Source organism: Capricornis sumatraensis, chromosome 7, assembly GCF_032405125.1.
Source record: "Capricornis sumatraensis isolate serow.1 chromosome 7, serow.2, whole genome shotgun sequence".
NCBI lineage: Eukaryota > Metazoa > Chordata > Mammalia > Artiodactyla > Bovidae > Capricornis > Capricornis sumatraensis.
This window is the reverse complement of record NC_091075.1, coordinates 8,217,651-8,278,598: the sequence shown is the minus strand read 5'-3', so window position 1 is coordinate 8,278,598 and position 60,948 is coordinate 8,217,651. Positions and strand designations below refer to the sequence as shown.

General features: G+C 39.4%; 1 protein-coding gene across 1 annotated transcript; it reads right to left on the bottom strand.

Annotated features, from left to right (window-relative positions):
• Positions 1 to 17,439: 17,439 nt before the first annotated feature.
• Positions 17,440 to 26,195, bottom strand: MAD2L1 (mitotic arrest deficient 2 like 1). The gene is made up of 5 exons (XM_068975451.1): positions 26,053 to 26,195; positions 25,144 to 25,290; positions 21,894 to 22,014; positions 20,393 to 20,496; positions 17,440 to 18,109 (listed from the first exon to the last, which is right to left on the bottom strand). The coding sequence occupies exons 1-5, from the start codon at positions 26,123 to 26,125 to the stop codon at positions 17,937 to 17,939; spliced, it is 618 nt and encodes a 205-aa protein (XP_068831552.1). The 5' UTR covers positions 26,126 to 26,195; the 3' UTR covers positions 17,440 to 17,936.
• Positions 26,196 to 60,948: the final 34,753 nt, after the last annotated feature.

Below are 60,948 nucleotides of genomic sequence, written 5' to 3'. Positions count from 1 at the left end.
AGAAAATGTCAAACTGTTTTCCAGAGTGGCTGTACCATCTCACATTCTCGCTGGCACTGTATGAGTGATTGAGTTTGCCCACATAAGCATTTGGTGGTGTCGTTTTGAGGCATTCTGATAGCTGTGTAGTGCCATCTCATTGTGGATTTAATTTGCATTTCCCTAATAGTTAATGATGTTGAGCATCTTTTCATGTGCTTATTTGCCTTCAGTGTGTCTTCTTCAGTGTTATGGAACCTACAGTCTTCTGCTAAAAGCATTTTATGTAAAGACGGTATTCTCTTTCCAGTAGAAAATTGACCATAGTACAGTTAAGGAGGCTGCCACTCAGTTAGTCTGGGTACCTGTGAGGTCAAGAAGCCCAGTATAACAGTAATGAAGGATCAGCTCCACCCAACCCAGGGGTCACACGGCTTCTGGGCAGCGAGGCCCTTAACCTCGTCTGAGGACGGTCTGTTTCCTTTGACAATGGCGGAGAACTGAAATGTGACCATGCGGCAGTTTGTGGTTTCTCTTGTCGGCTCTTATAATAGTTATTGGAATACATATTTTATATTCCCCACTAGACTTTTTCTTTAATTTAAAATTTTCTTTTATTTATTTTAATTGGAGGCTAATTACTTTACAATATTGTAGTGGGTTTTGCCATACATTGACGTGAATCAGCCATGAGTGTACATGTGTTCCCCATCCTGAACCCTCCTCCCACCTCTCTCCCCATCCCATCCCTCTGGGTCATCCCAGTGCACCAGCCCTGAGCACCCTGTCTCATGCATCGAACCTGGGCTGGTGATCTGTTTCACATGTGACAATATACATGTTTCAGTGCTACTCTCTCAAATCATCCCACCTTTGCCTTCTCCCACAGAGTCCAAAAGACTGTTCCATACATCTATGTCTCTTTTGCTGCCTTGCATATAGGGTCATCATTACCATCTTTCTAAATTCCATATATATGTTTTAGTATACTGTATTGGTGTTTTTCATTCTGACTTACTTCACTCTGTATAATAGGCTCCGGTTTCATTCACCTCATTAGAACTGATTCAAATGTATTCTTTCTAATGGCTGAGTAGTAATCCATTGTGTATATGTACCACAGCTTTCTCTTAAGGGGGCTTCCAAGGTGGCAAAGTGGGTAAAGAATCCACCTGCAATGCAGAAGGCACAGGAGATATGGGTTCAATTCCTGGGTGGGGAAGATTCCCTGGAGGAGGGCATGGCAACCCACTCCAGTATTCTTGTCTGGAGAATCCCATGGACTATAGGAGCCTGGCGGGCTACAGTCCGTAGGGTCACAAAGTCAGACATGACTGAAGCGATTGAGGATGCATGCAGACTCTTAAGGACTTCAAGGAATGGGTCTGTTTTTGATTTATCATTTAATTCCCACAGGCGTTGGCACATGGGAAGAATTCACAACATTTTGTTGAATAAATCAGTGAGACAGCTTTCTGCCGTGGTTGTAGGGGACAAATGATCATCTAAAGTAGTCTCTCTTTCACTTCACTTGTCCAACGGTGTTTAAACCTGCACTAAAGGAAAGGCCTTTGGTTAGGTCTGGGCAGAGGGAGCAAAAGGGATGCTAGCTCAACTCTAGATTTAGGTGGAGGAGACAGAAATTAAACAGTCTCACCAGTAAGTCTTAATGCCAGACTCTGGTAGGTACTACAAAGAAAAATTAGAGTGAGATGAGCAATTACCACTGAGACTAGACACCTGACTTTGTGGAGAGGGCAGGCGAGGAAGGCTTCTTTGAAGGACTCATTCGAAATGAGCTTTTAAGTTAATTTGGAATTAATTAGAGAACTGGTGAGGCGGGGGAGGGAGAGAGACAAAGAGGGAGAATGAGAAACGGAAAAAGAGAGAAGAGGAAGAAAAAGGTGTTTGGCTGTTTGGCGAGACGGTGTTTCCAATTTCACGCCAAAGGGACAGAACTGGGATCTATGACATTTGAGAGACAGGAAAGAGTTTACTGGGTGGAGACAAAAACAAGAGGTATAAGAAGGTGAAGTAAGTCTGAAAAGGTGGTGGAGGCCAGAAGTAAAGGTCTTTGTAGTTTTTTCTGACCTTGTTAAGGCCTATCATCTTAAAACCAGACTAGCGTGGCAGGTGGGTTCCTTTCCACTAGCGCCACCGGGGAAACCCAAGCGTGGAAGCAGCAGACAGACAGTGGCCTCCAGAGACTGCTTACTGCTTCTAAAGGGACGGTGCTACTCGACATGCTTGACGGTATTTAGAACCACAGAGGCCCATCGGACAACACTTTCTGGCCTCTCATCAAGGGTCTGGCAGAATCTATTTAAGGCAAGAAATGTAGACAGACATATCTCTGCACTTTCCCCAATTCCCAGATTATCTCCACTCTCTTGTCTTTCTCTTTTGGAGCACTTCGAGCCAGGAAAACTTCTCCCCTTCTGGAATCTATTCACTGGTAATCAGTTTTGATCTGTTTCAGACTTTTTAGGCTGTCCTCCTCCAGAGGTTCTGAGCCATCAGATCCCAAGAACCTGTACTTGCGAAAAGCGTTTTGTGTGACCTTGCATGTAACCAGGATTGTGGGTGTGTTTCAGGTATCCATTGAGGAAGAAGTGTTCTTTGATCATCTTTCCCTTGGAGTGAAGCAAAAGAGAGAAAACTTTTTTCTCAGAAAGATCAAGGAAGCTTTCCTTAGTCATGTAGTAGTTAACTTTAAAGCTTAATTTTTACCAAAACACCATTACTAGTTGTTCCAGTTTTTGAAAGGACTAAATGGAATAACAGTGATGAGGTGTTTTATTTGATTGAACATTGAACTTTTGCCCTAAATATCAAATAGAAAACTTGATCCTATGCCAGTAGTACCAATATTTAAACACATTGCAAAGACAAGACTATTTTCTTAATTCTGTTTTTTCCCGTAGGGTTTTAAATTTTTGATCAAATGTCTGTATTGGAAAATGGATGGTGTATTGTCAAGAACGTGAGTTTTGGATCCCAGTTACCTAGCTTTGACTCCCCCCTTGTCCTTCACTACATACATGAGAAGACAAGGCAAACCCATTTACAGCATCCTCATTTGTAAAAGAGAGATGAGAGTAAAAGTACCTACCTAATAGGCTTGTCATTAAAATTAGATAATACTTTGGAAAACTCACTATGGTTCCTAGCACAGTAATCCCTCAGTTAATGTTAGTTACACTCTTAGGAGACTGTGAGACTTTGTACTGAAACACAGAACACACTCTCCGGGCTATTCCTCCATGACAAAGCAGGGAGATGGATCAGGCACTAGTGTTGACTGACGAACTGTAAGCTGCACGCTCCCTCTCAGGCAGTTTATGTATGTCATCTGATTTCTTTGTAGCAGATTTGTGAGGTAAGAATCATTATTTATAGTTTTACAAACAGAGAACCTGCGGCTCAGTACAGGTAAGTAACTGAGAGTCCTAGATCTGACAATTCATAGAGGCGCGTTTGTCTAATTTAAAAGTCATATGGTGTTTCCACAACTAAACAATGTTTGCTCTCTGGAGGAAGGAAGTGTATCTAAGCCACCTCATGCTTAGGTTGGTTCCTAGATTATTTAATTGGAATGTATCTGACTGTTTTCATTAACTGTCAGCACTGTACTCAGGCAGTAGAGAATTCACCTGCAATGCGGAATACCCTGGTTCGATTCCTGGGTTGGGAAGATCCCCTGGAAAAGGAAATGGAAACCCTCTCCAGTATTCTTTCCTGGAGAATTTCATGGACAGAGGAGCCCAGCAAGCTCCATGGCTTGCAAGTCCAAGTCCATCAGGTTGCAAAGAGTCCAATGTGACTGAGTGACTCACACACACACACACACACACACACACACATACACACACACACACACACACACACACACACACTCTTCTCCTCAAAATGGCAGGTCGTGGAACCCTTAGCCAAAGCTGGAAGCATGTGCCAAAGCTCAGACAGGAAGTTTGTGTCATCTCCCAAGGTGGATAGTACACTCCTGTTACTTTAAGGACCCTTACTTGGGCTTTAGACAGACTGGGCGGAGCAGGCAGGACTTGAAAGTGCTCTAATTGATGATTCACCTCCTGATGTCCACTTGTTCACGTCTCTAATGACAGATACCAGACTGAACTGTGGTTGAACCTTTCCCCTGCCTCTCCAACGCATCCCCATTCTGGGTCACTGTCCCTGTGAGTAACTCCTCTCCTGCTGCTGCCTGCTAATTGATTTCTACCTTCACAAAGAGGGAAGAGAATCCTTGGCAGTGAGCACTTGTTCCACTACCCTTTGCTGCCCTCTGCTGACCATACCTGGAAATTATGTTTAACCTTCAGGCCCTTGGTTGAAGGCCGATTTCTAAAGAGTGAGTGAATCCTGGCATACAAAAATGGAAATAAATAAAATAACTGATATATCATGCATCATTTTCAAAAGCAGAATTTCAAAAAATACATTAAAATGTATTTCAAATTTCAAAAAAAACACACACAAAACACAGTCAACTAAATATTTAAACGTACCTTTAAAAAATACAGTCATACCTCAGTATCTATGAGGGGTTAATTCTACCCAGTATGCCCTGTGGATACTGCCATACATGGATATTCAAGTGCCTTGCGTCAAATGGTATAGTATTTACATATAACCTATGCATATCCTTCTGTATGCTTTATATCATCTATAGATGATAATCTTGTAATCTATAAACGCAAGGTAAATATAAATATTACATAGTAAATATTCACATAGTTGCCAGTGCACAGCAAATTTAAATATTGCTTTTTGGAATTTTCTGGAATTTTGAGGGGAACACTTTTTTATCTTAGGTTGGTTGAATCCGTGGATGTGAAACCGGTGGACACATAGGGCCTATAGTACTAGCTTATATGTACATAAACCCTGCCATCCACATTTTCATTCACGGGAGAGGTCTGATAGCACAGTTGAAAGTTATGCAACCAGTATTAATCTTTTTCATCATGCATGTGTATGAAAAAAACCATAACATTTAGGAGAAACCAACAGCAAAAAATAAGAAGGTCCAAATGGAACAGATTTAAATTGACTCCTGCAGAAAACAGGAGTCTCTCTACTTAAGAGAACTGAAAAAAAAAATTGATTAAACTACCTGCCCTACCAAACTTAACATCTGCAGGTCAAGAACCCAAATAATCAGTGGTTAGGAAACAAGAATAATCAGAGAAGAAAGATTTCTTAGAAATTAAAGGTCAGTTCATTTCAGTGGCTCAGTCGTGTCCAACTGTTTGTGACCCCATGGACTGCAGCACGCCAGGCTTCCCTGTCCATCACCAACTCCCGAAGCTTGCTCAAACTCATGTCCATCAAGTCAGTGATGCCATCTAACCATCTCATCCTCTGTCGTCCCCTTCTCCTCCTGCCTTCAATCTTTCCCAGCATCAAGTTCTTTTCCAAAGAGTCAGTTCTTCGCATCAGGTGGCCAAAGTATTGGAGTTTGAGCTTCAGCATCAGTCCTTCCAATGAATATTCAGGACTGATTTCCTTTAGGATGGACTGGCTGGATCTCCTTGCAGTCCAAGGGACTCTCAAGAGCCTTCTCCCACACCACAGTTCAAAAGCATCAATTCTTCAATGCTCAGTTTTCTTTATGGTCCGACTCTCACATCCATACATGACCGCTGGAAAAACTATAGCTTTGACTAGACAGACCTTTGTTGGCAGAGTAATGTCTCTGCTTTTTAATATGCTGTCTAGGTTGGTCATAGTATCGTTGCCTAAATGAATAAGTTATTTGAAAGTCTTGATGATTGAGTTTAAGGAATCCCATTTGACCTTGACACTTGGAACATTCATCTTTCCATCTTATCATGTAGATTACCTTATTTTTCTCAACAAATAAAGTTATTCAATATTTCAGTAAGTAGTAATTCATAATGCAGTAATGTAATTGCTATTTCAGTTTATAGAATCAGCATATAAATAAAACTTGGAAGACAATAATAACTATAAAAGAGAATCTAATATTGACATTGATCATGTAAGAAAAAGGAATTTTGAACGTTAAAGGCAGCAGATACATGTGGACGTTTATTTCAGGCACAGATTCTTCTCACCTTGTCAAGATACGCTATCTAAAATTGATGTAACAAAATATGGAGACTAAGCATATTATTTAAAGTTATAGCTAACCACCAGAAGAACCAAAATACTATAACTGGAAAAACAGCAATGGATAAAGAAAGATGAACTATACTTATCATCTCTCAGTAGATACTGTCTAAAGTTGATGAACAAGAGGTGGACGAACTAACCTGGGTTTCAGAGGTATGGTAATAACCAGCAGCAGAATAAAAAAGTGTTTAAATGTGGGGAGCTGACTTAGATATGGGGAGTGGGAGAATGAGGTCAGGTAGAGAACTTTCCATTCGGCACAACTCTGTACTGTTGGATTTTTTTTTAAAAAAACTTGCATCTGTATTAATTTTACACATTAAAAGTGAAAAAACGAAAGCAAGAAATTTCTGCAGCTGCAACTCTTGGCGCCACTTCCCTCCGCAGCTGCAGTCTTTCTCCTTACACTAACGATCAGTCAGATCCTGCCGAGACAGGAAGGAGGGAAACAGCAAAGTTTCTGCCCTGAAGTTTAGGTTTAGGTTTTTCTCTTTTGGCTTATGCTTGTGTTTTATGTTTTCAATGGCCCACCTTTTGGAATACTAACTTTTGGATTTAATCTGTGATATCTAGAATCTCCTTAAAGTCTTGCTAAACTTTTGAATCCTTCTGTTCCTTTCTCTTAATTTTTTTTTAATTGAGGTAAAATTAGTATATCAAATTCATACAAACTTCAGGTAGACAATATTATAAATCAATATTGGCATACAGTACAAAGTAATCAGTAAGTCCAGTAACCAGCCATCACCATACACTTGATCCCCTTCCTTCATTTCACCCTCCTTTAGCCCCTTCCTTTCTGGTAACCAGCAGTCTGTCCTTGGAATCTATGAGTTTGTTTTTGTTTTTTATATTCCATATAAGAGAAATTATATGGTATTTGTCTGTCTTCACCTGTCTTATTTCACTTAGCAGAACGCCTTCGAGCTCCACCCATGTCGTCCAAGGGCAAGGCTTCCTGCACTTCTGCTGCCTACTCTTCTGTTGCCTGAGCGCGCGAGTGTGTGCGTGTGCGTGTGTAGCATCTCTGTCCATCTTGGACATGTCGGTCATTTCCATATCTTGTGTGTGTGTGCGTGTGTGTGTGTGTGTGTAGCATCTCTATCCATCTTGGACATGTTGGTCATTTCCATATCTTGTGTGTGCGTGCGTGCGTGTGTGTGTGCGTGCGTGCGTGTGTGTATGTGTGTGTGTGTAGCATCTTTATCCATCTTGGACATGTCGGTCATTTGGCTGCCTACTCTTCTGTTGCGCGTGTGTGTGTGTGTGCACACGCACGTGTGTCTGTGCGTGTGTGTAGCATCCTTATCCATTTTGGACATGTTGGTCATTTCCATATCTTGTGTGTGTGTGTGCACGCGTGTGTGTGCGTATGTGTGTGTGTAACATCCTTATCCATCTTGGACATGTCGGTCATTTCCATATCTTGCGTGTGTGTCTGCGTGTGTGTCTGCGTGTGTGTGTGTGTGTGTGTGTGGAGCATCTTTATCCATCTTGGACATGTCGGTCATTTGGCTGCCTACTCTTCTGTTGCGCGTGTGTGTGTGCACGCACGCGTGTGTGTGTGCGTGTGTGTAGCATCCTTATCCATCTTGGACATGTTGGTCATTTCCATATCTTGTGTGTGCGTGCGTGCGTGTGTGCGTGCGTGTGTAGCATCTTTATCCATCTTGGACATGTCGGTCATTTCTATATCTTGCGTGTGTGTGTGCGTGTGTGTGTCTGCGTGTGTGTGTGTGTTTGTGTATGTGTGTGTGTAGCATCTTTATCCATCTTGGACATGTCGGTCATTTGGCTGCCTACTCTTCTGTTGCACGCGCATGTGTGTGTGTGTGTGTAGCATCCTTATCCATCTTGGACATGTCGGTCATTTCCATATCTTGTGTGTGTGTGTGTGTGTGTGTGTGTGTGTGTGTAGCATCTTTTTCCATCTTGGACATGTCGGTCATTTTCATATCTTGGCTGCTGTAATAATGCTGCGGTGAACACAGGGGTGCCTGTATCTTTTCAGATTACTGTTTTTCTTTTCTTTAGACAAATACCTGAAAGTTTTGGGTTGGCCAAAAATGTCATTCAGCTATTTTTTCTATAAGATGCTATGGAAAAACCTGAATGAACTTTTTGGCTAACCCAACAGAATTGCTGCATCAGTTAGAAATGCTGTCCTCAGTTTTCAAAGAAGCCTTCAAACTGTTTTCACAGTGGTTGAAGCAGTTTACATTCGCACCAACACTACAAGAGTAATCCTGACCCTCTGGTCTTACTGAGATCCTGGTGTTTTAATTTTAATTTTGACTCTGGTCACCTACTGCCTATCTGGGTCCAACTCAACCTACCTAGGTAGGAAGGAAAAGTTTATGGAAGTGATGACAATCACAATAATCAGAATAAATAAAGCAATGTCTATTATTAAGTTAAAAAACATAGTGCTAAGGAAGTAGGGTGATGGTCTCTACCCCATTCCTCATATTTTCATGGAGAAAAGTGTACTTCACTCCTAGAAAGAATATGGTTGGAAGAACTTGGGAGTAGAGGTTTTCTCTAGACCACAATCTTGCATGGGACAAGAAACTAGAACATCTAACTTTCCTAAGAAGGCAATAATGTCTCGCGTGTTACTCTGAGACAAAGCAGGCAGCATATACGGGGAGATAGCACGAGCACCACCCAAACCAAACAAGAGAAAGCACAAAGAAGAAGTACACACATATATTAAACCTGGACAAGCACAGCTGTTGGGCAGTTTCCGGTCAGCGAGAGCAGAATCCCAGACCGTGGATTTGACTCTGGCACAGCTGGCTGGCCTGCTCTTCTGGGACTGGGACCCACTCTTCTCAAGCCCTCACTGTCTCCAACACAGGCACAGCCGAGTCGTCTGTCGTGTTCTTTGGCTGAGAATAGCAGTGTTGAGCCACATTACACAACTAGAGATTAGGATTTAAAGAAGCTCCATTCTTATGAAAGAGAGCCTAGGATGCAGCTGCAGCTATAGGAAGCCAGACAACTATGTCAGACCCTCGGGCTGATAATGAGCCCATCACATTGGGAGTGAAGGCATTTGGGCTTTAATTTCTATGGTCTTTTATTTGCAGGGGGAGTTAGTTTTGAGGAAGTCAAATAATAAGCGCTTCCTGTTGTTTGAATTTGGAGCGTTTTTCCACTGTTGATCCAGTCTTTGTGTTCATTTCATAAAGTCTGCTGATGTATTTTGGACAGCATGCTAGGACACAATTAGTGATAAGAACAGAATAGGGAGTGAATTTTGAGTTTATGGTGCTGCATGGAATCCTGTCTGACTCATATGCTGCTAGAGTCTTTTGTGGGCAAAGAGTGAAATGCCCGTCAGTAGTTCCAATGGGGAGGTTTGTGCAGCCAGGAGCAGAGTGCCGGATGGTGAGAGCACACAGCACTGTGAGCACGCAGCCTGCCCCGCTTAGGGACGGCCACCCTGGCTTACGTCTGGTCTGATCTCATGAGGGCATGGCTCAGGACATCGCCTCCCAGCCTCCCTTCATATACACGTTGCCTTCGTGACTTTTCTTTATTTGCCTATCACCCACACTAATACTTCAAAAAAAATGTTATGTGTACTTAAAAATCTTTAGCGCGTATGTTAAAATGTGTTATGTATTTTTCTGAATACATATTAAAACACATAATCACCAAAGTCAAAAATGCTCATCGCCGTCACCATGAATATCATTTTCACACCGATGCCTGGAAGGTCTGGGCACCAAAATAACTGGCATGCTGCGAGTGGAGCACAGTGTGGTATGACAGAAGGGTGAAAACCCGGCAAACCCTGGGAGGGATGCACATTACTCCTGCCTCCAGGCTGCTGTTCTGATCCTGCTGATGGGAACCGGTACCGGAGAAATGTTAGGGGCTCCTCTCTCCACTTTCTCTCACACCATCCCAACAATGAAGAGGAACACTTTCTGAGACTTATGGGAGCTCAGGTAAGGAGCTTTCTAGTTCTGCCCTGGAAATTCAGGATGCAGGCCCTCTTATTCCCACACTAGGGGCCTGAGTGAGCAGGATGGAAGTGTTCTGAGTGTTCACAGTTCATTCATGCAGGAGGAGGAGCAAACCTGTTTCTGCTTTAGGTCTAAGCCTCACCCTCCTACCCAGCATTAACAGGAACCCCATAGTTTAGGTAGTAATAAATACATTCCAATCTCTTCCTATTTTCTGTGTCTGTTTCTCAAACTGGTTAAAACCCATATAGTAGAAACCCAAATTCCAACACAGCGCTTGGTACAAAAACAAGTGAAAGAATGACAGAAGAAAATGTTGACAGAAGAAAATGCTCCTGTTACACAGCAAAACGCTCTCTGCTTACAAACATTCAGTGATAGCTTATTGTGAAAAGGTTTTTTAAAAAGTTAATGCACCTCGACAGTCAAATATTGTAGCTGTGAGTTTTCTCTTCTCCAGCCTGGGGTTAGATTCATGTGGCACGTCTCCTTGGCTGAGATGGACACTGGAGCAGGAGAGCTCTTCCTTGTTCCCTAGTCTCTGAGAGGCAGTGAGGTACAGTAGAAAGGATACTGGTTTTGGAGTCAGGTCTGGGAACGTATTCAGGATGTTTGAAGTTGGGCAAATTACTTACCCTACCTGAATCTCACTTTTTACAGGTGTAAAATGAAGAGAGTTTGTTCTGAGGATTCTGATGCCAGAGCCCATTCCTATCTACAAGTTGAGCTAAAGATATTCTAGGAAGGACGCTTCCTACCTACTCAGTGTTCCTTCATGGTTACCCTCTAGGCATCAGTAGTTATGAAACCTTCCTTTTGGATGCAGCCCTTCTCTTTCCACACTCTTCTCTCCTCGCAGTCCTGAACTGAGGCTTACTGCAGAGGACTTGTCACTGGAGACAGACCTCATCCTTTCCTTTGCTCCATGGCCCTTCCCATGTCCCCTCAGCAGTTCCCAAGGCCACAGGCTGCAGCCCGAGTCTCTCACTTCCTCACGAGCCCCACCCTCTGGTCCCCTAGAAGGAATGAGACAGAACAGATGTAAAGCATTCACTGGTGCTTGGCACATGGTAGATAATCATTGCCTACAGATTTCCTTTTTTAGATCTGGAAACTTTGAGTTGGTTTCCACAGAGCTGTATTGATTATTATGGTTGCGTACAGCAATCCAAGAATGGTATTTTAGACATGAACTATTTTGGTATTACTGACTCAGTTTTTAAAACCACTAACTTCTGCACATAGACAAGGAGACTGCCCTTCAGATAGAAATCATATCCATGTCTAGGCATCTACTTGATACATCTGTATCTAACTAGTTTTTAGAGAAGTTTGAGATCTTTCCCTTGCATGGAAGCAGAGTGTGGTTAGCCTGCTTATGCTCAGAGGCCTTTTCCAGCACAGATGAAATTCCAAGACAATAAAGATTTTGATCAGATGTTAAGTTCCTTTGTGCAAACAAGCTTGCAGAGCAAAATGATGCAGATAAATGTAGATGAAAATGGACCTAGACAAATACATGAAACTGTATTATGTTTCTCTAGTAGAAACATAGATTAAATGGTAGGAGGACAAAAATAGGTGGAGTGGTAACATAAACTGACTTGTGTAATCAGAGGGTCAGCTCTGACATTTTTCTCTCTAGGCCTTTTCTAATAGTTTTGTTGCTAGGGCTACAATGTTTTTGCCAGATTGGAACAGGATTGTCCGCTCTAATGGAGATTAAGTAGTTTTCCCAGCTAGATTTTTTTTTTTTAAATAAGCATAGGTTAATTCTGCTGACTTTCAAAGCCATAATCATGAAGAATGGAAAGATTACTTGGGATCTGTTTTTAGAAAATATAACTAATAAAATTTGAAGTTTAATAGACAGGTTTTATTCCATAGTTATTCCAACACAAACTTTTATCATGGTTACAATGAATAAATAACTGAAATACAGTTTCATACATGGAATTTTTAAAAATGAGAAATTATTTACAAGTTAAGCCAAAAATTAATGCCCCACGGAGTAATGAACAATTCTCCTGGCAAGTTGGAAAGCTGGTTCACAAATGCTTGAAAATTCATACTTGATTTTTTCTATGAACAATATAGATAAGGTATAGGAAAATGTCCTGTGTTTTGGTTGCTTCCCATCATTGGTCAGAGTCATCTGAGGAGGAAATACACACTCACCAATGTAACTTCAAGCCCAGTAAAGGAAAACTGACTATTTTGGACACTGAGTTGCTAACAGGACGTAGACGGTAAGAGCCACTAAGAAAATGGTGAAGAAACATTCCTTTCGATGTGCTTGCTATGGAGTCAAATGAACTTCCACAGCCATGGACAAAGGAGACCATCTAAACTTTAAACACAGTGCCATTTACATGCCCACTGACCCTGCAATTCTTCTTGTGCACTAAAGCGTGAGAGTTAAATGAAATAGTTCATGTAAAATGCCTAGCAAGACAGATGCTGTGTTTTTTCTCCCGATGTCTTTTTGTAGCCAGAAGTCCCAAAGTTAACTTTCAATAAGAAAAGCTGACTGTTACAGTCAAAAGAAATTCACTGTATTAGTGACACCTGGTGGAAAACATAGGTATTACAATGCAGCATTATTTCAGCTATCCTGAATTTTCACATTTAATAAAATTTAGATAAATCTTACAATTACATGAAACAGAAGGTCAAGAAAAAATTAAATGTGTGTGTGGATAGCTACTTTATTATGCTAGTAATTTTTCAGCCCATAATTACAAAACATATAGCAGATTAGGAACCTAAGAAATTGAATGCATACTAGTAATAAAAATGTATTCAGCATCCATGTTTATACAGTGATTAAAAATAGAAGCATGTAGCGTTTTCACTGTTCTCAACCTCTTCATAGGCATCATATGCCAAAGGGGCTCCCTTCCCAAGTTTTCAGATAAAAATTCATTGTAGGGTGTCCCTATTCATTCATAGGGTGTCCTATTTCTTACCTCAAAGAAATAGCCAGTTATGTTTCAATTCAGGATTGAGATAAAATAGAGGGCCATCCCATTTGAGGTACTGTGGATGGATTCAACAAATAATGATGTTTTAACTGTAAGCCTTAAGTATCAGAGAATCAGTTGCTTTGAGCCAGGGACAGGTTTGAACATTTGTGAATAAATGAGCAAAAGTATCTATTACAGGGTCAGCAAACTGTAACCCATGGACCAAATACAGCACATCAGCTTTTTGGTACTGGAACACAGCCATGCTCATTTGTTTCCTTACTGTCTGAGGAGCTTTCGTAACAACTGACTCACTTGAGTAGGTGCAAGAGACCATATTGGCTACAGAGCCTAAACTGACCCTTTACAGAAAAAGTTTGCCAATCCCTGGTCTATTCGAGCCTTTCATTCAATTTTCACACCTCTCCCCACCATCTCCTTGGGAGGAGTGTATTTCCCTTTCCCTCTAAAGTTTGGCTTAACCATAAGACTTGCCTTGGTCAGTGGAATGTGGAAAAGCATCAGTGTACAAGTCTGAAGCGAAGCCTCAGAGTTCTGTGCCCCTTCAGCGGTAAAGTGAGACGTGTGGCCCGTAGACTTACGTGAGAATGAGGCAATCTGCTGACCTGCAGACCTGAAGGAGAAACAAATGTTTGTTATCACTGGTGTGCTTGTTTGGGTGTTAGTTGCTTAGTCGTGTCTGACTCTTTGCAACCCCACAGACTGTAGCCCACCAGGCCCCTCTGTCCATGGGATCCTCCAGGCAAGACCCCTGGAGTGGGTTGCCATTTCAGCCAATACGTGAGATTGTTCTACCTCTGCGTAAAAGTACCAGAGGACTGACTTCTCTGTCCAGCTAACGATACAGGGAGAAGGACCCTGAAGACTAGGTTGGATTCAGTCCTTTCTGGGGCTCTAGTTCAGACTTTGATGGGCTCAACTGGAACATGCTTTCATTCCTCTACTGACAGTAAGCAGAACTGAGTCAGAGTGCAGGCCAGGTCTGGAGGCTTACCAGACTCTCCTGGAGTCAACTTCTTTAACATGGTGGGGATGTCAGTCACAATTCTCTCCTCTGTTAGATTAAATATTTCCCTCCCAAGGTGAGCCTCAAGGTATAGAAAGGGAGTGGGGCAAGTTCGATGGGAATCGTAGGCCAAAGTTTTCCCAGTCAATCTTTCTCAATAAAGCTCACAGCTTGGCTTCTTCCTGCTCAACTCCAGTAAGTATATTTCTGAATCGATATATAATCTGTAAGAGGTAAAAAAGATCATGACTAGCTCCTCAGAAGACTCACAATAGAAATATGCAATCTAACTTAACCATCTTAACAACGCTGGCTGCGTCAAAGTGATCAAAGTATTTAAAAATGCAATTTCCCAGAATTCTTAGTCTTACATCTCAGCTTGTTAGAATGCTAAGGCTCCTCACTGTCACTTTTTTTTTTTTTAAACTATCCATGTTACTCTTTTTGAAACCATCAGTTTGACTCCTTTGGAGATGTCACTGGGTAACATCAGTGACCCATTTATTACAGAGTTCACAAATTTGTGACTTGAGAGTCCTTGGGGCTGCCCTAGTTCTCTAGTTTTCAGCCTTCCCTTTGATTCTTTATGTAGTTAATGCTCTTTCATTAATTTTTTTAAAGCCCATTTTTTTTAAAGAGTCTAGCTAATGCAGAATTGGTACTATAGAGTAACTTCTAGGCAATAGACTGTATGGCTGAAGCTCCTATTGAGACTAACATTCAAAACCAGAGCATGAATTTCTGGACGTAACTTGAAAAGAGGGTATGAATCATAATAAATCATAATAAATCAGTATTAAGATCACTAATATTAAATACATAAATGACATTTAAGTGTTGTCAGTAATTCATAATGTTGCTACTGGTGTGCTTTTAGGGGAAAGAACCAAGTTTATTATTCCTATTAGCAAAGAGGCAGTGTTTCCAGAAGCAGCCATTGCTTTCTATAAAGATTTTCAAACATATTTCCTAAAAACAGGACCATAATTTTCAACTCTCTTCCTATTTTTCCTCAAGTTCTACTTCTGCTTTCCTTCTCAATCTCTCAAACGTCAACAGCCCAAGAATTCAACTGTCTTAATAGTGACCACTCTAATGCACCTCACGCTGTTTGGAAACAGAGACTCTGTTGTTCAGTTGCTAAGCTGTCTGAGTCTTTGCACACTCCCAGGGTCCTATCCTCCAGTATGTCCTGGAGTTTGCCCATATTCATGTCCATTGATTCAGTGACGCTATCTAACCCTCTCATCCTCTGCTGCCCTCTTCTTTTTGCCCTCAGTATTTCCCAGCATCAGGGTCCTTTCCAATGAGTCAGCTCTTCGCATCAGGTGGCCAAAGTATCCAAGCTTCAGCGTCAGACCTTCCAGTGAATATTCAGGGTTGATTTCCTTTAGGATTGACTGGTTTGACCTGCTTCCGGTACAAGGGACTCTCAAGTCTTCTCCAGCACCACAGTTCGAAAACATCAGTTCTTCAGTGCTGAGCCTTCTTTATGGTCCAACTCTCACATCCATACATGACCACTGGAAAAACCATAGCCTTGACTAGACGGACCTTTGTTGGCAAAGTAATGTCTCTGCTTTTCAATATGCTGTCTAGGTTGGTCATAACTTTGCTTCCAAGGAGTCTTTTAATTTCATGGCTGCAATCACCATCTGCAGTCATTTTGGAGCCCCCAAAATAGTCAGCCAGTTTCCACATCTATTTGCCATGAAGTGATGGGACTGGATGCCATGATCTTAATTTCTGAATGCTGAGCTTTAAAGCCAACTTTTTCACTCTCCTTTTTCACTTTCATCAAGAGTCACATCTTTTCTTCCAAGGAGCAAGTGTCATTTAATTTCATGCTTGCAGTCACCATCCACAGCAGTTTTGGAGCCCAATAAAATCTGTCACTGCTTCCACCTTTTCCCTATTTGCCATGAAGTGATGGGACCAGATGCCATAATCTGTTTTTTGAATATTGAGTTTTGACCATCCCTAAATCAATAGAATTTTCACTTCTACATGACTGCTTTTCTTATTCAGGAAAAAAAGACATGGGTGGACCTAAGTTAGATACTTTCAGCTTCTCTCTGGCGATGGCTTTTGCAGCAGCATACATGATACCCATCATCAAAGACTGGCATCTATTTGTCCAGCAGCACCAAGAGATGAAAGAATGCAAGACACTGCCCTTTATTCTCAACAAGCACCCAGCTGGATCAGAGAAAGATTATTCCAAGTGAAATAACACAAACACACAATGAAATAAACCTGTTTGGTTACTTTATGGTCCTTTGTCATGTACTTTCCTCTCCTCCATAAGATCTCAAGCTTTAGAAAGGCCAGGACTTTGTTTCATTCTTCCTAATGCTTGGCATGCAGTATTCTCATTCTGCACATTAATAGATGCTCATCATGTAATTTTTGAATGAATGGATACAGTTATGTGTATTTACTTACTAGTGAAGATTGAATAGATACACATGAAGACCTTAGAGCAGCGTTTGCTACTACATACTTAAAAACTGAATTATTACAAAATGAGCTAAGATTTAGTATAGAGATGAGAAAGCAATTTTTATAAGTTTGCTTTAAACTGACCCTGGAAAAATAGGTGGGAACTGAAAGAGTATACCTGATTAGAGTATTAATGAAGGCACAGGCAGAGGAATAAACATGATGTTTAAGTACACAGCTGACCTTTGAACAAGTTTGAATTGTGCAGGTCCACTTATATTTGGCTATTTTTCAATAGTAAATACTATAGTACTACATGATCCATGGTTTGCTGAATCCATGGGTTTGGGGTAACCACAGATATGAAGGGCTGGCTATAAGTTTTACTGGGAGTTTCAATTGCTTAGAGGGTCAATGTTCCAACCCCTATGTTGTTCAAGGGTCCCTGATAAGAAACCTAAGAGCATAGAAAGGTTGTATACAATCTAACATTTGCTAAACTGAATTAATTCCAAGTGACATTGATCATTTTACATAAAGAACAATGTTTATTTTAAATCTACTGTTATAGGTTGAAGGAGGTTTAATAAAAGTTTGTCCAATAAATTGAAAGTACCTCGAGACTTACTCAACTTTGTATCCTTAGGCCCTCCCTACAACATAGTAGGCACAAGAAATAATATGCCGTACTGAACCCATAATAACTACTTAACTGTATCAATACACCAATATAAAAAACTTAATACAAATTTAAAACATACACATTTAACTTTATTTCATCATTGTCATTTAAAGCTTGATTTTATAAAACATAAAGACATTCTTAAGAGTTCTGTATCACAACAATTTGAAAAGTGGGAATATCCACAGCTTTATAGGCTCAAGTTACATAAATTAAACTCAAATAATTGGACATTTTTTCAATACGGAAACTATACAAATGAAATAAACGACAAGAGGATGCAATAGGAGAAATATGTCACTACTTATGGACTATCATTAGTTACTTTCAGGATGTAAATGAAGATTCTGAATATTCACATTTCTTTTGTTCTATTTTATATTTAAATATTTCTCTATATTCTGCATCAAGCTACTTGACCAAAAGTCTGATTTAAAAGGCATTTAGCAAAAGTTTTTCCACCTATGGTTACTACCTCCAAAGAAAGTAACACTGCAGTACTGATGCAATCTGTGCAGTAACTTATGTCAACCCTATGGAAAGTCAGATAGGTACCAAAAACGGAACAATTTGGCACAGATTCAGTAAAGTATCAAGTTTGCCTCATCTAAAAATTAACCAATGAAATAAAACATATCAACCAGAGTTGATCTGATAGGAAAACCACATTTGAGAGTTACAAGCACGTTACTGTCCACATCTCATCCTCAGTCATTGACAGGAATTTTGTAGGCTACCATGCTATTTACTTTGTGAATTGTAGTAGTAAATGAACGAAGACGAACTTGCTCAGAATTGGTAATGAACTGTGGTCCCGACTCTTCCCATTTTTCAGGTACAACCAGATCTTTGTCTGTATAAATGAGGAGATCAAATGAACCTAAATTGGAGATAAAATCATTAAAGTACATTATTTTTTTCCAAAGTAGAAGAACCCTCCTTGTCTCTCTCACATTTTGAACCACCCACAGTATTAGAAAACATAGTTTAGCCTGGTCTGTAATGACTAGTCAATTGCTTTTCCTCAATAGAAATTTACCGTATTACAGAAAATATTGCACTCCTTTTGCTTTATCTTATGAAAACTTCAAGTTTGCTTTTTTGTAAAAGAGAAAACCATTATCTGCAGAAAGTATGGAGTCAATCACACAGGATAGCATAAAGGTAACCTGAAGGAAAGCTAACATCTGGGCTCTGTGACTGATGTAGCCTGAGGCCTAGAGCAGTGTCTCGCATATAGTAGGCATTCAGAAAATATCTGATAAGGTAGAAAAGCAAGACAGTTATGGCTAGCCTTAATATACATAAAAAATTAAGATAATGAACGGGATTACATTAAGACATTCAAGAATGAATATTGTGGAATACTTTCATTCCTTTCCTTTTCAGAATTTCTAAATGTCTAGAATGCATATAACACTACTTCTGCTTTATAATGTGTTTTTCATTTTTATTATATAATATTAATTAAGAAAAAATTTAATTGTCGGGGGCCAGTGTGAGGAACTCCGCCCATGGCAAAGGTCATGAGGAAGAAGGCTTGGCATACCCAAAGGCGTGATCAAGCCTCAGGAAACCCCCTGTTCCCGAGCATCTAACCCCAAAATCAGAGTCTGTTTTATGCTCTCACCTACACCTCTGACTTTACGGGGGGCTCTCCCCCATAACCGTTTCTCTCAGAGGAGTAAACATGCAGCTCCAAGGCAATAAAAATTCCTGGGCGTGACAAGAGTGTTTCAGCTTATGGACTCCTCTGAAGGTTATCTAGCCCACCTGTATAGATTCGTCCAGCCACATGTGATTGTTTACAGCCTCCCAATCTGAGAGGCACGAGATGTTTTAGACTTACTAAAGGCAAATTCTTTTGGGGAGTTAGAAATTATTAGTATAGTGGGTTGGTTAGGAATTATATTGGTGAAGGGTTTTTCATTTGTTGTGTCAATAATTACTGCTAATTCCCTGCCCTGGGTGGGACAAGGGTGTCTTGGTCAAACCTCTCTGCTGACAGACTAGCTTGTGTGACAGATTATCCATACTCCTGCCACTATGCACATGATTGTTTACTACCTAACCATAAACAGCACAAAGAGTTTTGGAGTATTTTGAGAGTCTTATAGCATAGGGCTTTCCTCATTGTTGAGTCAATGATTGCCGCCAGGCCTCCATATCCTTAGGCACCTGGGAATATATTAATCAATGTATTTGGAATATAGAAAAGGAAATAGAGTAGTTTTTGATGTTAGCAATACTAGACTTTTTGAGTTAATGGATTTTCTCTTTTGTAATAGATCACTGTACTTTGTTATAAATCACTGTGTCCTTGCTATGTAAAATGTAACTTTATCACTATCTTAAGACTAAATAGATCTTAAGAGGAGCATTGGTGAAAGGATTTTCATTTGTTGGGCTGATGTTTGCTGCTAAATCTCCATATTCCCTGCCCTTATAATGAATGTAACTAGCATATAGGAGAAATAAGCATCAACCTTTAAGTATATAGGAGAAATAAGTATTAATCTTTAAGATTAATCATGTTAACCTTGGGTTAAATAAATGCCTTTCTTGATTGTAAGTCACTACACCCTCACCCTATAGGAATGTAACTTTATTTGGAGGGTGGTGCTTGGTTTAAGAAAAAACACCCTTGGAAAAAATAAGTTTTCGGTTATCAGAAAGAAAGGATCATAAAATCCCTAAGACCTTTTTATGTGAAGCACCTGATTTTGATAAAGGTCAGGACTGCTGACCCCCACGTGACTCTGTATTCATCCCTATGTGTAACAAAACGTATATAAGCAAACCCCAAAATAAAGAAATCGGATCAGTTTCCGGAAAGACTGATACCCCCATGTCGTTCTTTCTTGCTCCTCGTTTTTCTGGCTGAATTCCCATCTGGAGCATGGATGCTATTCCACGTAATCCAAGTTATTCAGCCTCTTTTTCTCCACTGATCTTCCTACTACACTATCTGTTTCTAATCTCTCTATATATCTGTAATTAAATATGTATTTTTCCAAGGACGCCGACTCCGTCCCCACCTTCGAATCACCCTGGATCCACCAGGGCTGGACCCCGGCATTTAATAAAGGGCTAATTCTTAAAATAGTAGCTTAGTCTTTTCCCTGACAAATTTTAAGTCAATGTGAAGTTGTATAATACTTACAAGAAACTTCCAACAGTGGCAGAAATGTTACTGTAGCTGTGATCTGTCTGATCACTGAACGGATTTCATCTTGGATAGCTTTCTGAGACTTTTCTCTGGGTGCACTATTGAAACCAAATCAATTTAAGTGTTAACAAATTATTTACAACATTGGTAAGACTGATTAAATGTTTCCAGTATCAAATAAGTAATACATTAAAATGGAGGGTTTTTTTTTTGGTAAGTTATATCATTAGGGCCTATATACCACAAGAGGCATATGCATTTTATTATTTATCATTCCAGTCATTTTCTAGGGGTGGTCTTAAAATCAGGTCATTTGGTATCAGATAATCAGAAAACTGGCCAAGTGCTTCAAGTTAGGAAAACTACAGTACCTTTCAAAAAATGAAAATTATAGTACCTAAAATATTTTGTTGGTACATTTTTCCTAATGCTTAATTCCCTACTGCCTCAAAAAAGATATTAAATATCAAATTATTCTTAAAAGCTAAAAATTTCCTAAAAAAAAACCCAAAGGCTTCAGAAGCAAACTACATTTCATTATGAAAAATGATTCTGAATTTACCAGTAAGCAAGCCTAGGACAATGCTAGACATGATCATGTGAGCATTTCCCATTCAGGTGCTCTGGAAACTTTTTTATGAAGTGTCTTAGAAAACTTGGGGCATTCAATGAAATACAATAGAGCTGAATCTTAGGCTTGGGGAATCTAGGAAAATCCCTGATGGTTAAAAGTACCTTTAAACAATTCACTAAACGGACCACCAGGTACATACTACCATAAACACTGAAGGGTGAAATTCACCAATTTACACCATAGGCAATTATGTTAAAAGTACATTATCTATATAAGACAGTGAATTATTCTTTGCCACAGAAGACTAAGGATCAAATTAAACATCCTAGCCATTAAAAAGAATACATTTGAATCAGTTCTAATGAGGTGGATGAAACTGGAGCCTATTATACAGAGTGAAGTCAGCCAGAAAGAAAACGCTAATACAGTATACTAACACATATATATGGAATTTAGAAAGATGGTAATGATAACCCTGTACGTGAGACAGCAAAAGAGACACAGATGCATAGAACAGTCTTTTGTACTCTGTGGGAGAGGGCGAGGGTGGGATGATTTGGGAGAATGGCATTGAAACATGTATAATATCATATGTGAAATGAATCGCCAGTCCAGGTTCGATGCATGATACAGGATGCTGGGGGCTGGTGCACTGGGATGACCCAGAGGGATGGTACGGGGAGGGAGGTGGGAGGGGGGTTCAGGATGGGGAACATGTGTATACCCATGGCGGATTCATGTTGATGTATGGCAAAACCAATACAATAAAGTAATTAGCCTCCAATTAAATAAATTTATATTAAAAAAAACATCCTAGAAAAAAATTGTACTTTATATGAAACTTGTTCCATATAATTAGAACTCATTTGGTAAAGAACATAAATTTAAAAACATACAAAAATGGAAGTAATTTCTACTTACCTGTCATCTTTTGCAGTCTTGTCACACTCAATATCAAACTGCCATCTTTCAAGGACCTCCCCACTTTCAATATTTGAGATGACGACCACCAGCTTCTGAACTGAACACTTGTATAACCATTCTGCAATATACAAACAAGGCATCTTTTTTAGTTTACTGCACTACAAAGCAACTCTCCTCTCACGACCAACTCCGTATCCTCAGCAAACTTCTCCCTCTGCTACTTTGGTTCCCCTCCAAATTGTGCAGAAAATCTGCCCCATCAATGGCCTAGCTCCCGATTTCAGATTCTCAGTGTTTGTGCCAGGTGTAGCACTGGGTGCTAAAACAGTGAACACGAGGCACTTCCATCGTAATCCAAGGGAAGGGTGAAGAGATGTCATTAATCAAATCACAACAATAAATGCGAAATTATAACTGCTGTAACTGCTATGATGGTGCAGTTTCCTATGACATAGTAGCGGTTACCTATGATGGTGCAACATATACTACAATTAAAGCACAGAATAGGAAATTCTGACTCAGGGGGTGAGTTCTGTTCTAAGAGACAACAGTATACGTATGCAAAACAGGAAAGAGGGTATAGGTTTTAAAATATGAAATGATGGATTTATTTTGGTGGTGTGAGGTCTTAGTTGTGGCATGTGGGATCTCCCTGCTAAAGGTATAGGTCTTAGACGTGAAACAGAGCCCTGGATCAGAGGACTGAAAGGAGGCCAATACAACTGCAGTTTAAGAAAGGGAGGATGAACAAGGCTGGTCTGAAAAGATAAATGGGCCAGACCACACGAGGTCATGAGAGCCAAATTAAAGATGTGACACTATAAGAACTAAAGAGGTCATTACTGTGTTTGAAGCAGCATATGATGTGATTCAAGTTGTATTTGAAAACTATCCTTCTTGGCCTCTAGGCAACATCCATAGTTGCCTAGAGGTTTCATACCACACAATCTGAGTGCAGCCATATGAATGACTATGGGTGGCTTAGCTCTGAAGTTAATGAAAACGCAATGATGTAATCTGAAAATGAAGCTAGTTGAAACAACAAAACTTCCCGTAAACTGGAAGTAAACGGGGGATCTAGGGCACTAATTCATGAATAACTCAAACAAGAGCTAATAAAGACTTAGAGAAGATATACTGGTAGAGATGAAGCAGTAGACAGATTCGAGATTTCATGGTTAAAACTGTTAAGACTTATTGGATTACCTCAGGGTAAGGAAGAGGTATGAATCAGGGATAGCTCCCAAGTTTCTGATTTATATCAGTAGTCAGATGGTTGATCCAGTCACCAAGAGGAAAGAGAACTGAAATGGAGATGATCCTAAATTCAGTTTTTAATATACTGAGTATGAAGTAGTATATTATATAGCTGCATAAAGACATAAGGGGCAATATATGAGCCAAGAGTTAGGAGAGGCTTTGGTTAGATATTGGTTCATGAGTCAGATACACAACTTGTTACTAGAATTATGTACATGTAAGAGGTCAACTAGAGAGAGATTATAGTAAGAGGGTCTCAGGCTGAGCCCTCAATCTTAGAAACTGAGAATACTTTATTCAGGCATCGGCAGGTTTTTTTTTTTTTTAAAGAGATAGAAAATATTTTAGAAATATTGAAGGCTTATGGGTCACCTACGTTGCATAGTCTTCTTTAAAATGTAGTAATATTCTTAGCTTGCAAGCAGTACAAAAATAAGCCACTTGCTGGATCTGGCCTGTTGGCCTCGCTCACCCCTGGCATATATGAACAACTTTTACCAGTTTACCAGTGAAAAAGAGATTGAGTGGTAATTTGACGATATGGGGAAGTTGGTGATTTTTTTCTCTCTTAAAAATGGAAATGAAACCAATGGGAATAATCCAAATGAAAACAAAGAAATTGACAACATAAGAGAGAGGAAACAGGGTTAAGTTCCTAAGGCTAGAGAAGTGGAATTTAAAAGTGGAATTGAATAATTTGCCTGTAAAGCATTTCCTCCATTTTAACTAAAAGGGAGAAATTAAGTAGGAAAGTGTAGATACCTCTGACAAGAAATGTTATTGGTCTCAAAGGACACAAACCAGTAACTTAGGCAAGGCTGGCTTGCTACTTCTTCAGATTAAGATGAAGACATATATCCATAGTTGCCTAGAGGTTCCATACCAAACAATCTGAGTGCAGCTGTATGAATGACTATGGGTGGCTTAGCTCTGAAGTTAATGAAAACGCAATGATGTAATGTGAAAATGAAGCTAGTTGAAACAACACAAGTGATTCATGACTTTTAAAGTCGAAAAAAAATGCGGCTGTAGTATTTTTAGAACTAGTATTTTGGAAGATCTAATGGGCAGAAAAGGAGAAACATTTTACAACACAGAGAAATTAGAAATGAGAATCCTAAGTGCAGAGAAATATGAAAAAGAAACTAGTAGAAATTCTAGAAATAAAAGGAATAGATGGAGCTACTAATCCAACAATACTGCAACTTCTTGAGCTAAAAGAAGAAAATGAGTGTGCAGATAGAAAAGGCTTACTGACTCACAGGCGTGATTAAAAAAAAAAAAGAAATGGAAACAGGTGAAAAATAAGAAAATTCCAATGACTGCTGTTATTTACTAGCTCCTTCTTCTTAAAGTTTAGTTCCCTAAGTTGAATCTGATTTTAGTTCCTTCATCTTAATATATACAATGATGGCTTCAGACTCCAAGCAGCTACAAAAAATATATGCAGTGTATTTTTCTCAGATAACGAACGCCATCATTACATAAAATTCCAATGTGTTCTATCATCCCTGAAGGAGTTGATGGAGATTGTTTTGTTAAGCCATATCAGATTCCGAACCTTAAAATAGTCAGTCTACTCAAAAGTGGAGGAAGGGTGGGAATTCTTTTAATTTGTATGTTATTTGCTTCCCTTCCAGTTAGTTCACTGTATCGGATATGGTAGTGCGATTTACACTACCCTGTACAGAGCTGAGAAATGACCACCAAGAAGCTAGAAAATGTGTGCTCGTATCCAACTCTTTACAACCCAATGGACTGTAACCCGCCCGGCTCCTCTGTCCACGGGATTATCCTGACAAGAATGCTGGAGTGGGTTGGCATTTCCTCATCCAGGGGATCTTCCAGACCCATGATGGAACCTGAGTCTTTTGTGTCTCCTACATTGGCAGGTGGATTCTTTACCACTGAATCACCTGGGAAGTCCCGAGGATCCTATTAACATAAAGGCCTGCAAAACTCAAAACTGTGTCCAACAATAAAATACCTTTTAGTTGATCCACCACATTATTTAGGTATTTTATGAGCTCAGGATCAGTAGTTACAAGCAAGGTGAGTCCATATTTCTGCACTCGAGTAAAGGTTTCCGATGGATATATGCCACGCTGATATAAAATACTGTTGATACCAAATGCTGAAAACATAAGAAATATTAAAGTCATTGTCCCGTTGTAACTTTGGGGGAAATAAAGCGTATGTAGATGGGGCTATGGTTTCATTAACAGTTTAAAGTTATAAATGTCTAAACACGTGTTTGTGTTTTGCTGAAAGCCAAGTAGGTACAAAGTGGCATTAAAAAAAATCCTTAAAATCTTGCGTCTGATAGCTGCATTTATGTGGCAACAGAAGAAAAATGCCAAACTGCACTAATCTACCAGTGCCAAATTTCATTTCATTGTAAAACAAGTTCAAATGCCTATTTTATGATTAGAGGGTGTCAAAACAGGCAACTGACAGACGGGTACCAAGCCCAGGCAGGCCTCTCCCCGTCTCTTTCCTCCTCTTATCCTCACCGGTCCTGCCAGGTTCTGTCAGCAAGTACACCTGGCCGAGCTCAGAACAGCGCTTCCCGAAGTCTAGCCCGTCATGGTCCAGCCGCGGCCCCTCGCCATTGCGGGGGCGGGGGGTGTGGGAGGAGCTCTGCATTGGAAAGAAACCCTCCCGCGAAGGGGACTCCGCAAGGCGGGACTCCGGCCGCAGCGCCCGGGCCGCCTCCTCCGCCGGGAGCAACGCGAGCGGAGGCGGCGCCCGCCGCTCCACTTCCTGATCCCTCCTGCCGGCACCGGAGGCCGCGGTACAAGGGCCGGGATTCGGAGCCGCTCCGGCCGAGCCGCGGGCCTGCGGGCGGCCTGCGCTCGGCTCTCCCCGCCCTCCGCCCCGTGCGAGAAGGACTTACAGAAGAACTCGGCCACGATCTCGGCGCTCCCGCGCAAGGTGATGCCTTGCTCCCGGGAGAGTTGCAGCGCCATGGCCAGGCCCACGGGTGACGGTACGCGCTTCCACCCAGCAGACAGCGACGCCAGGGGCTTCCGGAGCAGTTCCCCGCCACTCTTTTCAAAAGGAACGACGCAGGACGCCGTCGCGCCCTTTGCGCAGGCGCGAAGAGCCACTAGACCCCGCCTGTCGCGCCCTTTGCGCAGGCGCGAAGTGCCTCTAGACACCCCCCCCCGCCCTGCGCGGCGGCGTCCGGCCGGTACTCTCCGCCCCTGCGGGAGCGACGGTTCTCGCAGGCGCAGTGGGGAGGTGTGGCGGCGCCGTTCCCGGGTGGTGACACCTGTGTGGGTTCTTGCTGTAGTTGTTGGCTGGCTGGCGGGCTGGCGGCTAGAGAGCAAGACGGTAGGTCCAGGTTTTAGTGGCCGCTCTCTGGGTCTGCGGACAGAGCGACGTAGGAGCACAATTCCCGAGTTTGAAAGATTCTTTGAAAGTGTTATGAACTGTCCGCCACCCTGAGTGGCCCCAGTGATCCTTAGTCAGCGGTTGGAACTTGCTAGGTGCTCTGGGAGTTTGCTTCCCTAGTGGCTCAGACGGTGAGGACTCTGCCTGCAATGCCGGAGACCTGCAGTGCACGATCCCTAGGTTGGGAGGATTCTCTGGAGAATGGAATGGCAAAGCACTTCAGGATTCTTTCCCGGGGAATTTCATGGGCAGAGGAGCCTGGCAGGCTGCAGCAGATGGGGTCACAAAGAGTCTGACGCGACTGAGCGCCTAACACTTTCACTTTTCTTTCGAAGCAGCTGCGTGCCGCAGGTTTTAGAGGTATTACTGTGCCGGCGTGGTGTTTTTCCTGAGAAATTGGGCTAGGTCTGAAAGGGACGAACGGAATCCCTTTTTCTGTCCCCTCGTCCTGGCTCAGCTCGCGTCTACCCCCGACCCCGCTGCTAGGCGGAGCCTGGGGGCAGCAAAAGTCTGCGTCTGATAGTCCAGCCTCTACTCTGTGTACCCCGCCACCCTTAGGCAACTGGAGGGAATAAAGTCCTCTCACCAAAAAGGCTCGTCAACACTAAAGAGCTTCTCAGTGAATTTTGACTCAAATCCAGTGGCTTTTAATGTTTCTATGAGAAGTATTAAGCAGATGTTGTTTAGTCGCTAAGTGGTGTCTGCCTCTTTTGCGAACTCATGCACTTGTAGCCTGTCAGGCTCTTGTGTCTATGGGGTTCTCCCCGCAATAATACTGGAGTAGGTTTCCATTTCCTCCTCCAGGGGGTCTTCCCCCACCCAAGAATCAAACCGGCTTCTCCTGCATTGGCAGGCAGATTATTTAACACTAAACCACCAGGGAAACCCAATTAAGCAGATAGTGCACTACTAATGTCATGTCAATTGTGAAGCAATTGTATTCCTACAGCAGGTGGAGTAATTATTTGTGAAATGAAGTCTGAGAAACCTGCCCAGATGTAGTTATTTAATTATATGAAAAAGTGCCTGAGTGTATTAGTTTTCTATTGATGTGTAACAAATTATGACACATTAGTGGTTTAAAAACAACACCACCACCTATTTATTCTCTCAGTCGTTAGATCAAGAGTCTGGGCATGGCATGGCTGGGTGCTCTATGTAGCCTGGTAAGTTTAAAGGCACCTGGCTGCAAGAGAGATCTCATCTAAACTCCGGGTTTGAGGTCCTTGGCTCCTGGCAGAACTAATATCTTTGCTCTTTAAGTTGAGGTCCTCACTGGTTTGCTAGCTGTTGGCCAGAGGCCAGTCTTGAGCCCTTGTCACACTTGCACTCTCTTTCCAAGGAGGGCCTTTTGAACAGCTCATGTGATTAAGTCAGACCCAGGCAGATGATTTCCTCTTTGTTAAACCTAATCTTCAAACTACCGCACAATTGCACTCATCTCACACTCTAGTAAAGTAATGCTCAAAATTCTCGAAGCGAAGCTTCAGCAATATGTGAACCATGAACTTCCAGACGTTCAAGCTGGTTTTACAAAAGGTGGAGGAACCAGAGATCAAATTGCCGACATCCACTGGATCATGGAAAAAGCAAGAGAGTTCCAGAAAAACATCTATGTCTGCTTTATTGACTATGTCAAAGCCTTTGACTGTGAGGATCACAATAAACTGTGGAAAATTCTGAAAGAGATGGGAATACCAGACCACCTCACCTGCCTCTTGAGAAACCTGTATGCAGGTCAGTAAGCAACAGTTAGAACTGGACATGGAACAACAGACTGGTTCCAAATAGGAAAAGGATTATGTCAAGGCTGTATATTGTCACCCTGCTTATTTAACTTATATGCAGAGTACATCATGAGAAACGCTGGGCTGGAAGAAACACAAGCTGGAATCAAGATTGCTGGGAGAAATCTCAGTAACCTCAGATATGCAGATGACTCCACCCTTATGGCTGAAAGTGAAGAACTAAAAAGCCTCTTGATGAAAGTGAAAGAGGAGAGTGAAAAAGTTGGCTTAAAGCTCAACATTCAGAAAACGAAGATCATGGCATCTGGTCCCATCGATTCATGGGAAATAGATGGGGAAACAGTGGAAACAGTGTCAGACTTTATTTTTGGGGGCTTCAAAATCACTGCAGATGGTGATTGCAGCCATGAAATTAGAAGACGCTTACTCCTTGGAAGGAAAGTTATGACCAACCTAGATAGCATATTCAAAAGCAGAGATGTTACTTTGCCAACAAAGGTCCGTCTAGTCAAGGCTATGGTTTTTCTAGTGGTCATGTATGGATGTGAGAGTTGGACTGTGAAGAAGGCTGAGTGCTGAAGAATTGATGCTTTTGAACTGTGGTGTTGGAGAAGACTCTTGAGAGTCTCTTGGACTGCGAGGAGATCAGCCCTGGGTGTTCTTTGGAAGGAATGATGCTAAAGCTGAAACTCCAGTACTTTGGCCACCTAATGAGAAGAGTTGACTCATTGGAAAAGACTCTGATGCTGGGAGGGCTTGGGGGCAGGAGGAAAAGGGGATGGCAGAGGAGGAGATGGCTGGATGGCATCACTGACTTGATGGATGTGAGTCTGAGTGAACTCTGGGAGTTGGTGATGGACAGGGAGGCCTGACGTGCTGTGATTCATGAGGTCGCAAAGAGTTGGACACGACTGAGCGACTGAACTGAACTGAATCTTCAAAATGATTTTGCCTCGTAAATACATGTCTGGCCACACTCAACGGGAGGGATTATATAGGATATGTTCCCTAGAGACCACAAATTTGGGGGGCCATCTTAGAACTCTGCCTATACACAGTGTTATATATCAGAATTTAATCAGTTTGAAGAGTGAAACAGGTATATAGGTAATAAGCTGACTTCATCCAGTAATACTTTCCCTACATCTTTTAGTCTCTGTGGTACAAGTGTGTTTGTGTGTCTTTAAATCACCTTTCATTTCTTCCACCAGGATTTTGGGTTAGAGCCACGCTGGTAAGTGTGATGCCCACCTTTCTCCATGTAGAAATTGTCTCTCTTCTAAGGAGCTTACTACTTAGCACTTCAGGAAAGACATCCTTCAGTTTCACAATACTATAGTTTGTAAATTTTTTGAAGATGCAAACAATCATTAGTATCAATATAATTTGGAAATTCTAGAAGGCTGGTGAAATATAAGGTTTCCATCTGTAGAGGAAGTATTTGTTAGTACTTTTTTTGTGTTCTTAAGAACTTAAGTTCATGTGACTTAAGAACTTGAAATATGCTGGTTTGAATTGAGATATGCTACAAGAATAAAGTACCAGATTTTGAAGTCTTAGTATGAGAAACAAATGTATATATGTGTGCATATATATATATATATATATATATATATATATATATGTATTTAGTTAGATGTTCAGTCATGTCCAACTCTTTGGGGCCCATGGACTGTAACCCACCAGACTCCTCAGTCCATGGGATTTTCCAGGCAAGAATACTAGAGTGTGTTGCCATTTCTTTCTCTAGGCAATCTTCCTGACCCAGGGATCCTATCCAGGTCTCCCGCATTGCAGGCTGGCTATTTACCTTCTGAGCCACCAGGGAAGCCCTGTAAAGTATATTGATATGTCTTTAATTGATTACTTATTGCAATGATACTATATGTGCATTAGATTAAATAAAACAGTAAAATAATTTCACTTTTTTTTTCTTCTTTAGGTTTTTAATCTACCAGAACAGTTTACAAATACGTATGTAACTTGTATTCTATTTATACTGGATAGTGCTGGTCTTTTTTATGGAATCTAAGAGATGACTTGTTTTAACCGGAATCCCAAATGATTCTGATGCAAGTTCTTAAATCACTCTTTGAAAAGCAGTAAACTGTGATGGTGATTTTAGTAATGCCGGCCTAGGAGCTTGAATTCTTGGACAGAGTGGTTGCCAGAGCTTAAATAAGAAGATGTAAATCAGAGCTAGATGTTTTGGAAAAAGAATTTAGTTTTGATGACTGATGTGGAGGAAGAATGAAATGGTAGTACAGAATCCAAGGTGTCAAGCATGTAGTATATGCTGGTGTTAGTCAAAGCTGCTTAACTCTGAGCCTGTTCTGTTTCTTGTTTATCACGATAGTACGTGATTCTAAAAGCTTTGGTGGAACTCCTTTCCCATTAACTTTTGAGTGCTTGGTTTGATGTTGACCCCATCTTATCTAAAGCATATGCTCTTATCCTTACAAAAAGTTTTTTTAAACTTGTTTTCAGTTACTTGACTTGACTTTTATTCACAATTTGGTGACATCTTTCTAATGTGTTTTGAAGGTTTTTTGGACAGGGAGAAATATAAATTAAGATTTATTTTTGAAGAAAATTCAAGCAGACTGCATAACCAAGCAGTTAGAATTAATAAAAGATAAATATGAAAACATATGTCATAAACAGGCCTGTATTCCATATTAGGATGCTAAAATCAGAAATACTCATGCAAATTTCTAACGGTAGAGTCAAATGGAATTTTAGAGAGAAAGTGACAGTAACTTAGCTGGACAATCTTAGAGATGAGGAAAATGAGGTCCAGAGTGATTATATAGTCTATTCAGTATCTGGTTATTTTGGTTTAGTCGCTCAGTCGTGTCTGACTCTTTGCAACCCCATGGACTGCAGCATGCCAGGCTTCCTGTCTATTAACCCAGTATCTGTTTAGTAGAAAATTTAGTAATAGAATCTAGGGTTCCTGATTTAGTTTCTTTTAAAAGTATTTCTGTTTGAAGATACTCTGGAAGATGCTTGTTTTTAAAATATTAACTGATTTTAGACTAAGCATGTTCAATAACCTAAGCATGTTGAGTTGTTGCTAGGTTGTGTCCAACTCTTGCAGCCTCATGGACTGTAGCCCTCCAGGCTCCTCTGTCTGTGGGATTTCCCAGGCAAGAATACTAGAGTGGGTTGCCATTTCCTTCACCAAGGGGTCTTCCCCACCCAGGGGAAGCATTGGCAGGTGGGTTCTTTAGCACTGAGCCACTGAGGAAATCCTGTGAACTTTTAGTAGCCTTCTAGGTGTCAGTATGTTAGGGTAGTCACTCAGTCCTGTCCGACTCTTTGCGACCCTGTCGACTATACAGTCCATGGAATTCTCCAGGCCAGAATACTGGGGTGGGTAGCCTTTGCCTTCTCCTGGGTATCTTCCCAACCCAGAAATTGAACCCAGGTCTCCCACATTGCAGGCAGATTCTTTACCAGCTGAGCCACCAGGGATGCCCAAAAATACTGGAGTGGGTAGCCTATCCCTTCTCCAGGGGATCTTCGCAACCCAGGAATCATGGCAGTTACAATCCAGTTTTATGGCAGAATGCAAATAGCTGCAACTGCCACAAGATGTCAGTGTTTACATGTGAAATAATACCTTTAAAAAATTCAGTCCCTGTATGTGTGCTTTAGTTCAAAGTGAAATGAGGGAAAAAGAATTTAGTGATTTCTAAGGTATTTGTATATGTGGAACACATCAGAATGAAATGTTGGATCATAAGATAATACAGAACTGGTATCCTTCTTTTAACTATGTGGTGTGTATGCATACACTCAGGCCCTAAAGCATATTTATTTACATTTAAGTTGCATATTTGTTTTCACATGGAGAGAGAAAACATTTTGGATAGTTGAGTCACTATTCTGATAGACTTAGGACAGTTTTCCATCAAATTTCCAGATGTTATTTTATTCTTGAGTCCAGTATCTTTAAATGGCGCATTTTATTCGGAAATGGGTGAAGCAAGAATATTTATTTTTATAATAACTTTAATAAGACATTTATTTACTAAATTTAGGTAAAAATTCTGTGCACATAGGCATTTATATTTTGTCAATATGAGAAATTTGCCTTCTTGAACAGCAAGGATGATGTCATGAATCTTTGTTACTCTATTTCTTATATAGATCTTTTCTCATATGATTTGAAGAGCAAAAATTAAAATCAGAAATTTTCTAGTCAGATTACTCTGTAGGTAGAATGAATGTTTACATTTATTCATAAGCTTAAAAATTGAGTTACATAATGTAAATCTCCTAAGATCCATTTTCCCCAAATACTTTCCTCAGGACTGTTTGATTGTTGTTCCACATGTTCAAAATAATAGAACAATTTTAAATCATGGAATTTTATTAATAAACAGTGGCTTAATAAACTTAACAAATGTATTTCTGTACTTGTATAATTCATAATTTTTAATGATCCAGTTGCATACATAGGATATTAAAATTTTACCTTAGTAAAAATTAGGTACAAAAACTATTGAAAACATTATAATAATTCCATAAGTTCTTGTAATGAAAAATATGGGCTGTTTTTATCAGAAATTATTACCATGTTGTATTGTTTTATTATAATTCTGTTATAGGATACATAGAGACTTAGAGTCTTCCATAGCTCAACCATAATTAGGCACCAAAAGTTATAGTTTGAAAGTAGAATGAAAATCTTATTCATATTTAATTCTCAGGATTGTTTGATGGAGCATTTATATATTTACATATATCAACAAATATGGATGTGTGATATATATATGAAAAATGGGTCCTGTAATCAGTTGCCTCTAACAGCAGAGTATATTTTAAAATACAAGGGAAATTTCAAACAAGTCAGAACAGGGTCTGATATGGAAACTAAAAACATAAAGACTATGAAAAATTAAAAGCCATGGTTGCAATTAAATTAATAAAAACAGATTTAAACTGTTAAATGACATTATAATTACATATTAAATTTGGTTATTTTATGCCTGTAGTACCTTTTAAGCATGTTGCTTCTGAATCTTTTGTAGATAAAATCATTTTTATTGTTCTTAATATGTAAATATTAATGAATTAGTTTTGTTAAATCTACCAACAAATAATAAAATTAAGATGTTAGTTGAGTAAGTGGAAAATATTTTTTGAGACATTCCATAGATAAAATAAGCCATAAGTTGGGTATTTCTCAAATATTTGTAAGTATCATTTTATAAAACATTTATGGGAAGAAAACGCTTTGTGAAATGAAAAATCACTTCATTTTAAATTTGTTTATATTTTTCTATTTATATAAGCTTGGTTTTTTTCAACTGGAAGTTTTCTTATAACTTGCCTTGTGTTTATACCTCAATCAAACAATATAGTAGTCAAGCCATATTTATCAGGTTACAGATCAGTCATGCACATTAATTCTATTATATTTGCTGTGCTTTTCTACTTATAAATTGAATATGACAGCATTTTAAATTCTTGAATGATGTATATAACCCGTAAACATCAACAGCACAGAGACTTACTGAGTCCCAAAGTTTTTGGTTTAATGTTGAAGATCAAGTGGATTAAATATTAAATAGTGACTTTTTATGATTGCTAAGTCCCAGTATGCTTGTAAATACAGATGGAAACATGTTACTTCTCAATAGATTGCAGTTGTTTGAGTGATCTAGAATATACCTCTTTAAACCTGTGTTATGCTATTATCAAAATAAAAGAAAACTTGAAATCAAATTTCATTTAATTAGTGTATCTCCAAGAATATTCTTGCAGACTCTAGTGTAAGAAACAACAGAATGTAGCACATATATGGTTTTAATTTATTCACAGAATTTCATTATTAAAAGAAATGTGTGGGTTTTTTGTATAACTGAAAAGGTATTAATAGGATAGATTTCAGGGCTTCCTGGTAGCTCAGCTGGTCAAGGATCCACCTGCACTTAGGGGGACCTTGGTTGGATGCCTGGGTAGGGAAGATCCCTTGGAGAAGGGAATGGCAACCCACTCCAGTATTCTTGCCTGGCAAATCCCATGGATGGAGGAGCCTGGTGGGCTACAGTCCATGGGGTCGCAAAGAGTCGGAAATGACTGAGCAAATAAGTAAGCACAGCACAGCATTTTGTTTTTGGAATTTTACGTTAAGATTCTTATTGAGATAGTCGTTCAGTCATATCTGACTTTTTGTAAGCGATGAAATATAGCCTTCCAGACTCCTCTGTTCATGGTATTTTTCTGCAAAAATACTGAAGTGGGTAGCCATTCCCTTCTCCAGGGGATCTTCCTGATCTGAGTCAAGATTCTTGTTAATTTTGAGTTATCATTAATCTCTATTAAATTAATAAGAAATTGTAATATTTACTTTCCAAGAGCAGTCCAAAATACCACTGTTAACAGAAGAAGAACATTTTAGGGACTTAAGGTATGTTGCTATTCCTAGGATGGCTGCCTGCCTTAGGAAAAAGATGGGCAGGGTGGGAAGAGCAGGCCTTTAGTACCCCAGGTAAGCTTGCTTGTGCCTCCAGGGAGACTGGAACTTGAAGAAAGATTATTCAAAGGACTCTGGAAATGTAAATGTTCCTTCCTCTTCTCTTTCTCAAAGACCTTGTTTAAAATAATGTATCTCATCAATAACAGAAAATAATGAATGCACCTCAATATAGGTTTGGTGGTTTAGTCACTAAGTTGTGTCTGACTCTTTGTGTAGCCTGCCAGGTTCCTCTGTCCATGGGATTTCCCAGGCAAGAATACTGGAGTGGGTTGCCATTTCCTTCTCCACAATATAGATTTATTTATCTCTAATGATAGACATTTTCCACAGTATTAGGTACAGTGCGTGCATGTGTGTATATGTATGTAGGAAATTAAGAAAGATGTAAAGAAGTATTTATTTAAAGATGATTCTTATATCACTAGAAAATAATTTTACTATCACTAAATGTATTAACTATATTAAGACTTATGTGGTTAACATGCTTCCTTATTCTTAAAAATCTTGGTTTAAATACTTACAAAGAGTGATTTAAAAGTCAGATATTTCAGCTTAATTTAATACTTGGTTTTTTTTAATTTGTTGTTTTAGTTTTGTTTTATTTTTTGGACATCGTAGCCAAAAAACATACATCACAGAGATATGAAGATGCAAGTGAAAGTGCATTGTTGACTTCTTATTTTTATTTATCAGTATTTAGCAATTATGCAGAGTCTTGAAAAACTACTAAATTCCCCATTTTCTTGGTACCAATCAAATATTCTTGCAAACTAATTTTAAAATGTTGTATCTTTATAGTTTTAATGAATGGGTCTAAAAACGAAAGTTTAAGTATTTTTGGCCCATTTCTTTAAACTGTAAGAACATAATGCCTATTAGTTTGGAATTAATTGCTTTCATCTTAATTGCCTTTGGAACTAAATTGTAATTTAGAAGTATTATAAGTAGATTAGAAAAACTTGTTTCCAAGTTTTTAATGCACAGATGAAGTTTTTTAAAAAATAATTGACACAGACATGCTCTTTCAGCAACACAAGTGTCTTTTGAAAAAAAAAATCCTCATTTTAAGTCACTTTTTCTTCAAAAGAACATAAATGTTAATTTTTCTGAAATTCTTGTTAGACCACACAGTATCTATTGTTAGCTGCACAGAGGAAGCACCAGTCGATTTGCAACTGCTGACTTTCATTTCTTTAGGACACTAGTCATGATCGGTGACTTTCTGACGTGCAGATTGTGAGGATGTCTGTGTTGATCCATTTGTTACGTTTTAATACAGCTTAGTTTATTTTCTTGGATAAAAGAATCAGCTTAAATGGGAATTCCACATTTCTCCCTGTACCCCAGTGAATCGGTTTGTGCACATCCCACTCTGGAAATAGTTGGTTTAGATAGTATATGCAGAAACCCACCTGGTTACAGGACATATCACCTAGAGTTGGGGATGGTTGTGGTCCTTGCTCGTCCCCCTCTCCAAGGCAGACATGGAATGAATGTAGCTAGGATGGTCAACTTGCATTTTTGTGTAGAAATCTGAGTTACTGTTCTGCTTGCTGGCTTCTGCCAGGGCAATCCTGTGAGGAAAATACATGATCTTTATTGGGAAAGAGTGCCCCAGACTTTTCCATTTAAATGTGCTAAAGGCACATTCATTCATTTTCCACTTAAATGTGCTGAAGGCATAGAATAAATACCCTCTTAGGAGTTTTGACAAATTCTTACGTGGTAAAAACCCACTTGGATCACAAGAAAAAGCTTTACTGCTGGTAGCATAGGGGTAGAGTGTCATGGCATTGTCTGAAGAAGCAGGAATCTGCAAGCAGTCTATCAGAAGCAGACTTCATAGGCAAATGTGCAAGAAAGGGTTGCCAAAATAGCATGTTCCAGAAACGTTTTAGAGGCAGACTATCTGAACAATTTAACAAAAATCATCTAAGGACCTTTTCCCCTTGTATGTAAAATGGAAGTGGTAACAGTACTTGCCACATAAAATTTTTGTGAGGATTCCATTAGATAGTGCAAGTAAAGCCTTGATTTTCTGTTAATGTATTATATTACTCTTGTTGTTAATATTATTGTTTAGGTAGCTTTTCCTCCATTTTCCCATGCAACTTTCCTAGGTCAGGTACATGTTTAGGATAACTAAAGGAGTCCTTAGGTAAAGCAACTTAAAGCAAAGATGGGGACACACTCTCTTAACATTATGACAAAAATGAAATAATAATACTACTAACTACCACTTAATTAAGCACTTATTTTCTGCCAGGCATACTTCTAAGTGCTTTATGTGAATCAATGTATTTAATCCCTTCACAAACCCATGAGTTATGTACTATTATTACCTGCATTTTTTACAATGGAAGAAACTAAGTTGCAGAAGGAGGCTGGATTAATTTATCCAAGGTCACCCAGCTACAAGAACAGAAATCAAGTCCAGGAAAATCGAGATGATAGCAGGATATGAATCCTGAAAGTGTGGAAGGTCTGACTATTTTTAATAATCTAGCTCAAGGACCCTTTATGCTCTGTCCTTCCCTCTATTCTTGATGTCAAACTCCTGGAACCCACCCAGCAGTGGAATACAACAAAGCTGAATGGCTGGAAACCTAGTGGAGAGAGAAGAGCCTGGGCTTAAGGGGTTGTCTCGGTTGAAGTATTGTCTCTTCAGGTTGAGAGTGGGCAACCAGAAAGGGTACCTGAATAGGACTGGAAAAACAGCAGTGGTTTTATTTTATGCACTATATAAATGCTTTGGCTAAGAAACAAGTTGGTGATTGAAATCCAGCCTTCTCAGCTTGCCAACTCTGGATAGTTCCAACAAAAGGAAATGAAAATATAAAGGGATGACAAAGCTGTGAGACATTTTGAAAATGTGCTCAAGTGTTTGAACTCTGAAGAATTAAGTCTAGTATCTTAGAGGTCATTGTGAGATTGTATACATGGAGATCATGATAACTAACTTTGTGGAATTGGATTAATTTTCCTGCAAGTGAGTTTGGGTCAGGAAAAGACTTGGAAGGATCTGGGGGTAATAACTAATAAAAATGACACGTGGTTGAAGAAGACACAGTGATGGAAACTTAGAAGAAATGAAGAAGTAGGAGGCAAATCATGAGATGAATGTCCTAAAAATCTACTTAATGAATTTGAGTTGGGTGGTAGAATATTTTAGTAGTTCAGTTCACAATTCAGTACAAATAAGAATGGGAAAACATCGTCAGATTTTTCACTTAAAAGATCTTTGGTGAACTAAGTGGAAGCAGTTTGGGTCATGCAGAGGTGATGGACGTCTTTTCCAAGGAGTTTGGAAGTGAGGGGAAGGGAGACAGAACATTTTGTAAGAGAAATGGAGAGTGGGGTGATAACATGAGCAGTTGCTGGAACTTGGAAATTTTATTTTTAGGAATATAGGGGAAAGAGAGCCAGAAGAAATTATAAACTGTGGTTGGAAGTTGGAAAGGTGTAACTAACAGAGTCCAAGACCACAGAAAATAGCAGCGTCAAGAACCTAGATGGAGAAAAGCCTTAAAAGAGACCATTTCTTCTTGGGAAATGAAAATATGCAAGAAAGGAGAAGTGAGAGTATAGAATTCCTACTATTTTTTTTACGAAACATTAAGTGAGGATAGCTGCAAAGGGTTCCTGGACCAAGTATCAGTGCGTGTGTGTGTGTGTGTGTATGTGTGTAGGCTTCAGTACAGTAACAAACAATTTTGTGATGCCAATAGTATCCTAGAATTTAACTCAATTCTGACACTACCTACCCAGAAATAGAGTCAGATTCCTTAGGTGAAGGGCTCAGTCTGTTATATAAGGCCACCCTTCATTTCCAACACCAGTTTCAAGCCCAAGTTGTTTCCCTGTGCTGCTGACCTACTGGCTGCAAACCAGAGGTTCTCACAGCCTCCTCCTTGGTTTTGGTTAATTTGCTGGAACAACTAATGGAACTCAGGAAAGCTTGTTTACTCACTAATTGCCCACTTCTTATAAAAGACTATTAAAGGATATGGATAAATCACCCGATGAAGAGATGCATGGGGTGAGGTCCTGGACAAAGAAGCTCTGTGTGGCATGCAAGGTATTCTGGTTTCCCTCACAGAAACTTCCTGAAAAAGGGCAAGCGTTGTCCTTTTGAGTTTTTAGAGGGGCTTCATTACATAGTCACGATTGATTGATGGGTTCCACCTCCAGTCCCGGAGGTGGGACTGAAAGTTCTGTCTAATCACAGGGTTGGTTTTCCTGGCAGCCAACCCCCATCCTTTGATGGAAGCCAAAAGTCACCTTCCCTGAAGCTTTATCTGCAACTGAATGTTAAGGGACCAAATGTTACCTTTTTAACCCTTATCAATCAGGAAATTTCAAGGGTTTTGGAAGTTGTGAGCCGGAAACTGTGAATGAAGACCAAACGTCTATCATTATGTATGTATTTGGCCACTTTGTATGTATGTTATATATGTTGCTGGTAAGGGAGGGTCAAAGAGGACCCTCTCTCGCAGGCCTCAATTCTCGGTAAGGACGAGGAGAAGAATCTGAGGTCTTACCCATGGCAAAAACAAGTTTATTAAGGAAAGAACAGAACACCTCAAGGGAGAGATGGGTCAAGCCAGGAGAGGCACTGGTGCCCAAGAGACGAGGTATGGGTTTTTTTTAAGACTGGACTTTTATATACTTATTTAGGTGGATGTGAGCTAACGGTTTTAATTTACAGTTGCAAGTTACATAACAGCAGGCTCTCCTGTGCGTGTCTTTCCCATAATTGAGTCTGTTATAATCAGATGTCTGTATGTATAGAATATGACTCTTCTATGGGCTCCGGACGTCTCTTGAGGACGCAGCTGTGCATCAAGGGCGCAGGTGCCAGAGTTGGAGAAGCCCTGTGTTTAGTTTGTATCTATTGTGTGCCTAGGGTGCAATGGCAGGAGCTGGCAACATCTCTGGTTATTGTGTAGCGTATCTGTGCCCTCTCCTGGGCCACACTGTGGGGGTGTATGCCTCACTTGCTACCTAATATACACACACACACACAACTTCATATGTGTGTGTGTATGTGTCTGTATTTCTCACATATACTTGGTCATGAACAAATATATAAATTTCCTATGAATCACAGTATTGCAGTAACTTTCAGTTCTCAGTGGAGGGAGTGGCAGGTAGGGAAGTAGGCAGAGATAGGAAGACAAGGTTTTTTAGCGGAGCCATTGTGGGGAATGGGAAGAAAAAAGTCAACCAAAGAGAAGTAACGATCAGTTCAGTTCACTCAGTCCTGTATGACTATTTGTGACCACATGAACCGCAGCATGCCAGGCCTCTCTGTCCATCACCAACTCCTGGAGTTTACCCAAACTCATGTCCATTGAGTCGGTGATGCCATCAAACCGTCTCATCCTTTGTTGTCCTCTTCTCCTCCTGCCCTCAATCTTTCCCAACATCAGGGTCTTTTCAAAGGAGTCAGCTCTTCGCATCAGGTGACCAAAATATTAGTAGCAATACAGAGCATTTTTTTCTCAAGAGATTTTTTTTTCTCTGTAGATATTTATTGAGTAATATTTATCTTGTGATGTGGTACTGTGTAGCTGCAAGAGAGAAAAGAAAATAACCTTGCTTTGCCAGGGAAATCTAGTTGGGAAGCCAATACACAAAAATAGCTGCAAATAAGGAGGTATCAGATGAGAACCAAGTGAATATATGCAGCAAATGCACAATGATTTCCAAGATAACTATGGGAATATTTCTTGGAAGACAGCTTTAAGAGTGCTTCGAACTGGTTGGCAAGATGGGTGGTGGTTAGGGAAGGTTTAATGGCGAATACTAAGTTCAATTTGAGTCATAAAGTAGGGAAATAACCTTTTATAGATGTGAACTTCCAGATGTTCAAGCTGGTTTTAGAAAAGGCAGAGGAACCAGAGATCAAATTGCCAACATCCTTTGGATTATCAAACAAGAGAGTTCCAGAAAAACATCTATTTCTGCTTTATTGACTATGCCAAAGCCTTTGACTGTGTGGATCACCACAAACTGTGGAAAATTCTGAAAGAGATGAGAATACCAGACCACCTAACCTGCCTCCTGAGAAATCTGTATGCAGGTCAGGAAACAACAGTTAGAACTGGACATGGAACAGCAGACTGGCTCCAAATAGGGAAAGGAGTACGTCAAGGCTGTATATTGTCACCCTGCTTATTTAACTTATATACAGAGAACATCATGAGAAATGCTGGCCTGGATGAAGCACAAACTGGAATCAAGATTGCCAAGAGAAATATCAATAACCTCAGATATGCAGATGACACCACCCTTTTGGCAGGAAGCAAAGAAGAACTAAAGAGCCTCTTGATGAAAGTGAAAGAGGAGAGTGAAAAAGTTGGCTTAAACTCAACATTCAGAAAACTAAGGTCATGGCATCTGGTCCCATCACTTCATGGGAAATAGATGGGGAAACAGTGGAAACAGTGACATGATTTATTTTGGGGGGGCTCCAAAAATCACTGCAGATGGTGACTGCAGCCATGAAATTAAAAGTTGCTTACTCCTTGGAAACAAAGTTATGACCAACCTAGATAGCATATTCAAAAGCAGAGACATTACTTTACCAACAAAGGTCCATCTAGTCAAGGCTATGGTTTTTCCAGCGGTCAAGTATGGATGTGAATGTTGGACTGCAAAGAAAGCTGAGTGCTGAAGAATTGATGCTTTTGAACTATATTGGAGAAGACTCTTGAGACTCCTGTGGGCTGCACGGAGATCCCACCAGTCCATCCCAAAGGAAATCAGTCCTGAATATTCATTGGAAGGACTGATGTTGAACCTGAAACTCCAATAGTTTGGCCACCTGATGCAAAGAACTGACTCATTTGAAAAGACCCTGATGCTGGGAAAGATTGAAGGTGGGAGAAGGGAACGACAGAGGATGAGATGGTTGGATGGCATCACTGACTCACAGGATGAGTTTGAGTAAGCTCTGAGAGTTGGTGATGGACAGGGAGGCCTGGTGTGCTGCAGTCCATGGTGTTGCAAAGAGTCGGACACGAGTGAGTGACTGAACTGAACTGAAACATATAAGTAGGATATTACAGGCAGAGAAAATCAACAGACCCAAGGTTTTAACACCAAACTAGCTTGCTTTTACCTGGGTTACAGTTCTCATGTAATCAGGTCACATCTGGGTCTTCTTTCTTTTTCCTTTTGTAACAGGCTGGAAAAGTTGTCCTCTTTGAGATTTTAGAGAGCCATTGAAGATTTTGGACTTGGGAATATAGAGTGATGTTTAGTAGCATTAGCATAGCTGATGTAAAGTACAGATTATAGAGTTGTGGGCTTCCCGGGTGCCTCGGATGGTGAAGCAACTGCCTGCCATGCAGAAGGCCCAGGTTCAGTCCCTGGGTCCGGAAGATCCCTGGAGAAGGGAATGGTAACCCATTCCAGTTGCCTGGGAAATCCTATGGACGGAGGAGTGTGGCATACAGCACAGACTACAGAGTTACAGAAACGAGCAAAGCAAGAGTACTTGAGTACTTCTTCAGTGTTTAAAGTCTGGTGAGTGCTATAATTACCAGGAGAATCCCAGGATTTGCCTCATTATCACAGATTCATCAACTCCCCCCTTTCCTCTTTCTAAAGGTGTCTTTTGTGTATTCTATGTATGGGTCTTTAATGCCCCTAAATTTCCGGTCATTTAGAAATCTATCCTTTCCTCTTGACCTTGTTTGCTCTGCCTTGACTGTTCTTTTTGTATGAGTTGTGCTGCTCTCTCTCTGTCCTGACTTTATTCAGCCTCAATCACAGAGAATCCCAATAAACTGATGGCCTGCGCCATTCAATTTCTAAGATCAATGGTATATTCTGTAATATTTATCATGGCTACTAATGTTTGCTATCATATTATTATGTAAGTGCAATAAAATATTTCTAAGTTTTTGGTACTATGGTCAACTGTTGAGTGTATTAAATTTAGTGTGATTGTATTTGTGACTGGATAGTAGCCCTGGGAACCCTAGAAGTTTCTTACCGTTTTACTGAGTTTTCACTCAGTTTTAATTAAATCTGAAACCCTCTAGAATTCAGAGCAGAAATTCATATACATTAATTTGATCTTTATGCTCTCTTTGAAATACCAAAATGTTGTTGTTGGTTTCTATTTGGATTAATTGTTTTCTATTTAAAATCGGCTTCCCTGGTGGTCCAGTGATTAAGAACCCACCTGCCAATGCAGGGAACATGGGTTTGATTCCTGCTCTGGAAACATCCTACATGCCACAGGGCAGCTAAACCCCATGTGCCGCAACTGTTAACGCCCAATGCTCTGGAGCCCGCACGCTGCAGATACTGAAGCCTGCGTGCCTCGAGTCCATGCTCTGAAGGGAAAAGCCACTACAGTGAGAAGCCTGCTCACCAAGCAAGAGTAGCCCCACTTGCTGCCACTCGGGAAAGCCCAAGCACAGCAATGAAGAGCCAGCTCAGCCCAAAAATAAAGAAATGAACAATAAAGCGTTTCTAAAAAAACAGCTATCTGTTTCTACTTTAGTATCCACAACATAGTGGATATTAGAATATCTAGGATGAAAGTAAAGTGTGAAATGAACAGAAAGAAGTTTTAATCCTGGAATATGGATTCATCTACACACTTATGATCCTGATGCAATTTGAGTCAATAATAATTTCCATTTAAAAGCATTGTTATAGTAGTTTTTAAGTCTCTTGAAATTATTCAATTTGAAGCTACTGAAGGCTTTAGAAAGTAGAGATTCTGAGTACTTAATACAGATTTTAGCTAAAGACAACAAGAATACATCATGTAGTTAAATTAGCTATTTAATTCTGAGATAGTTTATGAATGATTCAGTCTACCCTTCTTCTTGAAACCTTTTTTCTTCAGTGAAAGAGGGCAGTCAAATTTGGTTTTATCTTGAGAGGTCAAGAAGGGGTGAAAAATGAGTCAAAAAGAGTCTGTTCTGAAAAACGGACCTAATTTTGAAGTTCAACTGGAACAAGAAATTGTTAAATTTTGTATAGAAAATTGTATCTCACTTCATAATTATCTGATTATTTGATTTATCGAGTAAACAAAGCATAATGTTTCTAAAGGCCTCTGAGTACTTTTTTCCAACCATGACAGATTAAATGAATACAGAGAGTGAACAGAAATGGGAGGGGGTCCTAGATCTGTATCCTTATGCAGGAAGAGGGCAGTGCTTTGGGGGAGTGCAATTTACATGAGCATCTGGGTCTTTTGTTGTGTTTTGGATGGATGACCTGAGTCTGATATATTGGTGAATAGCATTAACAAAGGTCTGATTATCAAAGGCTAGGAAGAAAAATGCAATTAGCCACAGCAATGAGGTGATGTCTGTGTTTGGGGGAAAAACCTGGTATCTAACTGGCTATAGAAAACACTGAAATGATACATCAGTAAAAGTCCTGATTTGTGTTTGTGTGTGTGTGTGTGTGTGTGTGTGTGTGTGTGTGTGTGTGTGTGTATTATATAGTGATTTTAACTCAGTGGAATATGACCAAAAAGAGTCATTTTTTTGGATAATATTTGGGTTATGTGATGAAAGTGGGATTATGTGATGAAAGTACCTGTTACTAACAAAATGTGATGTGATAAACTCAATGAATTCTTAATTTATAACACACCAGTTTCACCAATCTGACAATTGCAATACAGTTTCTATTTAAAGAAAATTAGAAGTAAGTAAAAGTGCATTGAAGTTCAAAAGAAGTTTGCTCTTTTTCTGTTGTTTTTTTCCCTCTATAAACCATGCCACCCAGAATAGAGAACCATATCTAATCTCCCAATTAGGTCAGGCCCTAGGATAATCAATCTCTTTAACAGCAGATTCCTTGTTTTAGCAAATGAATGCTTGGTTTCAAAAGCAGTTTTGTTTTGAGAAAGAAGTGCAGTTGGCATGGGTGATTAGAACTCTTTTAAACCCTGTAAAAAGCTTCTGTCGATTGTTTTATGCCCACACTTTGTGATCTGAAGTAAATGCTGTATATATCCATTTAAAAATGAATATGGTGGGGGCTTTTTACAGCCTGTGAGAACGTTTACATGCATAGAAATGAAATTATTTTAAGGCCAGATTTTTAATACCCATTTGAATTACACTGTGATTTTGATAATATCTAAAAGCAGTGTATATGTTTTTAGTAGATGCTCTTCATATTTATTATGTTCGTTAGTGACAATAATGTAATTATTACATTAAACCACAACAGACTGAAAATACTATGACAGATCAACCTGATTCTTATATTTGTTGTTTGGACCACATTTATATTAGTTTGTGAATGCCTTTTATTTTTATATCTGATCTTTCAGTTCATATTCATGCTTATGCAAATAGGTCATGTGAGACAACTTTGAAACCAAGAAGAAATCATTAAAAATTGAAGATTATACAAGAGGAAAGTGGTGGCAGGATGAATTGGGAGACTGGGCTTGATGTATATACGCTATTGATACTGTGTGCTCTACTCAGTGCTATATGGTGACCTAAATGGGAAGGAAATCTTCCCACACGTGTACCCGAGGGGATATGTGTATATGCTTTGTTGTACAGCAGAAACTAATACAGTTCAAAGCAACTATACTCCAATAAATGTTAATTTAAAAATAAAAATTAAAGTTTATAAACAGTATTAAGTTAAAATTACAGACTTAATTTTGCTCACAACTGAGCTCATTTAATCCAAGATATTAAAATGTAGTGAAGTACTTTTCAATATAGTACAACAAGAATTATAGGGTTTCAATAAGTTATTTTAGATAATTATTGTTTAAAATGTGATTGCTGGTACTTATCAGTGATGCTTGAAAGTGATACAAAAGTAATTCAGGAAGCCACAAACTGCCTGTTTTAGGAAAGCATACTTTAAGCATACTTAAAAATATGGTATTGAAACATTTGCAAGGTAGTTAAGAAAAAAACATTCTCAAACATATTTTGTATGTTACCGTTCAACTTTATTCTATAATGGCCAGTTCTATCAGTTTTTCTCCCCTCTTAAAAGTTGTCTCAAATGTGCTTAATTTTTGGAAAGTTAATATTTCTCATAGTGACAGTTGATATAACATCTGAGGAAAAATTGAAAGCAGATGGTCTTTAAGAAACAGTTATCACTAATTACTTTGTATCTTTCACACAAATATCAGCACATGTATGGGATTAAATTACTGTTTTAAGCAGGATTCTTTTTTGGGCTGTGCTGGCTCTCGGTTGCTGGATGGACTTGTCCGCAGTTGCAGTGTGCAGGCTTCTCTTTGTGGCGGCTTCTCTGGTTGCAGAACATGGGCTTCAGGGTCATTCGGCTTCAGAAGTTGTGGCACGTATCTCAGTAGTTGGGGCTTCCAGGCTTTTGAACACAGGCTCAAGAGTAGTGGCCTATGGGCTTAGCCACTCCGTGGTGTGCCGGATCTCCCCTGGCCAAGGATCCAGTCCGTGGCTCCTGGCAGGTGGATTCTTGACCACTGAGCCAAAAGGGGATCCTCACTATTGTAAGTAAGGTTCTAAGGCAAAGTTGGTAGATATTATAGTGATTCACTGAAACAAGATTTTTAAAATACAGGCATTGCTTTTTTTTTTTTTAAACAGGCATTCTTAATACCAAATACCAAAATAGAACTATGATGTTTACTCATGCTTATTATAATGCATGTGCATGCTAAATCACTTCAGTTGTGTCTGAATCTTTGCATATGGACTGTTGCAGACTTCTCTGTCCATGGGATTCTCCAGACAAGAATACTGGAGTGGGTTGCCATGCCCTCCTCCAGGGGATCTTCCCAACTCAGGGATCGAACCTGCATCTCTTATGTCTTCTGCATTGGCAGGCTGGTTCTTGATCACTAGCGCCACCTGGGAAGCCCATTCTACTGTATAACAACATTTTAATATTGTTTGTAGAATAACTTCTACATGTTAAATACTTCTGTATATTAAAAATTTTAACTGGAAGACTGTTTAATGTCTAGATCTGTTACTCAGCTATATTTTGGATTGAAAACTTAATTATTATAGCTTATCAGGCAGTATACATTTGATTTAATGAAATCAAATCACTTAGGTTTATACAATAGATTTCTTATATTCCAGTGATTTTCAGGATCCAGAGATTTCCAATCTGAAATCCTTTATTATCCTAGAACTCTTATAGCTAAATTTATATATGGATTATTTCATCCTTGCCAGGCACGCACATTAACACACACATATTAACTATAGTATGAGAAAAAGTCTGAAAGAAAATATAGCAAAATGGATATCTTTGGGTGGTTTGGGGGTGATTTCTTAAATCTTATATACTGTATTATATAGGCTTTTGATTCTTTTATAATTAGGAAAGATATAAATATTTTCAGTTTCAAACAACATACAGTTCCAGCATAGGTGATATATAATTGGACAATAATTTTATAATAAAGTTTGAGAATAACTTTTTATTTTCCTCTTGAACCTTGTAAAACCTGTTGGGTCAAATACCCTGTTCTTTCCTTGGCACTGCTGACTTGGCCATACTGTTGAAATCAAACATTCAATGGAAGGTACGCTTGGAGTAGATTAAAGCAACCCAGGAATGATCCAAAATAGCAAATAGTAAACATGGTAAACGGAGAAGGCAATGGCACCCCACTCCAGTATACTCTTGCCTGGAACATCCCATGGACGGAGGAGCCTGGTAGGCTGCATGCAGTCCATGGAGTCGCTAAGAGTCGGACATGACTGAGCTCACTTTCCACTTTCATGCACTGGAGGAGGAAATGGCAACCCACTCCAGTGTTCTTGCCTGGAGAATCCCAGCGACAGGGGAGCCTGGTGGGCTGCCGTCTATGCGTTCACACATAGTTGGACACGACTGAAGTGACTTAGCAGCAAACATGGTAAACAGAAATTTTATCTATTGAGGATTTCTCAACACTTTTACATTATGGAAAATCATTAAAGAGCTTTTATTAACATAGGTTATATCTGAGTATCACATTAGATTTTAAAACAAATATTTGAAAATTTTTATTATTATGCTTTAAGATAATAATGAATAATCATTACATGCTGGGGCTTCCCTGGTGGCTCAGTGGTGAAGAATCCACCTGCCAACATGGGAGACACAGGTTCCATCCCTGGGTCAATAAAATCCTCTGGAAAAGGAAATGGCAACCCACACCAGTATTCTTGCCTGGAGAATCCCATGGACAAAGGACGACTACAGTCCATGAGGTGGCAAAAGAGGCATGACTTAGCGACTAAACAACAACTTCACATGTCAAAATACGTAATATAGATTTTTCAGAACAACAAGAAGTAGTGAGAAAGTGACACTGTTTTACATTTAGTAAATGTCTTTAATATATATCTTAATAGACTGCTGGATTCTTATAATCTGCTTCTGCGTTCAGTTTGTTGCATTATAGTATGTAAGTTGACATATAGGAAGAAAAGTTGACTTCATACAAATATGTAATTGGAAAGGGGGCACAATGTTAATAACTTTTCCAGATAGTTCTGGATATTCTTTTTAATATTACATCAAATCTCAACAAGTAATAGTTTGTTAAAGACAAGTTGTCATGTGAAATCTGAAACCATGTCAGTAAACTTTGAATACTTTTGAATTTGACTTATTTCTCAAGGAAGGTGTCTAAAAGGAATCTGAATTTTTATTTTAAAAATAATAAAGTATAATATTCCAATAGTAAAAAAAAATCCCAAGAATATTCTGAGGATATTTTAAGGATTAATTTGCATCCAGATTGCTTTCTAAAACATTTGAGCACCACTCAAATCTCTGAGCTAAATTTCTTAATTCTTAGATGGATCAACTTTAGAGTTTACTATTTGTTGCATGGATGATGTCTTAAAGCCTTTACTTTTCATCTCTTTGAAGGTAATTATGTATATATATGAATTTATCAGATGTGAGCAGTGTGGGAATAAGGTAAAAACTTGATCAGTGGTTGTTGGCATGGTGTGGTACTTTTGCAGAGTTCTGTCCTAGCTGTAAGTATGAAAAGATAATTTCCAAACAAAATGACTGCTTGAGCTCTGAGAACCAAAATACTGATTTCCAAAAGAAAATACTTGTTTCAGTCGTAAGTTTTTATGGCAAAAACTGAAGCCAAAATACGTGTTTTAAGACACTCATATGTCAGATCCTACTAGAAATAATCTAGAAGTTCCCACACATTGCTTTTGATGATATCTCTTTTCTTTGTAAAGGTTTGTACAAAATATCTCAACGAGGAATCCATTATCAAAATTTCCTAAAATCCTTCTTTTTTTCAAAATAAAGGTCTAGTTGACTTTACTAGGAAATGTGGATGATGTGTTTTCATGTTCTTTTTTTGAGTGACAAAAACAATGTTGTCATTCTTTACTAACAAGTCCAGGAGTAATACCAGATAATTCCTGTGGATGTGACTGTCCAATCTACTCAAGATTCCAAGGAAACCATCTGTTATCCTCCCGACTCTCCCAGAATAGACCTGATTCTCCTAATGCGCACTCAATCCTACAACCTTGTGCTTGCCCACATTTGAGCCATTGCAGTTGGTAATTATCTCTTTGCACAGTCAGCTGAATAACTTCTCTCACTACAGGGTTAGCTCCTAGACAGAAAGGTCTGAACTGAATTTTCTATTTCATGCCCAGGACCTTCAGCACAGTCTTTGGCACACAATGGGAACTCTTTAAGATTTGCAGGGTAGTATATGATAGATTGGAGAAGAAAATGCAACCCACTCCAGTATTCTTGCCTGGAAAATCATATGAACAGAGGAGTCTGGCAGGCTACAGTCCATGGGGTTGCAGAGTCAGACACGACTTAGCGATTAAACCACCAACCACACGTGTGATAGAATACCGCTGAGCATTTAATGTACTTTGGTGTCCCCAGAATATTTTCCTGTATCTTTTATACTTGGGGATTCTTCATCCTTCTTGAAAGTGGCTTTTGTGATAAATCTCAGTTCTTGTTTCTTTCTCGCCTTCTCGACTGTTCCATTTTTGTCTGCTTTCATGGCCTTTGTTTTAATCTCTAGTTCCTTAAGGTGAGGGTGAAGTTCTGCCTTGCCCTTTGCTTTCTTCTCTTGTGTACACTTTCTCTCAATTACGCATAACCTCTGTGATTCTCAGATCTAAGTCTCTAATTCCAGTCTCTCCCTAAAACCATGGTTCTGTATCTTCCAGGTATTCTCTCTATGTTTCCAGCCAGAGATTAGTCTTCCATCGCCTCCCATCCTATGTCATCATTCCTTGCGGCTTCTCTGTGACCTGGTGACTTCTGTGCTGCCTCATCTTTGCTTTCACTGAGCCCCGTCAGGTCTCTCTCGCGAAGGGTCCTTGTTTCCTTCTCAGTTACCATCACACTAGCTCACACCTTGGCTGTCTCATGCCCGTCCTGTGGTTGAGGCATTCACACTCCCTTCTCTGTTCCGATTCTCATGGCATTAAAACATCGTGTATGCTGGTACGAGGGTAACTTTCCCCACATAAGTTTCCTCTTAAAATTCTCACTCAATAATTTGAATGTTGCCCTAGCATTTGATGGTATTAAGGAATTATTCATTATTTTTAGATTTGATAGTGGTAATGAAGTTGTATTAAAAAGAAGAAGAGGTCCTTATCTTTTATATTTAATACACATATACTAAAATGTTTATGAATAATTGATATGATGCCTGGGATTTGATTCAAATCATACAGAGTGAGAAAGCATGAATGGCAGCATAGACAGATAGGCTAGAGTTGATGCTGACTATTCTTTATAATCTTATGTATGTTTGAAATTCTGCATAATAAAAATTAAGTCAACTCTTTAGTTCTTTAAGTGCTCATAAAATGAAGTCCAAGCTCTTTAAGAATTGAAAGCCACAGGTCAGTCTCAGTCTATCTTCCCGTGTCATCGGCCAGTGTCTCCTACGTATATTCTTTGCTGATATAGCAGCTCAGCAGACTCCTCAGTGTGTGCACGTGACCATCTTTCCCCAGTTTTCTGCATTCCTATGTACTTCTTATCAGGAGCATCTTGACTGCAGGTTTGCCTTTAGTCTAGGCATGAGGTAGTTTGCAAGGTCTGTACATTGCTGTAAAGCCCCCAACAAATGACAGAAGTTTGGTGATTAAATTCCCCAGCTTTTTTCTCTCTTGGGTGGGTCTCCCAGAAGCCTCCAATGGACTTGAGCTCCAGTTGCCCACACTGGTATCTGACTGTTGAGCACATCAGTATTGCTTTCCTTTCCTTCTTGGTCTCACCTGTCCACTTTTGTACTAGAGCTTCTGGGAACAAGTTGCATCAAGTCCTAGTTTCAGGCGCTTCTTCTGAGGGTTGCCAAACTTATTGAGCTGTAAACTCATCCTTTTCTGGTTCTGTGCCTTTTGTGGTTCTGTTCAAGCCTGTATCTTGGCCATGTGTGTCCCCCCACTTCCCAACTGTTACTTACATTATTGTCGTTTTCAGTCTTAAATTTTAAACGGTGCCAATTTTAGAAAACTTTGAACATTAAAACATTACAGAGGAAAAAAAAAATCCATGGTTACAACACTCCATCATTGTTGTTTTCAGTCTTAAATTTTGAAACAGTGCCAATTTTAGAAAACTTTCAACATAAAAACATTTCAGAGAAGAAACAAGTCCATGAGTATAACACCCCAGAGATGAACATTCCCTTTAGTCTTTTGTGTGTGTGTGTGTGTGTGTGTGTGTGTGTGTGTATCTGTAAACATCTGACCTCTTTACTAGGGCTTGAAGATCCACTTCCAAGATGGCTCATTCACATGGTTCTTGGCAGAACCCCTGCTCCTTAATGACTTGGGCAGAAGGTTTTAATTCCTTGTGTATCGGTCTTACAGTGTATCCTGAGTGTTCATAGGAGATGGCATCTGGTCCACCAGGGGAAGTGATTTAAGAGAGTCACAGCATCTTATCAGGACTTAACCTTGAAAGTAACATATCACTTCTGCTATATTTTATTGGTCATACATTGCTGAACCCGGGAAAAAGTAGGAAGAAACTATATAGGGGCGTGAATGTCATGAGGCTGGAATTATTGAGGGCATCTTTGAAGAGCAGAGCTAGTCTGTAATATGGAGCTTTTAGGGAAGTTTTCAAAGACTGCCTTTAGTGCACCTCTTTGTTAATGTCTTTCTGGCCTGGCCTCTGAAGAGAAATCATCTTATTTCCCTTGTCACTGTGTCTCACCTGCCTTTTTAAGATCATAGGCTTTCTTCTAGTTCTATTTTAATGCTATTGTTTTTCTTTCTTTGTTATTATACTGAAACTTCTCTAATTCTGCAAATAAGACTCAAACATTTTTTTAAGCCATTCCCGTTTATTCCTAATTTCTAAAGTATATCCGATTTCTAGAATTAGATTGTTCCACAGGCAGCCCTGCTAAATTATTTTTCTCAGATTTTGTTGTCTATATTCAGAATTGTTTCTTTACCTGAAGAAGGGGAAATGTTCTTTTGTAACAGCTTCCTCCAGTTTTAGTTGTTCATTAATAAGATCTATCACTCTTCCCTTGGTGAAATGATAGTTTGGGTCACTGATGTCTAAAACTATGATCAGATTCTATGCACCAAAGACAGGCTATGTTATAGTGGTGAGAGGGCAATGCTTGAGGCCCTAGGCTAAGCTGTATGGCTCCTGAAGTGAACCTTTTCACAGATTTCTTTCAGAGATTTCTCCTTGGCCCTGAACATAGTTTAAAGCAGAGTAAGAATGAAAAATATTCAGGGCAGCTGATCTAAGCTGCCCATCAAGGGCCTGAACTAGGAATTTAAAACTAGAACTCCATCCATTACTATTGAGCCTCTATCAAACTTTTGTGGCCTTTGGGGTTTTTTGCAAGCCATGATGATATTTTCTGATAATTTATCAACACATTTCACATTCATGAAGTCATTTTAGCACTGCTGTAAATTTATAGCACACCATTAAATTTAATTAAACATTAAAAACAATAAGAATAAACATTAAATAAACATTAAAAATTTGACACTATGTATGTGATGGTCTTCAGGGGAAACTTGTTCAACAGTTTTATAATTGAGCTATAAAATTAGTGCAAACACTATACTTGTTTTATCAGTACCTGTCAATAAAAATGGCAGAGTATTGTCATTTGAACATTGCAAGTCATCATTGAACATAATGAGGCATCCCTAATGGGGGATGTGCTTTTTCCTAACAGTCCCATTTTCATAACTTTGGGCCCTTAATATTTAACTGCAGCAGCTCCTTTTCCTGCCTTCTCCAGTTTGGAGGATGATTTGTTAGTTTCTCCACCCTCTGTTTCCTGTGCTGTTCGTTTATAACTTGATTTCTTGTTCTTTTATTTGCTTTGCTTTCGTTTTCAGAATGTGGTTGAGTCAGTACCTCAGGCAGATCACTGCTGTTAATCATCTGCACTTATTAACTTGCTTTTCTCTGAGTCTTTTCTTTGATAAAGCATTGAGAGATATTCCTGTTTTATTAAATATTTGAATTTGTTTGGGCTTTGGTTATTTGACAAATTAAGAATGGTTAAATGTGAGCATGTGCTACAAATGAATTCACAGTCCTGCTTCTCTTGCTGCTGGTAAACTGCAGAAAACATTTCTTTTTCCACAGACTCATCAGTTTCATTTACTGGCAGACCTTCATCCTCAGAGTCTTAGGTGTATTCAGCTTTTCACAATTCTCTACCTTCTCTTTCATTTAACCCTTTGCTTTCTACATGAATGGAACCCTCCATGTTGGCATGATCCAGAGCTCCAACTGTTCTTGGAGTACAGAATGAAGCAAGGCAAAGGCTAATAGAGTTTTGTCAAGAGAATGCACTGATCATAGCAAAAACCCTCTTCCAACAACACAAGACAAGACTCTACTCATGGACATCACCAGATGGTCAGTACCGAAATCAGACTGATTATATTCTTTGCAGCCAAAGATGGAGAAGTTCTCTACAGTCTGCAAAAACAAGACCAGGAGCTGACTGTGGCTCAGATCATGAACTCCTTATTGCCAAATTCAGACTTAAATTGAAGAAAATGGGGAAAATCACTGAACCATTCAGCTATGACCTAAATCAAATCCCTTATGATTATTCAGTAGAAGTGAGAAATAGATTCAAGGGATTAGATCTGATAGAGGGAGTGCCTGAGGAACTATGGATGGAGGTTTGTGACACTGTACACGAGGCAGGGGTCAAGACCATCCCCAAGAAAAAGAAATGCAAAAAGACAATATGGTTGTCTGTGGAGGCCCTACAAATAGTGAAAAGAAGAGAAGTGAAAGGCAAAGGAGAAAAGGAAAGATATACCCATTTGAATGTATAGTTCCAAAGAATAGCATGGAGAGATAAGAAAGCCTTCCTCAGCAATCAGTGCAAAGAAATAGAGGAAAACAATAGAATGGGAAAGACTAGAGATCTCTTCAAGAAAATTAGAGATACCAAGGGAACGTTTCATGCAAAGGTGGGCTCGATAAAGGACAGATATGGATTGGACCTAACAGAAGCAGAAGATATTAAGAAGAGGTGGCAAGAATACACAGAAAAACTATACAAAAAAGATCTTTACGACCCAGATAATCACGATGATATGATCACTCACCTAGAGCCAGACATCCTAGAATGTGAAGTCAAGTGGGCCTTAGGAAGCTTCACTATGAATAAAGCTAGTGGAGGTGATGGATTCCAGTTGAGCTATTTCAAATCCTAAAAGATGATGCTGTGAAAGTGCTGCACTCAATATGTCAGCAAATTTGGAAAACTCAGCAGTGGCCACAGGACTGGAAAAGGTCAGTTTTCATTCCAATCCCAAAGAAAGGTAATGCCAGGGAATGCTCAAACTAAAGCACAGTTGCACTCATCTCACACACTAGTAAAGTAATGCTCAAAATTCTCCAAGCCAGGCTTTAGCAGTATGTGAACCATGAACTTCCAGATGTTCCAACTGGTTTTAGAAAAGGCAGAGGAACAGAGATCAAATTGCCAACATCCACTGGATCATCAAAAAAGCAAGAGAATTCCAGAAAAACATCTATATCTGCTTTATTGACTATGTCAAAGCCTTTGACAGTGTGGATCACAATAAACTGTGGAAAATTCTTCAAGAGATGGGAATACCAGACCACCTGACCTATCTCTTGAGAATTCTGTATGCAGGTCAGGGAGCAATAGTTAGACCTGGATATGGAACAAAAGACTGGTTCCAAACAGGGAAAGGAGTACACCAAGGCTATATGTTGCACCCTGCATTTTTAAATTATATGCAGAGTACATCATGAGAAATGCTGGGCTGGATGAATCACAAGCTGAAATCAAGATTTCCAGGAAAAATATCAATAACTTCAAATATGTGGATGACACCACCCTTTTGGCAGAAAGCAAAGAAGAACTAAAGAGGCTCTTTATGAAAGTGAAAGAGGAGAGTGAAAAAGTTGGCTTAAAGCTTAACATTCAGAAAACGAAGATCATGGCATCTGGTCCCATCCCCTCATGGCAAATAGTGGGGAAACAGTGGAAATAGTGACAGGATTTATTTTTGAGGGCTCCAAAATCACTGCAGATGGTGATCACAGCCATGGAATTAAAAGACGCTTACTCCTTGAAAGAAAAGTTATGACCAACCTAGACAGCATATTAAAAAGCAGAGACATTACTTTGTCTATTCAAAGCTATGGTTTTTCCAGTAGTCATGTATGGATGTGAGAGTTGGCCTATGAAGAAAGCTGAGTGCCAAAGAATTGATGCTTTTGAATTGCAGTGTTGGAGAAGACTTGAGAGTCCCTTGGACTGCAAGGAAATCCAACCAGCCCTCCCAAAGGAAATCAGTCCTGAATATTCATTGGAAGGACTGAAGTTGAAGCAGAAATTCCAATACTTTGGCCACCTGATATGAAGAATTGACTCATTTGTAAAGACCCTGATGCTGGGAGAGATTGACGGCAGGAGGAGAAGGGGACGACAGAGGATGAGATGGCTGGATGGCATCACTGACTTGATGGACATGGGTTTGAGTAAACTGTGGGAATTGGTGATGGACAGGGAGGCCTGGCATGCTGCAGTCCATGGGGTGGCAAAGAGTTGGACAGTACTGAGCGACTGAAGTGATCTGAGAGCTCCAATCTTACCATCTTAACTGCTCATAATACTCAAACTGCTCATGCTGCTCATTTCTTCTCATGACTCAGAAAGTCATAGAATTCTCTACAAGGGTGACTTTTTATTTTTTCTTCTTTAAAAAAAAAAAACAGAAAAAAAAACAAGGGAAAAACCGGCATCCTTTGACTTCATGAGGTTTGTCCTGGCAGCCAGATCATCTTCATTTGAGATTGGCATTTATAAATCAGTCATCATTTCTCCCTATCGCTTTTCTTCCCATCGATATCTTTCCACTTGCTGACATTTTCAGCTTCAGATTTCTTTCTATTCATTCTCTCTTCCTGTCTTGTTCCTCATTAATCTGAAGGATAAAGTCACCTTCACATAGACTTTCTGGGTAACAGAGTCGAAATCATCACCAAGAGCTGCAACAATGTCAGGATTCAAATCCAGATGAGGGCCCAAAATAGGAGCTGGTTTAGTTACCAATCAATAACTTCCTTACATTCTGTTTTAAACTCTGATGAAGGCAAATTAATTCCAGGGCCTAGAATTATCAAAGTCTCCTCTTTCTCCTCTCTCTTGTTATGTGTACTGAAGGTAATTTGGATTTAAGCATGTAGGGCCCAGATGCTTCTTTCAAATGCTTAGGTGGCCATAATCATCATCAAAGCAGTCTTCATAACTTCCTCTGTTTTGTCCACATTCTTCATCATTTATTTTCTTTGGAGGCAACAGAACCCTCTGGGGTGATTTTACATCTGTTTGCTAAAGACTCTGACTTGAATGGACCATGTGAAAAAGACACACTTTTCCTCTCTGTAAAGGACTTTTTGCCCCCATTCTGTTGCAGTGTGGGGCTAATATCAAGAAGTGACCTGAGGGTCCCAGAACAGGTCACACAGCTTGGAAGTGGACAAAGCCCGGATAGCACATTTCAAGGCCATATCATACATCTGTTCTTGGGCTTCAAAGTATAGACCTGAAGAATTGGCTCAGAAACACAATAAAAGCTACAAATATTCCATGCAGCAAGGTCTAAAAACACCTAATCCCTACCTCCCACACCTGCAGGGTTAGCCAAAGCTGTCAGGAGTCCTAAGTTAACTGACTGTGTACCCCACTCAAGCTTGAAAGTCCATATAGCCCACAAAGCCCATAAAGCCCCAGCCTTGACCCAAACACTGATTTTCCCTGCTATTTTGTCCCCTTCATCTATTTCTTATTTGTTTCTCAAGGTTCCCTGTCCATTTACCAAGATGTTGGAGTCTGAGTGATTTTTCCACTCCAGTTTGAATGATAGATCAGGAAGTGGGAATGCTCATTTGTTAGCATTCTTCATGTTCCAACCAAATTACGTGAGGGTAGTTGAAGAGTACATGTTTTCACTTCATTTTATAAGCACTGACATATATTTCTTAATTTTTAAAGTTTTCTATAGAGATAAAAATCTGAGAATTGCTTGAGAATGTTTGAGAATAATGCAAAAAAGAATCTTTGGTTTGATTTGGAAACAAATATTATAATTTAAAATATAATATAGTCTATAAAAATATGTTGATATACATGTTTAAATAACTGAATGTGAAATGATTATTGTATAAGCAGATAGAAAATTTTATCATTGTAAATATAACTTAGTGCATTAAGAGCAAGAAATTAGCAGTATGAAATTCTAAGATTTGTTTTATATATGCTTCCTGATGGCTCAGTGGGTAAAAGAATATGCCTGCAGTGCAGGAGACACAGGAGACGCAGGTTCGATCCCTGGGTCAGGAAGATACCCTGGGGAAGGGAATGACAGCCCACTCCAGTACTCTTGCCTGGGAAATCCCATGGGCAGAGGAGCCTGGTGGCTGCAGTCCATGGGGTCACAAAAGAGTCAGACATGACTGATTGACTAAGCACATATATACATACACACATAGACACACACACACAGACACAATATTCCTCTTTCTTATGTTGAGATAAACCTTGAGTTTATCATGCTTTTCTTTTTGTACTTTGAAGATGTTGCTGCACTTATCTTCTAGCTAGTGTTGTTTTCTGCAAGAAATCTGTCAGTACTATCTTTATGTTTATATATTATCTTTGTACTCAGGTTCCTTTCAAGATTTTTCTCTTTAGCACTAGTTTTAAATAATTTTGTTATAATATCCCTTGATGTATTTTTCTTTTTTTCTTCCATATTTCTTGTTCTTGGGGTTTTCTAAGTTTCTTGGATCTGTGAGTTTATGATTTTAATCAAATTTAGTACATTTTTAGCTGCTGCTGCTTTATAAATATTCTTACCTCCCACCCACCCTTTTGGAGACTCCAGTTATATGCGTATTTGGCTGCCTTTAGTCATCTCACAGTTAATGGATACTCTATTAATGTTTTCCATCTTTTTTTCTCTATGTTTCATTTTAGATAGTTTCTGTTGTGGTGGCTTCAAGTTTATTAATTGTTACTTTATTTTCAGTGTGTAATTTATTAATTTCATCTCATATATTTTTCCTCTTAGACATTGTAATCTTAATCTCTAGACATTCCATTTGGGTTACATTTATATCTTCTATATTTTACTTATTTTCAAACTTTCTCTTACTGCTTGAACATATGGAATACGGTTGTAACTGGTTTAATGTCCTTGTCTACTAATTTTATCATCTGTATTGGTTATGATGGATTTTTTATCATTATAGATTATATTTTCCTACCTCTGTATGCCTGGTAATTTTTCAGTTTTATATAAGACATTATGAATTTTATCTTGGGTGTTTAATGTTTTTATTTTCTATTAAGGTACTCTTGAGCTTGTTTTAGGACAGAGTTAGCTGGCAAATATTTGATCCTATATGGATCTTGCTTTCCAAGATGAAACTAGAGTTGTATTTATTAGGTGAAACTAGAGTTGTATTTAGTCCAGAGCTAACTTACCCCCACTGGTGAGGCAGGATCCTTCTTTGTACTCTGAACTAAGAGTATAATGAAATTTTACACTCTGATGGCTGTGGTGGTTTAGTTGCTAAGTCATGTCCAACTCTTTGCAACCCCAAGGACTGTAGCCCGCCAGGGTCCTCTGTCCATAGGATTTTCCAAGCAACAGTACTGGTGTGGGTTGCCATCCCTTCTCCAGGGGACCACCCCAACCCAGGGATCGAACCTGGGTCTCCTGCACTGCAGGCAGATTCTTTACCCTGATGACTGAGACAGGCATCGTTCCTGACCCTGCTTGGCTGCTCATACTGGCCCCGCTAATCTTTCTTGACCTCAGGTAGTTTCCTCACTATGTACGTACTGATCAGGACTCCACCTAATACACAACAAAGACTTCTGCAGAGCTCAGTCTGCACATCTCAAGAGTTGTCTCTTTGTCCCTTCCAGTACTCTGTGATGAAAATTTTAGTACCTTAATTTTCCTGGACCCCTAGCTCTGTCTCCTAACTTAAGGAGATACCTGGGCTCCATCTGACATTCCAGAAATGTTCTTCAGGCAGTAAACTAGTAATTAAAGGGCTCACTTGAACTTTAACTTTTCCCTGTCCTTCATTTCCTGATATCCAATGTTTTGAATACTGTTTTTTTGTATATTTTGTCTGTTTTTTTCCCAGTTGTTTCAAGAGAGATTAAATTTAACCCTTCTTATTTAGTCTTAAATGAAGTAGAAGTCCTGTTGCTTGATTTTTTAAAATCTTGCACCAGCCTTACATGCCGGTGTAAACGCCACTTGGTCATGATGAACCAATCTTTTTATTGCTGGATTGGGTTTGCTAGTAGTTTGCTGAAGAACTTTACATCTGTGTCTGTGATGGATATTGGTCTGTATGTTTATTTCCTCATAATGTCTTCATCTGCTTTTGGTCTCAGATAATTGAGACCAAAATTAATGAGACCTTCATAAAATGAGTTGGGGAATGTTTTCTAATCTTCTAGTGTCTACAACAAGCTGTGCATAATTTAAACTCTTTCTTTAGTAAATGTTGAGTAGAATTTCCCAGTGAAAATATATGGACCTGGAGTTGTCTTTGTTGGAAGGTTTTAAGGACAAATTCAACGCCTTTAATAGATATAAGACTGTTAATATTCCCTTTTTCCTTTTGAGTGGAATGTGATACTTTGGATCTTTTAAGGAATTGATGAATTTCATCAGAGTTGCTAAGAGCAGTTTCTGTGGAATGGTGCATGCCAAAGCCAGGCTGGAATGGATTAAGAGGTCTTTAGAGGAGTTTTGGTGCACAGGATGTGGTAGTTTCTGAAAAGATGTGGGTTCAAGAGAAGGTTTTTTAAAAAATTATTTAAATATAAATAGGAACAATAGAATATATGCTGATGAAGGTAACCCAGTAGAAAATTCTGGTTGCCCAATGTTTAATTCATATGATTAGTGTGTAATCAAATAAGATAAAAGGTACACAAACTGATTTTAAACTGTAGAATGGTATGCAAAGCGAGTTTTAACATGAATCTAGTACACATTTTTCTTAAGCTTTTCTTCCTTGCATCCTTTATCAAGGCAAATTACTGGATAGTGAAGAGCTTCTCCACCAGCTTGGAAAAAACAAGCTGCTAGGTAACTCTTGATCTTCAGGCTTAATCCCAAATGAGAATTATTGTAGTTGAAAGGGGAGATGTTTTAATATGTTATTACTGCCGCTTGGTTCCCCACTTACTCTCTCATCAGTTGACCAGTTGATATTTTGTTTCTAAAATGGGAAATAAAAAATTATGTTGATAGTTTTTACTCTGTTGTGAAAATAACCACTGAATGGAGCCAGCGAGATGCTCTAATGGCCTTAGAAAAGGAAGGAGTCTCAGCAGCTGGGATGGAAACAGTGATAGAGGGGACATGGGATGAGAGAGAGATGACCCTGCTGACTGGGATCAACAAATTATCGCTGATTTGGAGCCAGTCATCATGCAGAGATGTGGGACAAGAGTGTCGCAGGCAAAAGCATACCATAAGTGTGAAATCTGAGAGGGAAAATGCTTAATGTTATTCAATGTATAACGTGACAGAATACAGTAATAGTGAATGTCACAAGATGAGATCTCCAATATAGGACAGGATCCAAATTATTAGCGATT

What these genes read in the sequence shown, in the direction of transcription:
- MAD2L1 (XM_068975451.1), bottom strand. Translation starts at nt 26,125, where the DNA reads ATGGCGCTGCAACTCTCCCGGGAGCAAGGCATCACCTTGCGCGGGAGC. An exon ending in GATCGTGGCCGAGTTCTTCT is followed by an intron (nt 25,291 to 26,052) that starts GTAAGTCCTTCT and finishes TTATGTTTTCAG; the next exon opens with CATTTGGTATCAACAGTATT. An exon ending in AAGACTGCAAAAGATGACAG is followed by an intron (nt 20,497 to 21,893) that starts GTAAGTAGAAAT and finishes TGGTTTCAATAG; the next exon opens with TGCACCCAGAGAAAAGTCTC.